Below are 72089 nucleotides of genomic sequence, written 5' to 3' on the forward strand. Positions count from 1 at the left end.
TCATCCATATAATGCTATTTTAAAATTTAGGACTTTGTCTTGTTATGTGTTGTGATATATAATTAATATTTGTCGAAATTGCAGGAAGAAGCTGGCACAGAGACTTTTGTTTGATAAAAGTGCAAATGATGATCATGAAAGAAGCATATTGACAAAGTTGAAGCAACAGTGTGGTGGTTTACTTCTAAAATGGAGGGAATGGTATGCTACATCATACATAAATAAAAAACTCACTCTGATTCTTATCAATGAAGTTAATCTAATTGTAAATTGTGTAAAAATCTTTGTGCTTGTATGTAGGTCACAAATTTAACATTAGCAAAGGAGAACCAAGGGCATTTTGACGATTATCTTAATGAAAATTCTCAAGCACATCCTGGCATAGGCTTGACTATAACAGTTTTGACAACTGGGTTTTGGTCGAGTTACAAATTATTTGATCTTAACCTGCCAACCAAAATGGTATGCCCATTTTGTATACAGTATACCTTTTAAATTTGCCAATTTTTGAAGTAGTTTAACATTTTGAAGCAGTCTATCTTATTTGTCATAAGATAGACTGGCTCTAGGCATCAATTATAACCATTTGATTCCTTGATAGATTTTTATAAAGAAGATATTAACACCAGAAGAAAGAAACTAGTTTCTACCACTATCTAATGCATGGCCAATTACTCCCACAATTGCCATTTTTAAGCCCATAGCCCACAACTTCTTAGTTACCTCTAAACCATTCATAATAGACATCTCTTTATCAATCAAAATCATGTCATATGAACACCCATTATGACACAGATCAACTAGTTTTTTCCCATTCTCCATGTCATCACAAGCAAGATTGAATCTTTCTTCCAGTTTCCTTATTTTCTACAATCAGCTTCTTTGGCTTGTTACCAGTGAATAATCAACATATTTGTTTTGAGATATTGTGTCATCCAATCCTCTTCCATCAATCTCTTTTGTAAAATCATATTATCCCTACCTCTCCATCTTCAGTTACAAATTAACAAAGCTCAAAAGGCATCATCAATGTGAATTTACTCAACTTACCAACCTTGAAGTGAACTGCAACTATGTCTCTAGATAATCCACTAATATTTTTAGAAAAAAAAGGTCCAAGACCTGTTCCATCGACTGAATCTGCTCCTTTAAAATGAGTATAAGGTAAAATAAACTTTTATCTATCTTTGTTGCTAATACCTATGCCAATATCCTCAATAGACAAAGTTGGATTTGCAAAGGTTTTCTATTTACTGATACTCTCTTTATCTTTTCCATAACAAGAGAAAAATGTGCATCTCTGCCCACCCTCTATTTGAAGGGGTTCCATATATACCAGATCTTCATTAAATGTTCCATTGCAAACTATGTGAAGTCTTAACCTTTCCATTGCAAGGAGTAAATTTTGAAGCATTGGAGAGATAATTAACAAGAATTTGGTGTAGAGGATGCTTGTCTCCTACCAGTTAATGATGAGAAACTAGCTTCTTTGTTGCATCAACAATCCATTTGTACAATTTGATTCCTTTTAAATCAAAGATATCTTTGAAAGATCATACCAAAGTGATGTAGAGTGGCATGCAAAAGGTGATGGATTCCCACAAAACTGATTCAAACTCCCAAGGTTCCTATTAGGTTCTAAGACACCTTAAAGGGAAAATACCACAAATATGGAATAGACCTTCAACTATCTCTTTGAACCCCACAAAGTGTTTCAACAGACTCAATATGACATGTATAAATAGGTTTTACAATCCCAAAACCCATGCACAAACCCAAGTTACCCCTCTTGACTAGGCTACTCTCTTCTTTGGATCAGCAGACCCTGTTTTCTTGACTTTTCTCCCAAACTTTACAAAACACCAAGCAAAAAAATATGATTTTTAGATACCCTTTTCGGAGTTTTATAACATATTAAAAAATCAGATATCATTCTTTTGGAAAGATTGTACGGAATAGGGCAGTTTTGTCTCAAAATTAGGCCTTTTAAGCCACTTTTACAAAGCAAGTACCCTTTAAACTTATCTCCCGTCTCTCAAACTTTCTACAATATCGTATTTTGATGCCAAACTAAGGATTCCTCAGTCTTTTTTCCAAGTTGACCTTTCTAAGCATGCTTTCCAACAAACCCTCCCAATAAATGGCATAAACAAGGGTTTTATGGTTCTCACACTTCCAATCACTTCTAGAATCTGTTCAAAGATGGAACACCATATTTGGGACATGCCCTAACTCCTAAAAACATAAAAACATACCCTTATTAAGGAAAATTCTCTACTGCTATACCTATGGTAGCCCTTCAATGCACTTTTCAGCCAACTCCCACAGTGTACACCTGCAATTTCACTTCATTCTTGTCATGAAAAGGTTAGTGGCCTATCATACATGTTAAGAGGCACCCATCCTATGAGAATCAGACTAGAACATTCATAGGATGGACCCAAACATCCTTGAAAAGTCACAAAATAGATAGAAAATGATGTATGCCTGTGACAGCCAATGCAAACCAAAAAGTATTATCCTTTTTAGAACCTCAAAGTGTATTGATCATGCAAAAAAAACTTTCAAAGAAACCTTCAAAACATCTTCTTATCAATCCCTAAATCAGTTCAATGCCAAAGAAACTCAGAAAACAACAAGTTTTGAGAAAAAATGAAAAGATTTTATTGCTTTCCTGTAACAGTCCGTACATCTTCCGGTACAGGCTGTACCAGCACATGTTAATATATTCAAGAGTTAGTTTTCAACCTCCTAAACTGACTTCAATTCATTTTAGTTTTCAACCTCCTAAACTGACTTCAATTTTTTTTACTACCTATCCCTTTATAAAATTCAAATTAGAAGGTTTCCCTCCAAAATACCAAGTTTAAAATTCAAATTGCAAACTATGGTTTCTATGCATTTTCTAACCTTCTAACTTATGCTACTAACTTGGAATCATTCCTATGACCTTATTAAATGCCTTAAATCAAGAAACTATTCCCAACTATCCCTTATGGCTCATTTGGCCATTTTTACATTATGTTGCCCATAGGGCTTTATCAGGACCTTTTACAACATTATAACTTTTTAAGCTTCCATGAGCCATGATTGATGCAAGGATTGCCCAATTGACCCTACAAGATGTTCCAAGACCTCTATATGTCCTTGAATCTCCAATGTGCCCTTGATGAGCATAGAATGCTCCTACATCACAAAGAACTTACGAGCTCTTCAATCTTGAAAGGTTTCTTTTCAAGATGAAATTTTTCATCTTCAATTTTACCCATGTCAAGCACATCATTCAATATCTAAATCATGCAAGATGATGAAGCATCCATCATCTAAAGAATCTCCTTATGTTTGTTAGAAAGGTTACTTGCAAATATATGGCCAATACCCAGCACTCTTATTAAAAGGTACTCTTATTTCATGAAAACTGAAATTTAAAAATTGCTTAATGCGATCTATCTTCTGTGGGTGTTTGGCCTTGTTTAGTTGAAAAGTTTGAATTGCTACACTCTCGTTCAATCTGTATTTTGAAAGAGACTCTTCCTGATGCAGAGATACTTCACACAACCTCCAAAAAACTATTTCCATTACGAGGAGCAACTTATAACTTAAGTGAATCTACAAATTGGAGACTTCCCACATGCTAGCTTCTATGCACAGTTCTGAAAACTCAAGCCTATTAGTGACCAAACACATTCCAAATTTTCCTTGTATTATCATTAGATGGGTTTATCATAACCACAATCCTATCTTTACCCTACTGTCAAATCTGGACAGCGACTCTATGCATAAATCTTTGTTGCAGAACTTTACTTTGCACATTCTGATATATTAAAATTCAATAGCAACTTTATAAACTTACCTTGGAGATTCCTATACTTCTTCAATTTCATTCCCTATTCATTCTTGGAGGACCTTCACAACAACTTCTATATTGAGGAGAAACTCAACACGTAGAAAATTTAAGGCAATTAAAAATAACTCATTCCTCTTGTACTTTGGCAAATAGTTTTTCACCGAGCTCTTGCATCCCATTCAAAGATACATCAATCTGCATCCTCAAAAACAAATCTTTTTCATCAAACCCTCAAACAATGTCTTTCAGTTCCATGTAGAAAAATCTAACCATTATCCATTTGGTCAATCTGCACAAACTCGACACTAATGATATCTAGCCCTGAAACTTGGATTATATTTTCCAATATGGAAATCTAAGGCAATTAGTTATCTCGACCCTTGATTGAACTTTGGAGTAAAATCTCCTTTAACATGCATTTTTGTTTGTAACGACACCATGATTCGACTGCATTTAACTATGTATTTTTTGATCTTGAAATGAGATGAACATGATTGTGTAGATGACTTGATTATTTATAAATTTGGTAGATTTGATACACACTCTTTGTTGGATTGCAGGAGGCAAAATGGTTTCAAGCAATCTGAGATTGTTCCAATGGAAAGTCAATTGAAGGAAGAAAAATAAACTGGAATTCCTTGTTTCGTGGTGGGATCTACAGCTCGGACTCTCAGTTAATCAATTTTTATTGATTTTCTTGTCAAAAAATTCAGATTTCAGGTAGTGTTGTGCCTTATCTTCTTCTCTATCTTTGTCAACAGTTGACTTTGATTGCTATTGATTTATTTTCTTTTAATTTTGTCATGATTTCTCCTCTTGTCTGAACATATCTTGGAATCTATGACCTTTTTCTGTACTTCTTCCTTGTGTAAATATTCAACAGTTAAAGTCAAATGGCTAATTGTTCAAATACACAGATCTAATGAATAAAAGGGGATCGAGGTCTAATCTCATATCCTCTCCAAAATGAGATTGAGAAGCTTCATATCTAGTCAATATGGAATGATGATTCATATTCCGCATTGATAAGTAGGAGATATTTTCCACAGCAAGTCAAATTGTGATATTGCTATCATGATTTAACTCATGAAGCACAGGTCAATGAGTTTGACTAAAAAAAAATTACACAGTTAAATTCTGATCGTGATATCACAATGTCCCATATTACTAATATCATGGCTACTTAGATTCTTAACAAATATTTCCTAAGGGTAATCATATTAATTCATACTATTTGGTTATTGTATGTATCAATGTCTCGGTGTGCATTTGTAGTGGTAATCTTACTAGTTAGCAATTTGTATGATGCTTGTTGGTGGAATTATCATGTGGTAATGATTATTCAAAGGGATATCTGTTATATTATTAATTATGTGTCTCACTAGGAAATTTATAAGGAGACGTCCAATGTAGATGACTGTTTCAACATTGGTATATTGCATCCAGCTAGAAGCTTTATGAGAAAAGTTTTACTTCCCTCATGTTTATGATCTTAAATTTGAATATTCTCATTCAAATGATGAATTGGCAATACAATCTGGGGTGATACTTCATCATGTATATTCTCATTAATCATGTATCATTATATTCTATCTGTTTATTTTTAGCTTCAATTTAATATCTTTTTTCTCTCTCTAAAGCTCTTTTTTTCTTGCCTGTAAAAAGATGGTCTTGTAATTTTTAAACGTAAAGAATTAGTTTTTGGCTAGATTGTTATTCATGATCTTTGCCTTTCCACTAGTCTATTGGCAGTTGCTTTGCTAACGTGCTGCTTCAGTGCCTGATATACACAAAACCTCTTGCAGCCTATCTACTCCATGGATCGCATTCCCAAAAATGTATGTTATCATTTCTCAGTAGATTTATCCTTAGACACAGGCATTGCAATATTAGTTGTGGCTTGCAAAAACAATAACCTATACTATTTTTTGGGTCTGCTCAGGTCAGAAGAAAGACTGGTGCTTCATGTGTGAGCTTGAGTTTCTTGTCTCGAGGGTGAGAAGAGGAGATGGTGCCTTATCACCAATTAGAATACTTTCTAGAATTAAAAACATTGGCAATCACCTTGGATATGGAAAACAAGAAGATACTCATGAGTTTTTGAGGTAACATGAATTGTAAAGTGCTTAGAGTCTTTCAATTTTTAAATCATACCGACATATATCAAGATAGAAATGCTCATAGAAAGGAGTATTTAAGGATATGCTACAAATTATGTGCACACAAAAATTAATCTCCATTGATGTGCTTAAACATACTTACATGGCACATGCATGCATGCTCGCATGTGCGTGCGCACACACACAGATTGATATCTTATTTTTCTTTTCCCTTTTAGATTTCTAGTTGATACTATGCAGTCGATATGCCTTGGTGAGTTGATTGAAAGAGTCAACTCATTGAGGTGACTGGGTGGGAGTGACTTGGTGAGCTGACTCAGAGAGTTGACCTAGGGGATGGGCTTGGTGAGAAAACTTAAAGAGTCGACTTGGTGAGAGCACTTGAATTGTCAGCTTGGCGAGCAAACTTGGGGACTTGGTGGGACATGTGGGCGAGCTGACTTGGTGGGCTGGCTTGGCGAGCCGACCTTAAAGAGTCAACTTTGTGAGTGTACTCAAACAATCAACTTGGTGAGATGACTTGGTGGGCTTGGCGAGCCGACCTGGCGTGCGTACTTGAACAGTAGACTTGGTGAGCTAACTTAAAGAGTCAACTCGTTGAGGTGACTCGGTGGGGGTGACTTGGTGGGCTGACCTGGAGAGTTGACCTAGGGGGCAGAGTTGGTGAGCGAACTTAAAGAGTTGACTTGGTGAGCGTACTTGAATTGTCAGCTTGGCAAGCTCACTATGGGAGTCGGCCTGGCAAGCTGATATGACGAGTCGACTTAAAGTGGCGACTTGGTGGTGAAGTTGGTGAGTTGACTTATCGAGGCCACTTGGTGAGGCGAATTAGCGAAGCGACTTGGTGAGCCGACCTACTAAGTGTACTTAAAGACTGACCTTGATGAGGCGCTTTGGTTGGGTGACTTGATGAGAAAACTTAAAGTGTCAACTTGGCATGTCGACCAAGTGAGTTTACATGGTGAGCGAGCTTAGAGAAGCAACTCTATGCGGCAAGGTGGTAAAACCACTGGGTGAGTCGACTTCATGAGCTGACTTAATGAGTCACCTCGTTGAGCTAACTGGGTGGGGGTGACTTGGTGAGCTGACCTAGAGAGTTGACCTAGGGGGCAAACTTGGTGAGCAAACTTAGAGAGTCAACTTGGTGAGCATACTTCAATTGTCACCTTGGCGAGCTGACTTGGGATGTCGGCCTGGTGATCTAACATGGTGAGTGGGCTTAAAGTGGCAACTTGGTGGGGCAAGTTGGCGAGCCGACTTAGCGAGGCCACTTAGAGACGTGACATGGTGAGTTGACCCAGTGAGCAAGCTCGATGAGTGGACCTAAAGATTGACCTTGATGAGGCACTTTGGTGGGGTGACTTGATGACCGAACTCAAAGAGTCAACTTGGCGAGCATACTTGCATTAGTGCATTTGGGTTCATTTTTCAACCTTCATTGATCAAATTTTTAACCAAATTTGACCAACCCATTGGTCAAAAAAATTTTGGAACTCACTGGTACATGATTTGTCTCAATCATATAACTAATTATATATTTTTCATATTAGTTACTGTCAGTGTTTTTCAAGCATTCTATAAAACAATTCACATGTCTTGCATATGATATGACATTTTGCATGCATCCTGCACTCTCTCTCATCCGGCTAATGATGGATTACGTAGAGTGATCTGAAACCATGATGCTAAAAAACACACAATCAAATCCAAAATGAACTTGCACTACAAATGGATTGTGGAAATCTGATATTGGTAAAATTGCATGCATGTCTACCAGGACAATCACAACTTAAACATATATTTGTCCTGGTAGACATGCATGCAAAATTAACAATATCAAATTTCCACAATCCATTTGTAATGCAAGTTCATTTTGGATTTGATTGTGTGTGTTTTTTAGCATCATGGTTTCAGATCACTCTCCGTAATCCATCATCAGTCGGATGAGAGAGTGCAGGATGCATGCAAAATGTCATATCATATGCAAGGCATGTGATTGTTTTATAGAATGCCTGAAAAAAATTTACACCTACCTGTTGGTAGAAATTTCTACCTTCATTGGTCGAAATTTCTACCTTCATTGGTCAAAATTTTTGACCTTCATTGGTCAAAATTTCTACCTTCATTGGTTGAAATTTCTACCTTTATTGGTCAAAAGTTTTGACCTTTATTGGTCGAAAGTTTTGACCTTCATTGGTCAAAATTTCTACCTTTATTGGTAAAAAAAAATTTTCATCATTGGTTGAAATTTCTACCTTTATTGGTCAAAATTTTCTACCTTCATTGGTCAAAATTTTGACCAATTCCTGGCAGAACTTGCACCATGGCTATGGAGGTTTTTCGACCAACGTATTGGTCAAAATTTTGACCAAAAAAATTCTGACCAATGGGTTGGTCAAATTTGGTCAAAATTTCGACCAATAATGGTCGAAAAATGGTCTCAAATGTACTAGTGTTTGAATGCAACTTGATTGTTGATTTCAGATCTTTGTTCTGGCTTGTACTTGATCCTTCCTAATCGAATATAGCTTTGCTAAACCACAAGGATATTCTTCTTATCCTTCAAATTTTCTTCTTCTACTTGCCAATAGATATTCAATCACATTACCATAATTCGCATATTCTCTTGCACTTACTTGCACACACTCTACCACACTATGAAATCACAACTTGATCTTATACTTATACCTTTCACTTTGTCAAGTCAGCTCAAATATAACTTACAATAATCAATATTCATCATCTTAGTCAACTGGAATCAATAGATAGATCAATTAAGCTCAATACAACAAAATAATAAAATCCTTTGCTAGGCGACCTTGCTTGGTAGAAACTAATCCTTTGCTAGCCGACCCTGCTTGGTAGAAACTAACTCTGAAATGATTTCCTTCATTAACCAACAGAAGCTCAATTAACACTGCAAATTTACAAAAATCCTTTGGCAACTGAGTGAGCTCAGTTAATACTCTCTTTCTACAACTTTTCCTTCAATGCCCGAGTGAACTCGATAGACACTACCTTCTAAACTAGGCAAACATAGGAATGCTTGGTAAAAAATGAGAATTGTCTTCACTGCCCGAGTGAGCTTGGCATATACTGACTAATAATGATTATGAAATTTGTGTAACATCAAAGACAACATATAATTAATCCATTGTATTCAACAATATCCCTCTTTGGCATTGATGGCAACACAACATGTCATAGCACAATAAAATTTTGGATTAGAGAACTCCCTTTATCAATATGAGCTTTTCCTTTCACTAAATTTTGTTTGTAGCAGTTGTTACCAAGTTCATTCAAAACATTCTCCCTCTTTCAGCATACTTCATCTTTCAGAGAACTTCTCCCTCTTTGACAACACATGCCAAAGACAATAACTCTATAAATTCCAATGTACCTTAAGTATTGATTCATCTACAATATGCCCTTGCCAATTTTGCACCAACTGATTGATCTTCAATAGGTTTTGGTTGATGCATTCACTAAACTTCATTTAGTGAATTTCAGATAGGCACTAGTACATTTCACCCTATTTTTAGACCAAAAATTTTGACCATCTAATAAAATGGGGTCAAATTGGTCAAAATATGCAAGGCAACATTTTTTTTTTTTTAAATACAAGCCCGTGTTGGTCAAAATTTTGACCAACACGGGCTTACACTATGTCAAAATAAATAAAAACTATGTTTACCACCCTAATTTCATTGTGCACTATGTCAAAATAAATTAAAAACTATGTTTTTTGTGCCCTAATTTCATTGTTACACGAATAACCATACAATGCTGGGATAATGCCTTTCTACACTGGGTCATGATATTGCCTCACTACACAACATGAGCCTACAACCTTGCTAGGATAGCGGGGATCACAATGAGACATAGATTATAGAGGAGATCTACAACCTTCATATGTTGCATCCATCATTGTGGGTTCCATAGGTCCTCCTGCCTTACTCACATTTTGTGGCCAGGAGTACATGCCAAAAGGGTTTTATAGCTTCAGTACCAACAAGGTTTGACAACTTAGGTTTTTTGGTGCTTGATTGTAGTAGAGGAGAGCTCATGAATGCTTCAAATTAGTTGACATTGAAAGAGATTTTAGATGCGAAGGCTCTTGTAGCATCAAAGAGTCATAGTGAAGCTAAAAGAAGGCGGCGTGATAGGATTAATTCACACATGGAAACGTTGAAGAGCTAAACCACACTAACAAAAGCTACATCATTTAGGGTAAGCTTGGGTTAGTGTTAAAGTCTATTCTTTAACCACATTCTATCATTTTTATGGTTTAATGGTAATAAAAAAGTCACAAATTCAAAGTCACTAGATTTATCTTCATAAAATCACATCAGTTTATTTTCTAAGCATCATGCTACATGGGAACTAGATAATTGAACCCTGATGAGTAAAATGCCTAACCTATGATCCTTTTTAGTGATGAAACTCAAGAAAAGAAATTTCTTTGCCATTTGGTAAAAAAAAAATATATATATTCATTAAACAATCATCTAATTTTTCTATAAGATCATATTTTTGTTCTAGATTGGGCCCCTGATGCATTCAAGTATGGAGTTTTCATTTTCAATGCCCAACATGTTTTACACAAAAATAATTAAATTAGTAAATAAATTCAAGCCAAGAATTGTTTTAACATTCAAAATTTTGTATTCTATTATATAATGTAATGTGGCACAAACACAAAGCAAATGAGATAATGAATGATGTGCCTACATCAGTAGTCCTTCATGCCTTAGAATTTGAAAACTAGTTAGCAGAAATAACATATACAATTGTCAATATATATCGTGTTTTTTGTCCTTTAGATGCTAGGAGGAACTAAGGAATTTATCAAAGAGATAATCTACAAGTCAAACAAATGCAAATAAAGGACTTATATAATAATCAAGACTCAAGGTAAAGTTGCAAGATAAATTTCCAATTTGTTCAATTTGGTCATACTTAGTTTAAAAACATTGAAAACCTTGAGAGGAATTTGTCCTTTCTCAAGGAAACCTATATATTCAGAAATCATTGCAGTTATTGTTAATGCTTTGTGAGATACAAAAAAATGTTAGTCAAATTAAAGGCAAATCGTAGAATTGGGTCATCAAGCCTTTTCAGGTATTACAAATGACAGTTGAGAGCTTTCAAAGAAAACTGCAAAAATAGAAATGTCCTAAGGTGGTCTTTCAAAATTGCAAATAAGTTAATAACTAATGCTTTTTCAAAATGCAAATAACTTAATAACTATTTCTTTTCTGAGAGTAGTTGGAGTCCATGTAGCTAAATGCTTAAAAGTTTAAGCAAAATAGTAAAAGCCGGAACCTTCTGAGTAATATTATCATTGAAATTGCTTTGACATGATGAGAAGCTGGGGTTGTTGATTGGTAGTAGTATGTAGGGATTTTGAAATTAGAGACAGAAAGTGAAAATTTTGAACAAGATAAGGTTTAACCCTCTTGACAACTTACTTATGTTTCTATCTGAAGGACTAAAGAAAATAATTGTTACAACAAGGCTCTGTTCAAGTTTTGTTTTATACCTTATTTTGAGCTCCTTGCACACCAAAAATCTTATCTCCACTAATGTCCTTGATTTGCCACTCATTGGCTTTATGTTGTTTTGAAGTACTAGCTACTACACAGCTGTAGTTGCTTTTTTCAAAGAATGGTTGTTATACTTTCTCTTGTTTCTACCCATGAGAAACTTTTAACTATTTTTCTGCACAAAGAAAGCCAGAGAGGCTTCTTGTGTAATTGATAACCTTTTAAACCAAGGTGATTGGTCAAATATCCTCTCCAGTAAGCATTTGAGTAGCTTGCATAAGGGGAAAAAATCTGCCTTTAGAGGCAAAATTTCACTAGATGTATATTCTTCTTTAGTGTAAATGATTGGAGTTGAGTAGAAAGCATTCACAGGCCTTCCTTGTTCATGTAATGTTTGAGTTTGTTCATCTGTTTGAACCAAACACCTGCACTTTCATCCCCCATAGTCCATATGATCGATATGATTTGTGTGATACTGTTTGTCCTGGTCTAATTCATGCTTAACAAAATTGTTGACTGTTTGCTCAACATCATAGTCAATATGAAGGGCCAGCCTGAATTACAGCTTTTGTCATTGTAATATCAAGGTCAAAGCCATCAGGAGGATTATTAAGGTTAGGAAGCATTTCGATATATATCTGTAGAGGTGATCTGAGGGTCCTATAACTGCATCAAATCATTCTCATTGTCCAATGATTTCTTTAATTTACAATCTCTTGGTAATCAGCTCTTCCAAGAAAAAACAATGGAGAGAATATAACCTTGGGACCTTGTAAATAGGCTTGACCACAGAGTGACTAAAGAGATTATTAGCCACCTAATGACATGTAGTACTCCAAAAACTTCCAAAAAACATATGTGCAGTAAAGATTTTTGATCTACCATGTCCACATACAAAGCAGTTGCATTGTCAGGAACAGCTTAAACATCACACACTAAGCTTAATTCTTACACCAAAAAGTGTTAAATAGTCAAAGTTGACTTCTTTTTTTCCAAGCTTAAATCTTCCCTTAGTGTGTGATGTTTAAGGGTGGTCGCATTGTCATGCATGTGACAACCCCTATTTATGAATTCAGATTGCCCGATAATGTGGTGAGGTATAAATGAAACAATTGAGAGTTACATCCACATACAAAGCAATTGTATTGTCATGCATGTGACAACCCCTATTTATGAATTCAGATTTTCTGACAACGTGGTGAGGTATAAATGAAAAAATTGAGAAACTCTCACTTCCACACATAAAACTAGATCTTCCTCATATACTACAATGTGGATGAAAACTAGAGCAACCAAGTGTTGTTTTCTCACCACATTGATTATCTTTGAACCTGCAACTTGCCCTGTTCTTATGGAACGTGTTCTATTCATTTAGTTGATATCTACAGTGTGGGTGTGACTAGGGAAATATGACTGTGATATAATCTCTTCTTTATAATTTATGTGTAGTACTACCTTTTTCATTTTTGGGGGGGATATTCTACAGCATAGTGTCTAGTAGTTTGACTATTTGACATAAATTTGGCCTCTAGGGCTTGTAATCAGCCCTCTCTCATCTCTAAGGGTTTTCTCCACTTGATCTTTCAGCGATCTTTTAAGTTAATACAAATATTTTCTATATATTAAAAAAATGTTAACGGAATTTGTCCTCTGGACTCTTTGTAGGAAGTAAATGGAAGAATATGTGAAAACTCTCTAGCATCCAGAAGTCCTAAGATTATTTTGAAAGCATGCAATTGGAATCTCCCTTTCCACTATAAGTTCCCAATATTGACAGTTTAGGTTCAATGTCATGGACTTCTTTTCTAATAGATTAGAATAAACTAAACATTGATTGTATTGTAGAAAGGAACTCAGGGCCCATTGAAGTAGCAGCAATCATTCATAGGGAGTTAATAGGTCACGTAGAAATTGCTTTATTATCATTAATATGTTGACAACCAAATTGTGATGACTCTAAACCATGAAACAACCAAAAAGCAAAAAAATAAAGACTATTTAGATTCAAACAAGATTGAACAAACAAAGTTATTACACAATTAAGGCTTAGAGTCTACAATTTCAAGACTGTTCTATATCTTATAGCTAAGTTCGCTCTTTACAAAATAGCAGTGGTCTATGATTAACGAGATACCTACCTGTTGAAGTTTTATAGAGAAATTATATGCTTGTCAAAAATATTATTTCCTAAGATTTGTTCTCATTTATATCCATCGAGAAATTGCCAAATGATGTAGTTCTTCCACCAAATTTGAACATATCGTACTATCTATTAATATTTGAAAAGAAATATCTATGTGCACGTTCTAACTATGTACATATTATTAGGTCTAGGACTAACCAAACTATATAACCATGGAATGATATCAAGGTGTATAGTTGACACATATGTATAAGTATAATAGATCAGTAAAATGATAGTAACTCTAGAAATTGTTTATCATTATTTGTTCTAGAATGTTTTGATATAGTGTACCACCATTCTTCATTTTAGATTTTAAACAACCGATTCACTAAGGTTTCCTTCACAAAATAATTCCAATTATTGAAGATGCTCCTATCTTATTAGGTCTCTAAAATTGATGAACTGGAAAGGATAAAAGAATTGAATGCTACTTAAGGTGCATTTGATTGTAATCATTTGCCATAAACTGATTATGAGCCTTATGACCAATGACATCATAAACAATGATTGAAATTTTTGATTTTATTTATAATTTTATGGAGATGGTGAAATTTAGGATAAAATATGTGGCAATTTTTTTTTATTAATTTTGAATTATTGAAGAACATTTGAACTGAGCACCATCTAGCTGCCTACAACATGAACTTTTTGTTAAACCAAATGCCCTTAGTGCAATTTAAATTTTGTAATAAGCTATGACTAAGATGTAATGCATTTGATGTGTTATGAATCAGGAACCCCCTCAACATGATGCACCTTTGCAAATAATCAGAAAAGGCACTGATGTGGATAGTAAATCAGCTGAGCTAGAATGGGATTAATAATAGGTTATTATTGCTTTATCCTTTCAAGCGCTTTATTATTTCTTTTTTTTTAAACCATGATTGAGAAAATTCTTTTTGACATTTAATTTAAATATGGAGATACTTTCATTCAAGAGGAATATTTGCAGCATCCACATAGTCCAAGGGATTGCGATGAATTCAAGTGCCTAATTTTAAACCTAAGAAGTTGAAACTAAATATGAACAGTATGATTAATTGAGAATGCATAAAATTATGAAACCTGGAGCTTAGATATCAAATTTTGTGTGGACCTTAATGTTATATTCATAATTCTTGACTCTTTTGATCAGGGGTACTAATGAATCTCACTCGAATTCTTATAAAGGAATGTTAATCTACATGGAATTTCACAGTAGGCTGCCCACAACACAATGTGACCTGATTGCTGATTATCCTCCTCTATGGTGCGTAATAGATGGAAATTAAAGTGGAACAGAGTCTCAATGAGTGATTAAAGGTTTTCAAATTAATATGAAACAAAGAGATAGAATTCCAAGGGCAATTATAGAGAAGTATGCAGAGAACATTTTTCTTTATTATGGAAAGAAATCGATTATACATACATTTTTTTCCTTAGTGTAAATTTGATATGAGTGGAACAATTCTTGTAAATATAAATAATACCTTATGTGAAAATGAAAAGGATAAAATTTCCAAGTAAACAAGAGGTTTTAAAGGATGATTAGGGATTCCTTATATTGGAACTATTTAGTTTCACTCCAATAGCAGAGTCTTGTGGAAATTTGTTGTGTTTTTTATTGATTACTTGATAGAATCTAAGGTAGGCTAGTTGATTTTTCAGATTCTGTTTAAGATTTCTGACTATAGTATTGTTTGCAGGTTTATAATCTTTGTGCAAAAGAAACTTATGGTCTAAGGTACTTTCATGGTCGAGTTGAAGTAATCCCCTTTGATGACAACCATGTTCCACCCCTTTCGCTTATCAAATTATTCTATGAGAGTGTACATGCTTGGCTTTCTTCTGATTCTTGAAATGTTGTTGTGATTCACTGTATGGTGAGTTGAGGTTATTGTGAAATTGGACTATGGTTGATCATTTTACTATAATAGATATTAATTGAAATTAATGGCTAGAGGATCATTATTTATTGATTACATCTTGAGAACATGTTCTTGAATTTTATAAACTAGTTTTGCATGCTTTTGTGGGATTCAATCTTAAAATTTAATAGACTAATAAGCAATTCTTTGATTTTAAATTTTAAATATTATGTTTCATTTTACTTTGTAAATTTTGATCAACCTAGTCAGAATTCTTTGCAAGATCGTATTTAGTGAATACTTCTATGCATGTCAACAAATTGAAATGCATAATGGGATAGATTAGGAAGTAGAACAATGCTATTGATGTTTGAACTTTGAATCTTGGGAGAGACAAGAGGATAATTGTTTCGGTGATAATACAAATAAATTGTTGATTTTCAAAATTCTCATAATTGTATTGTTGTAGGGATTATATCAATCCATGTAGAGGGAAACTAATACCTATGAAGAATCCTCAAGATTTGATGAATTTGTTTTGATTATGGATAAAGTCTCCTTGACATTTTTGGGAGTATGCTTGGTTGTATTTTAAGTTTTGTGAATGCTTTTAGAATTTATTTTTGGCATTTATATACAAGTTGAGATTCAACATAAGGATCCAATGCATTTGGACTGAAATGTTGAGAATTTGATGTATTTTACAATGTTTTCCTTTGAGTTTTGACCTATTTTTTTAATCTAATTCTTCATGGCAAAAAACATCAATCTTTTGATAAAATAATCCATGGTCAAAGAGAATCAAACAATTGAATTTCTAAGAGAATTGAAAAATTTGAACTTTCGAAACTTCAAGCTTTTATTCTTGTGAGCTTTACTGAGGATTTGTATATCATTAACTAGAACATTTGAGTGTTAGTGCCTAGAGTTATCTGTTCTTAAGACTTGAGGTTTGAAGTCACTAACATGAGCTTACCCTTAAAGGCTTGCATGTTTAGTAAAACTCTGATGGGGATTCCTAGCTCAAACCTTGATATACCAAGAACTTTTGCTGCTTAGCTTTAAGAGGGTATGGGAACATGGGTTTTTTGGATAAAATTTTAAAGTTTTCCTTTTTGCCATGTTGAAAGTTGGCTGCTGTAGGGGACTTTAGGACATCTCTGAGATAGCACGGGGATGTGGGGGATGGGCTTGCATCCCCTTGGGATTTCCCAATGAGGAGGATTCCTAGGAGACATCCCCCAGGGGCAAGAAGGAGGATGTCCTGTCCCTATCCCTAGAACATCCCCTTTCACTAGACACAGTATAAAACATTGGATGGATCAACCTTAAGAAAAAATTTAAAACAGTTCATGTTCAAAATTTATGCTCATCTATATTTTAGTCTTGATTGACCCAAAACTAGTGAATCTTGGATAATCATTATTTGATTGTAGGAACATGTATTCATTTTCTTATATGTTTCAGCTTAACTTACTTAATGTTCTTAGGATTATTTTTTGTTAAATCTTATTGATACACAATCATTTGGATTGGAATGCTTAGGACTCTGGCTACAATTCTAAAGAGGAATTATTGGAGCTTTCTTTCCTGCCTTGAAATCATTCCATCTTTAGCTCTCGACATCTTTAAACTACAAGACAACACCACTTGTCAAACATTTGGGTTTTATATTTCATCTAAAATCAAAATGCTAAGAAGAAAAATCCAATGAAGACATCCTACTTAGATGATTTCTATGAGTATAATATCTATTCTTTAAATACAATTTGCATTCTGTCGTTTCTAGACAAAATCAGAATTTCAATTAGAACACTTAATCACAAAATTCATCTATCTATTTTCTCCTTAAAGAAGGTATCTAACAGCTCCTTTCTCATTTATGGATTCCCACCAAATATTTATCAACACTTACCTTGTTGCTTGTAACAAAATGTTGCATTTCTAAACTCGGATCTACAAGCATTTAAACCCTCTAAATATAATATTCCTTTATAAACTCTTTAACACTAAATCCATTTGAGTTTAGATATCTTAATCTCTAATTTCTTTTCCAAAATCATCCTCCAAGGTGAAACTCACCAATCTACTCTTCTTATATGCTTATGGAATTGTTTTGGATGTTCCAAAGAATTTCAACATCCAACCTTTATAGATGTTTGAGTCCTAAATTCACGTCCCTTGATGTTAGGCCCAAATGGTCTAAGGATTAAGTTTTTTTTAATTGTACAACCACCATGAGGCAAAACTTGCATAAGCTAATTGATTTATAATTAAGTGAAATCTGAATTCTTCTTTTGACCCTTAGGCCAACCCACTCAGGCTTATTTTTCAACAAATTTCAATTGCAATTATTTCATTGCTGAAATTGTAATGATCTTAGGCTCACGAGTTTTTGAAATTTACACATCTCTTGAGCTCACATGTTCTTGATTGAAGATTGCATTAATATGTTTCAATCTTTTAGTCATCTTCAATAGTTGATGCATTAATTAGTCATGGCATGCTATCGTTAGCACCTAACTTTCACCTGTGACATCTCTTTGAGGCATTTTGCAAATAACTAAGATACATTGTCTATAAATCCATAATTTTACAAATATCTAGGCCTTCTAGAAATTATAGGATCATTTTAGTTGCATTTGAAAACATTAATCAACAATTTCCATATGTGCAGATATAAACATTAACTACAACATGTCCAATTTATTTGTAGGTATATTTTCCTCTGAAGAAAGACCACGCCTAACAATATGAACTCAAAACAAAATAATGAGACAATGGCTTCATTGTGGGCTCAGTTTTGAAGAAAACCTGATAAATGTTATTGTCCTTGCAAAATGTGTAAGGGCTTAAAGAATCGAAGAATTCTAATCACAACAGCCTAGAGTCATTGTAGGCAACATGGTCATGTTGAAGGGGGCCACGATTTTCATCCATTTTTGAATGTGGATTTCCTACTAGAGAAACATGGAGGTGTGAATATCCAAGTTGAGGATAACACTCCCATGGAAGAAGATGATAATGTGCCAGAGGACATGGTTGAAGAAGATGGTATTGAGGCAGGTGATGAAGAGGCTCACAATGATGGTACTAGAGAATCTAATAATGATGATGAAGATGGTCTTAATGTACCTTTACTTGAAAAGGCACACGAGCCCTTATATGAAGGCTCCCAAACAACTCTACTCTTGGCTATAGTGTTGTTGGTGAACTTAAAGGTTATATATGGTATATCCAATGTAGCAATGTCATGTATGCTAAGGTATGTCATTTTTGTCATCTTCAATGTTAGCATACAATTACTATTCATTATATTAACAATGCAAATTTTTTGTTGTAGGTTGATTAGTGAGCTTTTGTTACCACTAGCAAACATTTTGCCTCGTTCATAGCGAGAATTATCTAACATTATGGATCAGGTTGGAATGAAGTATCAGAGAATACATACATGTCCCAATGATCACATTCTATATCATAAACAACATGAATTTGCAATAGAATGCCCTGATTGTCATGTTAGTAGATATCGATTAGATAAAATAACAAAAAAAGTGCCTCACAAGGTTCTTCAGTACATTCCCATTATTCCACGTCTTCAACGGTTATTCAGGTGCCCTAGCTTGGCACAATTTATGGATTACCATACATGCAATAGAAGTCATGATGACATTATGCGAATGCCTACCAATGGTTTTGCATTTAAAGAGATAGAAGAAACATGGTCACACTTTAAAGAAGAACCTCATAATCTGAAGCTTTCATTGGCGGCAGACGGTGTTAATCCATATGGAGATATGAGATATGTTTACTCAGTGTGGCTTATTTTTGTTATTAACAATAACATTCCTCCTTGGATGTCCATAAAGAGGGAGCACATAATGTTGTCAATGATTGTGCCAGGTATTTTTTTCGTTTTATAGTTATCTAAATTAATTTATAAATAGTGCATGAAAATAGTCATAATAATTACGTAATGTTTATGTTCATTCAATTGCTAGGTAAATACCAAGTTAAAGATATGAACGTATATATTGAGCCCCTAATTGACAAGTTGTTGAAGTTATGGAATGGCATCACTATGTATGACATCTCTAGACCAATAGGATATCGACAATTTCAATTCCATGCAATGCTTGTATGGACAATATATGATGCCCCTAAGCTAACTCATTTTTGCGGTATGTTATATTGTTAAGATCACATATTTTTGGTTTGTTATAGTGCTTACACATTACTATCGAATCCTTAAGTTGTGCATGATAATTGTACTTGATCCAATTATACATGATCTTTTGGATCTTCAAACAAAGGGAAAATTTGCATGTCTAGTTTGTGGTCCGAAGATGAAATCTCGTCATTCGAGAAGTTTAGGAAAGCAGGTGTTTGATGAGTTTAGACACTTTCTCCACAATAAATAGGTATCGAATTGTCGAAAAACATCTTTTCAATGGGAAAGAAGAGATATCATAGGCCACGAAGAATGACACCTCATTTATGGAAGTTAGAATGCAATTGACTAAATCATCGAGGTAATGTTCAATTTGTTGTCCAAAGTTTAAAATTTGTATTTTGATATTGTCTTATATTTACTAATGTTGTAATTGATGCTCGTGAAGGTTGTCAAGGCATCAATGACCAACTTCCTAGAGGAATGAAAAGTTATCCTACTCCATTTAGTAGGTTATCGTACTACAAGGATCTCCCAATCGTACATTTGTTTGATGCTATGCATATTGGAAAGAATGTAACAGAGACACTATGGAAAATGTTGGATGGAAGGCGTGATAAAGAACAAATCGCCAAAATTTGTACTGACTTTCATGAATCCAATCATGCACTAAAAGCTTTCATTGAATCAAATAGCAATGGAGACCGCATAAATACAAGTGCCCTTCCTTGGTTATTAATGGAGCAACAAAGTGATGCATTAAAAGAAGTCATAAAAAAAGAAAAATTTCCAACAGGATTTGTTGCAAATATAAGCACTCTTCTATCAAAGAAAGGTGATTTTGGGTCAAGGTTGAAAATGCATGATTGGCATACCTTCGTCAGGGTAAGTCATGTTCTCTATTTGCAGTATATTTGTAATATTGAATGTAATACCAATTGCATTATTTAATAATATATTGAAATGATCATTTTTTAATGATTGCAGTTCATCCTACCTCTATCCTTTCCACAAAAATATTAAACAAGTTATATATGATCTTGAAAAATACATGAGGTTAGAACTGTTTTTTCTTAGATTTGTAGCTTTTTATCTGAAATCTATTCTATAAATTTATTTGAAATCTATTGTATAATTTTATGAAATCTCATTTATGTGTTTTTGTGTGTTGAATCTCTTTTAGGTGGTTATCATCTAAAGAAATTGATAAAAAAAGATATAAAATGTTGGAAGAAAAAAATTTCACAACTTATGTGTGAAATGCAAAAGTGTTTACCTCCAATGTTTTGCAATGCTCAAGAACACTACCTCATACATCAAGTTGAGGAGATTGAGTTGTGTGGACCTGTACAAGCTAGATCAATGTGGATGGTTGAGAGGCACTTGAAATTTATGAAGGGCTTGGTTTGACAAAGAGCACGTCCTGAGGGTTCTATGATAGAGGGATATATGATATACTAGACCATGGTGTACATTAGTAAATATATTCCAAAGTTTACAACAAATATCCATATAGATCGCATTTGGGATCTCAACTGTAATGACAAATTCAAAGGGGAGTACCTGACAAGAAAAGGTAGATTGAGGGTGAGAGGTAATTTAAGTTTTTTTTGTAATTTAATCACTAGTACAAAAATAGCAATATGCGACTAAAAAACCACTAAAATTTGTATATATGTGACTAAAATCAATCATGTGACTAATAGTAGTTAATATCCAGTCATTTATAATGCTACTAAATATACTACTAAACAATTTTAATCACTTATTTGATCCCTAATTTTGATCATCAATTTAGTCACATATTTATTGGTATATTTAGTAGCATATTTAATCACATATTTAGTATATTTACTCACATATTTGGTAGTGTATTTAGTAGTATTTTAATAGTATATTTGATCACATATTTAGTAGCATTTTCAATAGCATATTTAGTCATATTTTTGGTAGTGTATTCAACAACATATTTAATAGTATATGTCATCACATATTTAGTAGCATATTCAATAGCATATTTAGTCACATATTTGGTAATGTAATTGGTCATAATAGAGCACGATGGAATCGAACCACCATCCTCCTACTTGTAAAGTAGGTGCTCTTCCATTGAGCTAGCACCCTTTAAAGAATACATATAAATTATTATTTGTTTCATTTAATTCTCAATATAGCACCCAAAAAGGTTATGGACCTATATTTCTTAAAATGGGGGCAACAAGGCAACATCCAATCAAGTTGATAGTTTAAAGGCTAATAGATCTTAATCCAACTGACCTCAAAGGTGATGGCCCTGATTTGAACATGATTAGAGAAATAACATTGGAAGACAATCACATGATTTCCCAAGAGTTGCAATCCTCTTTTTGGAGGGGAAACATATCTCTTTCTTGAGGAATTAGGTATCTCTTCTTGCGATCCTATAAAGTCTCATATTGCTTTATGGAATTGCAGAAAGCCATTTACTTAATCCCATGATATCTTTTGTCCCAAAAACGATGAAACATAGGTTTCTCTGATACTCTTATTACCACCAACATTCAGCTCTAAAAGGAAGTTATTTGGTGTTTCCTTAATCATTGTTACCTCTTTGAGCTTGTCAAGACTAAATTGAATTTAAGTAGGGTTTCCCTCTCCCACCAAGACCCTTTGGTATCTATATTGATGATTATGAGAATTTTCTTAGACAAGGTACTCCTACAGATGATGGTTGGCTTCTTTATCATTTTGTGATTGTTACTTACTCTTTGTGGATAATCCATTCCTCCTATCTAATTTTTTTATAGTTTGCAAAGACAATTTGATGCATTTTTTGAGTTTCATAATCTTCACCAACCTATAACCAACCTAGATAAAACTAAAGTCATGATCATCAACACCACTAAGGATGCTCTTTCTAGGTTTGATTTATTATACTTAAGTAGGAGTTCAATTTATGGGTCTCTCTCCTACCGGCTTGCATGTCTTGCCTTTACAAGGGAGACACCAATGGTATAAGGTGGTCCTATCTCAACACGTTGGAAAAGATATGGATGGTTATAACATTTTCTTAGTTACATAGCTATATTTAGTAGGCACTTATGCTCTCCTCCAACATTAACAATCTCCAAGTCCTTTTGAAGAAGGGCTTGATAAATCTGTCTTTGTAATTTTGACATTCCTACTTCTAATATTGTTTCCTTTTTAGGGGGTAAACCCTTCTCAACATCATATTTAAACCTGATAGAAATGGTTGAAGAACCTTCAAGTAAAAAAAATTTTAGCCAAGGAGACCCATCTTTAATGCATACAAATTGCCAAAAAGGAGTAGATAACAAAAGAACTTTGACTAATGTACCTTGTGAAGCTATTGGGCAACTTCTTGTTGATCATTATCACCAGATATTTGGAACCATTCATCAAAAGTCTCAGTAGAGCTAAAAATGTTTGGGAGTAAGAAATTCAGTAATGACCAAAATTAATGGATAATGTTCTACAAGCACAAGCAAATAGACCATTCAAATAATAGTTAACACATAAAAAGGTTGCTTGTACTAGCTATAAGACTCATTCTTATTGGACCAACGTCCACAATCAATTTATATATCAACATAAAATGCCATAGGAACATAATATAAGCCTTGGAAAGATTAGAGATGCATTATACTTGAAGAGGTGTCCCAGTTATAAGAAGTCTGTAATTGGTGTTGTAGATTCTCATGGTTTTTGTAAGAAGTAAATTTTCATTCTTAATTCGATGTGCCTCATCAATAATATTGTATCGCCAACTGAATCATTGTAGTGTTGTTGTTTATTTAATTGTCATCTCAAAACTAGTGACATAAATCAAATTTCCCTAGTATCAACATATTTTCACAGATGTTTGCTTGCATAATTTAAGAAGGCCAAAAATCATCAGCAACTGATTAACAATCCTTTAAAAAGGAAATAGGTTAAAATTGGGCATTAACTTTAATAATTAGCAAGGCTATACCTTGATTCATAAAAACAAAATGAACTAGCATGTAATCACTGCCATTGACCCAAAAGCCTAAATGATATATTACCTTTCTGCTCTACCAAACATCCTTGTTGTATGACCAAAGCATCTAGTGCAAGTTTCTTATAAGCTCTCTCTATCACCTTCTCCTCTATAGTATACTGCAATTAAAAACAAGAGTAAATCTTTAAAAATGACAACAAAACTTTGAAATATTTTGTTCATCTCAAATAAAAAGGCAAACCTCTATACAAAATTGGAAGACTTGAACTTCTTTCTTTTGGCCAATCCTATGTGCACAATCTTGCGCTTGTAAATATAATTGAAGATTCATGTAACCCTAAAAAATTTAGATTCCAAATACTCTAGTAGCAATGTTCACACCTAATATAATATTCCTCATATAACAGGTGCATACCAATCACTGTCATACAAAATGACAACATCTGCAATGGCAAGGTTAATGCCCAAACCTCCTACTCTGGTAGAAAGCAAGAAAATAAATTTTTCACTACTCTCTTGGTTGAAAGAATCTATTGAAGCATCACGCTCCTTACCATTTGTATTTCCATAAATTCAGTAATATTGATATCCTCGGTACATACAATAATCCTCCAAAATTTCCAATAGCCTGGTCATCTATAGAAGACAAAAAATATTCAAGCAGGCTATTGCATAGTTAAGAATACTACTCTCAAAAAAATTCATTAAACTACAACTTACCTGAGAAAAAATGAGAACTCGAGAATCACAATCCTTTAGCTTTGGATGAAGCTTGTCTAAAAGAACCATTTTTCCTAGTAAATGGCAAAATCCAAGATGATATAATTAGCAAAAGTAACATATTAAGTGATATAAGTGTGGCAAAACGCAAGATAGTATCAAATAGAACCCACAATGATATAAGTGTGGCAAAATGCAAGATAGTATCAAATAGAACCCACAATGATATGCCAAACGTAAGATGATATAAGTGTGGCAAAACGCAAGATAGTATCAAATAGAACCCACAATGATATGCCAAACCAAAACTTACCTACATTTGTGACTAAATGGTCTCTAGTGGTATATGGTGGTCCTAACTCAGCACCTTGGAAAAGATATCGATGGTTACAACATTTTCTCAGTTGCATAGTTATATTCAGTAGGCACTTACACTCTCTTCCGGCATTAACAATCTCCAAGTCCTTTTGAAGAAGGGCTTGGCAAAACTGTTTTTGCAATTTTGAGATCCCTACTTTTAATAATGTTTCCTTTTTAGAGGGTGACCCCTTCTCAACATCAGATTTAAGCCTCTGTAATAGAAACAGTGAAAGAACCTTCAAGTGAAACAAATTTTAGCTAAGGAGACCCATGTTTAATGCATTCAAATTCTTAGCTGTGTTTTCTGGGTAGATTGTGTTACAATTTTTGCATCACAATTGTAACACAATCTACCCAGAAAACATAGCTAAGAATTCTAATGGATTGTGGAAAACTACTATCTGCATTCAAATTACCAAAAAAGAGTAGATAACAAAAGAAATTTGACTAAAGTACCTTGTGAAGTTGTTGGACAAGTTCTTGCTGATCAGTTTCACTAGATATTTGGAACCATTCATCAAAAGTCTCAGTAGAGCTAAAAAAATTTGGGAGTAAGAAATTCAGTAATGACCAAAGTTTATGGAGATTTTTTAGCAAACACAAGCTAATAGACCATTTAAATAATAGTTAACACATAACAAGGCATCTCATACTAGCTATAAGACTCATTTGTATTGGACCAACGTCCATAGAGTCAAGTTACTTGCTAGCATAAAAATGTCATAGGAACATAATATAAGTCTTTGAAACACTAGAGATGCATCATACTTTAAGAGGTGTCCCACTTATAAGAAGCCTATAGTTGGTGCTATAGATTCTCATTGTTTTTTGCAAGAAGCAAATTTTCACTCTTAATTCAATGTGCCTCATCAATAATAATATATCGCCAACTGAATCATTTAAGGGATTTTTTTCCTTTAATTGCCATCTCAAAACTAGTGAGACACACATCAAATTTCCTTGGTACCAACATATTTTCATGGATGTTTGCCTGCATAATTTAAGAAGGCTGAAAATCATCAACAACTGATTAACAATCCTTTAAAAAGGAAATAGATTGAAATTGGGCAATTATAGTCATCAGTAAATACAAACCCCTTCTTCTTGGCTTCTAAGAAGCTTCATTGCTCGCAAAATTGGATAGAATCATTGAATCTCATTCATCCAATTACCAAGGGTTGATTTGGGTGCCAAAACTGTGTATGGGCCTGATATTCCTCAAAATTCATGTGAATATCCAAGTAAAAAGATTGTTTGCAAGGTTTTTCTGAGCCCCTATAAAATAAAGAAGAAAATCAAATCTTTAATGTGTTTACATAAAGTCCTTTGTAGAAACAAACTACATTCAAATAATATAACAAGTTTAGAGAATGTCCACTACCATTTCATCTGCAAGTATTCCATTTATACCATTTTAATACAATTAGATGAGCCAATTCAATAGTCATCATTCATTTTAGATACAGAAATTAAATTTGTAGCTAAACTAGGGATGTGCAATACATCTTTAAGGGTTTTATCCCTTACATCATTGAAACCAATTTTACCTATCCTTGGCCTAAAAATTTTGTGTGCTATTATATCCAAGGAAAACTTCCCCACCATCATAGGTTAAATATGGTGAAAACCATCATAAGCTGGATGCACCTGAATCCATTAACCAAGAGTCATCATGAGTCATATTAGTAGAAATAATAAAAGCATCAATAGCTTCATCATCAGAGGATTTATCTGTAGAGGAATCATCATAATTTTTGTTTATCTATTTATTCGTTTTTGAGATACCCTCGCTTATCACAGTTCCAACACCTCAATCTACTTTACTTGGTGTTCTAAAATTTAGACCTTCACTTTGAATTGGAATGATCCTTAGAATTTTCCTTTTCACCCTTCTTTTTGTCCTTACTTTTCTCCTTACATCTACCTTGTACATATAGTACACCTTTAGACCCCTCTGAAGTTCTTCTCGTCATTTACTATGAATGTAGAGTGGTAACAAGGGCATCCAACTACAAATTATCTAAGAAAGAACCATTGATTGCAAGGAGAAGGTTGTCCCAAGATTTATGCAATGGACATAATAAGAGAATATACTTGTCCCCAATTATTACATTAATTGACTGCAACTGACTCAAAATTAGATTAAATAAATTCAAGTGTTCTGCAGTTGAGTCTCCATCATTTATTTTAAGAGAATTTAATGTTCTTTATAGAAATAACTTGTTACTGAGACTTTGAGTTTGGTAAAAAATTCCTATTCTATTGCATAATTAATATGTAGTAGGTTCATTTGAAACTTTGAATAGAGAAAAATCATATAAATAGAAATTGATAGTGTCGTGAGCCTTTTTATCTATTTTTTTCAATCATCTATCACAGTATTTGGTTTCTTTTTTCTTCTTTTTATTAACAACGGTCCATTGATCTCTTTCTTCCCAGAGATCCTCTAGCTTTTAACTTCAAAAGCTCATATCCAACAATGTTGAACTTTTCCAAGCCCAACCTAGATGAGCTAGCCATGATTGCAAATCTAAAACTAAATCTATTGCCAAGTTAGCATCCATGGAATACAGAATGAAGTTTATACCCACACCACACAAGAAGGATCTCAAAGATACTATTTCAAGATCTCTAGGATATGCTACAAAGGAAGAGACTGTTGGGCATGTTGTGCTTAAAGATAATTTGATGTAATCTAGGTGCTTAGCTAATTTTAAGATTAAAGTTGCTTTTCTTTTTGTTTTTCCTTAGCAAGATCTGCACCACTTTTGTCTTTTTCTGGCTATTGCAATAAACTATATTTTAGTGTCTTGCATCACATTTCGGTCATTGGTAGAGATAATTCTTGGCCATGTAATAGAATTAGATCTAGGCCCTCCATTTAAAAAGAGAAATATATAAAAGACCTTGGTCTCTCTTGTAGTAAACAGGAATTGGAAATTGTTGAAAAGGACTAAGATAATTAATACAGAGACACATTGTTGTTGGTGAAATTTATGTTATGTTTGAATATTAGCATGGCTTCTTGTTGCTCAAATTTATTTGAAATTTTTAAGTTCAATAGCATGAAGATTTGTTGAGATTGATGATTGATGAGTTCCAACTTCTTACTATTTGGTGCTTATTGATTGTATGTTTCATTGTATAGTTAGTTTAAATCCTTATTTATGGACTAAATTTCAATATTTAATTGTTTGTTAATTTGCATTATTAGATAGTTTTAATGAATGACTGGTGATTTAAAAATCTAAAGTAGTCCTCTGAACATTGCATCTATTTTGTCATATCTACAAGTTAATGATGTAGTGAAACAAAATCTGATTAACATTATCACCGCCATCATAGAGGCCAAGATCTTGCATGTGGGGATCCCACGGCTGCGAATTCCAATAAAATAGAGCTTTGTTAGACAACGCCAAAACATATAAGAGGCTAATCCAAGATAGAATATATGTTATATAGCCTTTTTCAAGTGCATATTTAGAAGCATATTATATGGAGAATTGAATACAAGGAAAAGTGAAAAGAGATAGAAATAAATAAAACTCCTATCTTATCACAATTTTAACTTGTACTACTACTTTATCAAAAGCATTAAGCTTTGTAACTCCAATGGATATTGAAATAATTTCTACTTTATCAAAAAACATTCAATTTATTTTATTTCTTCGAAGAGAACAAGCTAGAATAATATATATACTACCACTTTAGGAATCGTATTTCTTATTAGTTTCAATCTTTTTTCCAGGACTGTCATTAAGTTATCTACAGGGTAATGGTTCTGAAAGTGATTTACATCATTCTAAAGTATTTGAAGAATGCATAACTGAATCAATAAGATAAATCATCAAGAATATCAAATATCCACTATACTTGTAACATACCTGGTTAGTATCATTTGCAGGATTGCATCACCAATATGTGTCACCTTTCATGATATGTTCAATATTAGCATCAGGCTACAACTATTGCATTCCTAGCAAAAACAATGAAACTGATGGACTCTCCTTCCACACTCTTGATAAGATCAATGTCTGCATATTCTTCATCTCCTCGAAGAGTAACAACCAAGCAGGTACCTGCATCAATGTGGAAATGACTCTCAAAGCATTATTGACTATTTGAAACTATGTGACAAAGAAGAATCATTAGCCCTAACATATGCCTTTACAATGATACTTAGTTTTGTTTTGTAGATGATAATCAGATAAGTGTGGGTTCAAATTGCAATTATATTAGCTTTTTACATTAAAAATTTGTATTCTACATATTGAATTGTTTCTACCCAATTATACAAATTGTGAATAAATAGTGTGAGAATAGTGATTGTGCAAAAGATTTCTAGGGTGGGCCCTATAGCACCTCTATACTTTAAAATAACAAACTTAACATAATAAAATATCACAACATCCTAAATGATATAATTTACAATCATTAATAGAACTTAATATTACAATTGCCTATGGCATGATCGAATGTATTTGCACTAGCATTAGAATGGTGTTAATTTATATCGTGGTGATTTTCAATGGCATGCAAACTTATGAGGAGTTATAAATGAGTGAACCAAACATATTGTGAAGATAAAATGAATCGAAGAAGCACAACCAGATACAAAAGCTTATTAAATCACAAACTATTTGTTAACATAAGAAGGTTGACCAAAACTTATCCAAATCCAAAGACAATGGTATAAAGCAATATTCAATTCCAAGAAGGCTAATTTGAAATTTCTTTTGGGTTCAGCTATGATCGGTCCTCAAGAAAATTAACGAACCATTATAATGACCTAACATCAGCAGTCAACTTTTCTAAATTTAATGTTGATATAGATCATTTGAATGGCTGAGTAATTTAGTTTTGCCATGGAAAAATTGGAATCAGCCATGAGAGTGAATGGTCCCCATCTCCTTGGCACTAAGTGTATCAAGTGACAGTGATAAGGATGTTAAGATGCAAGAAACTAGCCAAAAGACATTAAATAGCATCAATCATCATGACAAGGACTTCCAAAGTCTAATCTGAACATTTGGGATGAATAATGATTTCGGAAGTACTCCAGATCTGCCATATTTAAAACAAATTTAATATTAAGATCAAAGGGTATTGGAGAACTGAAAAACCTTTAAAATTTTGGAAAAGAGAAAATGAAACTAGTGACTACAAATTGATAATTTTAAATAGCAGCCATAAGCCAAATCAAATTTATCCCTGGTTCAAGATATGAATTCATAATTTGTCATAGAGCTTGAGAACAGATATGAGCGAATGCACTAAAAACTTTAATTCAGATCATAAACATTAATTGTAGTAAATCTCATGTCAACACTCATGAATTATTTTGTAAATGCATGAAAAAACATTTTTTTCGTTTTCCTTTTCTTAATTAAAATTAAAAGGAAATCTACTTGAAAAAGTTGATTAATACCTTCCCTTCTATTTACAATAAGGATTTCCATTGTCCAGCTTCTTGTGCAGTTCTGGCTTTAGTTGTGCAAGTACAATTTCCTCAATACACCAAAGTAGAATCCCTAGTGAGCTAATATGTAAGATCATAATTTGATATATTAAGAAACAGAAGCCTTATTAAGAAAACAAATAATTTTCCCACCATTTAGAAATAGTGCTTAAGCAAAAGACTAGTGAGAACACACCTTTTCTAAAATGCTCATGCAACTATCATAAGGTTTAACAAGAACAAGTTGTGATATATTGACATATTTCTCCTTCAATTCGATTGGGGTACCAAACCTGGTACTAACCCCCATATATTTATCTTTGTTTACATCATTTACTTAGTTCTAAACTTTAATAAGAAATATAGTGAATGGTAATGCTGATATTAGAAATAGAAGAAAAGCAAGGGTTGTTCAGAGAGATGGAAATAATACTGCAATACCAATCAAAGCATCAAAATCCTTTCCTAATGTATGAGGGAAAATGAGAGCAACTGACAGTGGAGAGGTTTTGATGCACCTAACTCCAGCACAGTCTCCAACAACTTCACAATAATTAGTAGTTCAACAAAGAGTGTTGACTGCAACTAGGCCACCCAAAATTGCTCGTTTGGCACCTAAAGAGAGCGAAGTGTATTAGGTAAAATTGGGGATTGGGAAAGAAATTTATCAGAGAGAATTTAGGAGTAGAATTTGGAGTAGGAAAAACACCCAATCCATCATAAATTAGGCCCAACTATGCTCAGAGAGAATTTGGAGTAAGCAAAACACCCAGTCCATTATTCACTAAGCCTGGAACTGGAAAACCATCATCAAACAAGGTTTGTTTGTCACATAGTTTACACTTATGAAATTTTGATTTTATTAGAAGAATTGATGATAATTTAGGATTAGAATCATTTTAACTGGAAATTTGGCAAAACCATAGAAAGAAAGCATTGTCCGAATTTGGTGATTGGGATTCAAATGACCCTGCAGCTGGGATTGCATTCACATCAATCTTTAATGAAGCACGAAATGAAAAGAAAGAATCAACATCTGCCAATAAGACTTCCTCGCAAATGGATGCTAGTACTCCCAAAGATGAAGATTTAGACAAGCAACCAAGCAATTCACACAATAAACATGCAGTATGTTTTACTTTTGTCCTCAAATTATGTATTTTATTTCATTACTAAGCTTTTCCCTGTATCATAACATGTTGTTGCACTACTGCTTGCTCACTTCAGGCATTTAACCTTTGAGACTATATAAATTTTTGTTCTGATTGAGTTTTTAATAGTTATGATTTAACATGTGTATTCTAGGTGAAATTCGTTTCAATTATTTCAAAAAAAAATCAGCTGTAAAACTATTCATCATTGAACTAATGGCTATTCATGTTCAATTTTTACATTAAATTCATTATGTTTTGCAGATATAGACCTTTGAGGTTGAACTAATGATACAGACTCTCTTGTAAATAGCTCTATAATCTATACAATATATGCATACGAGCTTGCTTTATTTTTTTTTATCAAAACTTTGCTATTATCAAAACTTACTTCTTCTACTTGTATTCTATCTGAGAAGCTCATAACTTCACTGGTTCAATGACATGGCTATATGAAACCCATGTCAATATATGTCTTATCTTGAAATAAAATTTGATTGACATTAATTGATGGCATATGCAACAACCATTGATTATATTTAGTTAGTAGTTTAGGCAAATGTTCTGTATGCATCCTTTTTGCTACATCCTATTAATCTATGATCAGATGACTGAATAAAAAAATCATTTCATTACCCACTTATAGTCATATTGAATTGTTGCTTCTCTCCATGTCATCAGTTTTGGCCTTCCGTATGATTTATGTTATTTTTTGTCAAGTTGGGTACTTAACCTACATAAGCACGTACACTGATTATTTTCTGATTTTCAATTTAACTACTAAATGCCAAAAAATACAATCAGTGCATTTTTATCTCTAGAGGATAGACAAAATGTTAGGTGTTGGCCTCTAGTTTTTCTGTACCATTGGTTGTTATAAGCATGGATTTTTATTACTTTCTAATTTTGTTCCTTTCTTATAGTTGACATGTTACTAAAATCTGCCTGCATTGGTCTTCTTCAAATATGAACAAGTAATTTGATGCTTATAACCAAATTTACACACAAGATTTTTTCTTTAATCGCTTATTGTTAAAATCTGTAAGAAGATGATGCATCTTGCTAAAACTTTCTAACTTTGCCTGGCTGTATATCATCAGAGTTTTTTCTTCTAATAAGGAAAAAATCTAGTTAGTGTTGGTGTAAATTTTCAGCAGAAATTTGGATTAAAACACAGTTTAATTTTTTGGACCAAAAAGTCCAATGATATTTTTTTCAAAATTTTACCCAAAAAGGTAAAATATTGAGAAATTGAACTGAGATTTTCTATATGAAAACATTGTGCCCAGGCCTAGGAACAACAAATTGTAATCCTTCACAGATTTCAGCAACTATAGGCCACACTAATTTAAGTAGTGGAGAACTAGACAAATCTTTATTAAACTTTTTTTGGAGGTCATTCTTACCGTTTGGTTTTCCAAGTTATTCCTGTTTTAAATCATGTGACTTAACATTCATAGAAAACTTTACTTGGTCTTAAGTTAGATAAATCATATGATATTGCTATCAGATCTAACTATGTAGTTTTTGAGTCTAACTCATTGATCCATGTATCATGAGTAGTGATGCACACACAAATCCATCTCTCATGAGAATAAATGAAACACTTAGCACTAATTGGATCTAGGTGGTGCTTACAGAGGTGAAGCACCGGGACTTCCTCGGAGGTCACTCATCCCAATAGTACTCCAACTTGAGTGTGCTTAAATACGGAGTTTCCTCCATGGTTAAACTCACTCGGCTTGCAACCCAATTTGCAAAACCTTCACCGAGTATTGTTCCTCATGAACCATTCATTAGAAAGCCCCTTAAGCTTATCAACTGATAAGTAGGAGGTATTTTCCACAGCAAGTCAAATTGTGATAATGTTATTAGGATTTAATTGTGTAGCTTTTGAGTTAAACCCATCGACCCATGTATAATGAGTAGTGATTCGCACACAAATCCATCTCACATGGGAATAAATGGATCACTTAGTACTCATTGGATCTAGGTGATGCTCAAAGAGGTGAAGCACCAAGACTTCCCAGGAGGTCACCAATCTGAGTAGTACTCCAGCTTGAGTGCGCTTAACTATGGAGTGTCCTACATGGTTAAACCTCCTATGCTTGCAACCCCCATTTGTAAAACCTTCACCAAGTGTTGTACATCATGCACCATTCATTAGAAAGCCCCTTAAGCTCATCAATTGATAAGTAGAACATATTTTCCACACCAAGTCAAATTGTGCTAATGGGACATTTCCATAAATGAAAAAAATAAGCATGCAAGAGATCAAATAAAGTTATCTTGTGATCGTTATAAATTTCAATAATGTGAAAATCAGAAACAATAGAAAACAATCATTCTAATTAGTAAGAATGTTTGATAAAATATTCACTTTGGTAACCATTGAGAAAACTACAACATTAAAAAATATGTGGAAAATGTATATCTCACCTTGTACTATACCACAAATAGTCAGTATTATATTTTGTAGTGTTTATCTACTCCAACAAACCTACTATGGTGAGAGAGCTATTGCATTAGTGGCAACATATTCCTGGAATGATTCCCAAGCAAATCCCTTAATGGGTGTCATTTTCATTTGAGTTGTTTTGACAGCGACCTGTCATAGAGCATATGAATTTATTAGTGCCATAAATTCTGCAACTAGTATACAACCGAAGATATTAAAATACATTCTATCCATGTATAGAAGAAATATAATGCACTCTGGAAGAGAGCTTATTTTAATAAATCTATGTCACAGAGAATTAAATCTAATTCCTCATTGAAGTGCTCATGCACTTCAGATGATCTTCATTAATTTCAATTGAAGGGTGCTCAAATCTTTTATTGAGAAAAATGCTTCTTAAATTTCAAAGATTCAGCATGAATATGAACCATATATGTCATTCCGATGAGTTGTTAACAACATGTTGAACAGGTTAAATTATTTCTGTACTATTTGCTATAATATCTTTATTAAATTGCTTTTAATATAAAACAACAAATATATTTTCTTATATTGACAAGAGACATCATGACGTACCTCTCTATCTTTCATACATTTCGATAAAGTCTCAGGGTTTGTGAATGTATTTTGCTCTGACATCTTTTTCCCTCTTGCTTGAATAATATCATGAACAATCACCCGACCGTCTTCGGATGTCTTGACAAATTTTGCATCTTCGAGAGCTCTGAACTCTTCCTCTCCAACTATGTAGGCCACTTCTTCACTTGGCCAATAACAAAATAGGGACGTGATATCCAGAAATGCCTCTTTGACAGGGGTTAACAATCTGTGGTATACAAAATCAACAATTTGGTCACTAAATATCTTTCTCTTCCATGATCTCCCCTTCTCTAATATTATATCAGTATTCATATTTCTTCTATTGATGGTCAGTTGTGAACCAATAAGCAGAAGTGGAATGCCACCACAAAGCTTGAGCAGGGCATCTATGTTCCTTTCATGATTGTACTCTGAAACATTCTTCAACAAAATCTTTCTTGCCGCTTGTGATGGAAGAGGGCTAACAGGGTATTGTGGGCATCAGATATTTCATGAAACAAATATGTCTGTCTCCTAGAGATTTCTGGTAGTGAGAAGTATTCTGCTCTTGGATGAAAGGCAACTGCCTAAATCTATAGGTAGAAGTTGTTTCAGATTCACTCTGTTCAGAGCATTGTCAATGCATAGAAATATAGGCTGATTAGGATTCTTTTTGAAGAAAGACCAAATCATTCCCTGACCTTGGTGACAGTCTGTCAATTTCACATTCTTGTGGAACAATCCATTCCAGACCTCTTTTTGGAGGACTTTAAGATCATTTTCATACAATTTTGTTCCATGTGAATTATATAATGCTTGTAGTTTTGGAGGTCAATATGGGCATAAACTTTACAGCAAGTGTTGTTTTACCCATTCCTCCAAATCCATAGACAACCACTATCTGTATTGATGCATGTGCATTCAAATCTAATAGGCGGATTACTGCTTCTAGATCTCTCTCGATTCCAACTGTATCGAAGTTGTGAAAAAAAAAATATCAAAAATTATGGGGAAACTCTAAAGATATACGGAAAGTATTATTTAAATCCAAAAACATCCTACCTGCTGATTGGTATGCATAGAGTTCCTGTGACTGTGAAGTGATCTTTGTAAGTCTTTTCTCAATGTCAGTTATACCCCACTATATAAGGCCATCATACAAGCAGTCAATTTTGACTTGGTAATAATGTATTCTCTCAGCATTGACTAAAGCAGCGAGAAACCTTCACACAATTCAGATTTATTCAAAAAATAAATAAATTGATTCCAGATCAAAACATAGTTTGGTCTTGCTATCATTTATCTAATAACTCTAACTGTTTCAGCCTGTTTTTCTGTCACATAAGTCATGTTTTAACTGTAAGTCATATTGTTTTAATTTTTTTAAATGCCTTCACAACAATCTGAAATTCTTTTTACTGTAAAACTTCTTGACTACTATAATTTCTTATAGACATATGATTCTTGCAGTTCATAATGTCATTATGCATAATACATTCTTGACTAATTCCTATTGCATTAAATCTACATCTAGGGGCATCTCCAAACACTATCGTAGACTGTTATAATTCGCAATGTATTTCAAACTGGATATGATTAAAAAGTTTATGAATTTCAATTTGAATGGTAGTTAGAATTTTATTAGCTGATGTAACATTACACTATCTTTGAAGCTAAAATGTTGAACATAAATATTCTTTTTGTCTTAAGCTCTTAAACAAATATTTGCTAAAACCATTTTTGGCCCCGATTTAGACCAAGGCTTGTACCCTAAACTATATATCAGAGCAGGATGCCTTGCCTCCCAGGTATTGATAGTAGTTACTAGTGTTGGGCCAAGAAATGTCTTGTGTCTTTGTCTTGGTGTTGTTAAATAATGGCTTATAAGTCCTATCAGCTTAATTGTAGAATGTTACGAGCATCATCTGCCCGGGTAAGATTTCTAAGCTCATAATATTTCTCATGTAGCAATATTTTCTTGAACCTCATATATCAAATGCATTTAAACACAATGAAATCAAATTAGTTCAGGCTCTCTCACAACACTTGTCTTATACCCAAACAAGGTCAAGGCTGATTTCTCCCATTGTGAGTTACATTCTTCTCCGCATTGGAGGACATAATGGAAGGGCAGCCTGGAGATTCTTCAATTGAGCTAAATAACTGCCACTTTATTGACATACGTTGCATACAAAGTGGATCATGATCCATATTCTAATAAAAAAATTATCACTTTAAAAATGCTCAATCATTAGTACAATCCATTACCTACAAGGATTTTCTTTGCTCTCCCACGATACTAACTACTTTACTAAATGCTCATAGAAATTTGGGGATCAATTCTTTTGTGTCATTCAACACTTTGGAGGTTTCATTCAGCTCCATAGAAGCTGCTAGGAGTATCATACAGAATAAAGCCATAGCTAGAGGGTTTATACAAGCTATAGAGCTCTCAGAATAATTTGAAGTGAGATATTGTTGGAATAAATATTATGGTTAAAAAGAGATCCTTCAGATGTCTGGCTGTAAGCTTAAAGTTATTCAGTCATTTCTTGAGACCATTACTGAGGCAAACTTGAAGGGAGATTACATGTTCACGTCTAAGGATTAAAGAGGTTATATGTCATAGGTATATTAATTCTAAAGCCAGTTTTGCTATGAAAACACATTCTTATTTGTAATTGAAATATCTTCTGAAATAAATCTATGTATTCTTAAAGTCTGAAATAAGTGTAGCTATGTTTACATTGTTATCATCATTAAATGCAAGTACTTGTCATTTATTGGCTGCAAAATCAAATGGAAATATGAATTTATTAACCAATATCTATAATCAAACTTTTACATCTACACTTGTGAACCGGGTTTTATAAAAGTTGTAAAACTCTCAGTATAATTGGAAGTGAGATATCGTGGAAGAAATATCATGGTCAACAATAGATCCTTTAGACATCTGGATGCAACCTGAAAGTTATTCAGTCATTTATAGAAATCATTACAATGAGGAAAAATTGAAGGGAGATAACATGCTCACATGTAGGGATTAAGGAGGCTATATCTCATAGGTATATGAATGTTGAAGCCAGACCTGACATGACATTCGATTCTTATCTGTAATTGAAATAGTTTCTAAAATAAATCTATGTATTCTTTAAGTTAGAGAGAACTCAAGCTCGTGTGAGTTAGTTTTCCATATGCTTCAGAATGTTTAAATGGGTTACAGTCATTCTCATGTAGGAACAATCTATCAAATAACAGGATTCACAATAATGTAAAACTAGCACTATTATGCAATAATTTTAGCATTTAGAGGCATTAAATTGTTTTTAAATAGAAAAAATGAATGAACTTTTATTTTTTTGGGAGTTATTTCTTGTTTTCATGGTTTCCTGCACTAGATTAATTAGAAGAATCCACCCATTTAAACATTAGTCCCCACCATAAGAGGGCGGGGACTAACAAAGATACAAAAGCATTAAGGAAGATACCATAGAAATCATCGAAGAATCATAGAATAAAACATTCTCTCCTCTAAATGCATTTTGAGTATCAAAAATACTTAAGGAGCACACATTACATTGAGATTCATAGAATTGAAGAATATACAAGGAATGAATATTTCTTAAGCAGAACGGTATTGAACAATGACTCACAATTTGAGTGTAAGAATATGCATGTTTAAATAAAACTAAATAGTAGTAAACTAAAAGATAACACATCAAGCATTACAAAAATAAAGACAAAGAAAGGTATTCAAAAATGAAGACTCTTGATAAGATAAGAGTGATACAATAGTAAGTATTCGGAGATATGGCAATAAAAAGTAGAAAACAAAAAGAAATTTTAAAAAAATTGTAGAAAAAGATTAATAAAGTAAGAGACCACTGACAAAAATCCACAACAAACAAGCAGAAGGAATTCTAGTAAGAATTGAAACAAGCGAAAAATAAATAAGGCAAAAAAAAAGAAATGTTAAACAACAAACAAGAGACGAAGCATTATAAGTAACAGTGACTATGAATCTCAAAAACAGACGCAGTGAACAAAGGAGCAATGAAGATGAGAAAAAAATAGATGTACTCACAATATTAGCAAGTAGGCGGCAGTGGCTAAGAATTTAGGTGGACAACATATACAATCATTACAAGGAAAAAAAAATTAAAGATAAGAAGAAATTCGAGTCTATAATCACCTAAAAATGGTCATCTAGACTATTAGCCCCCTTCTCAGCATTTTGGCTAAATTAATTTAATCATTTACCTAGACCAAATTGCTAATAATCAATTTATTTGATTATAACCTATAGTTTGACTATGCTATCCTAAGTTCATTATTTGATTAAAAGAACATGTCCCCTTTTAATTAAATAAAAGACCCCATTCTTCTACCCCACTTAAAGTGCACACATAAAGTCCTTTTTCTATTTTACAATTAAAAGAAAAGGCTTGTGAGACTTTTATCTTATGTGACAAGTCAACTTATATTCTATTGGTTGACTTGTGTGTGCACATGGATCACTCCTCTTTTCGAATTTCGCCGTTGATCATCCACCATCTTCATCTTGATCTCTACCGTCCGTACGACTTTAAAAGGGAGAGAGCTTTCCCCCTCAAAGGATCCATCCTCATTTTGAATATTGTTATGCTGCAGGTTTTCTAACAGGTTTCTTTGGAGCTTTGTGGAGAACTTCTATTTCTTGTCTACATTCTCTCATCCATGGCATCATGGCATTCTAGCTTAGCTTAGCTTTCATTTTTACATGTAGCTTAATTTCACATAGCTTAATAATGGTATTGTAACACTCTCATCCATGCTTAGAATAGCTGCACTTTTCGTATTCATTCTAATTTAATCTTTAGTTGCATTGCATTCTTAAGGAACTCCTTGAGACATTTGCATTCTTGCATCTTGTCTTTGGAACCTCCCATTGCATGGTTTACTAGCAAGAAGAGTATCTCTAAGGCTCATCTGAGAGCCTTCTTATTTTTGAAATATACTCTCTTGCACTCCGTGGATAGGAAGCTCTAAGCCGGCATCCAAGCATTCCGAACTCATGGAATCATTTGGATAGAAGGGTTTAGAGTGGGACACAATTCGAGTGTACATTTTTGGTGCCCACCGTGGGGCATGAATCAAGTTTCTAGCTCCATTTGCTTTCATTTCTTATCTTTGATTTTTTTTATAGCAGCATATTGGATCTAATCAAGTGCTTTTGTAGAATTATCACTTTGGTTTTAAGGCCAACTCATAAGTAGATTGGTTTGAAGGCCAAAAATCTAGTTGGTTTAAAGATTTGATCATATCTTTTAAACTGCTTGGAGTTTGGTTCTAAAAAAAAATTTGCAAGTTGGGTATGTGTTCAAAATGTCTCAGTCCAATTTTCAAAGCATTTTGATGTGATTTGAGAGAGTTATGATTTTTTCTTTATTTTTCATAAAAAGTCATTTCTGATTGTAAAACAGCGCATTTTTTGGAAAAACTTACATTTTCAAAAAAAAAAAGAATTCTAAGAGGGGTATTATCTTTGTGTTTTGACTTTTGAGGTCATATTAGGGATCAAAAACTCGATTTGATAAATCTAGCCTATTTTGACAAAATCAGTTTCTAGGGCGCAAATGAAGATATTTTTTTGAATTTCTTGCATTTTTGGAAAGCTCTCTAATTTTTAACAATGGTCTTTTCTTTTCATTTTTGTTTTTGGATCCAAAATAATAGCAAAAAAGTCTAATCTTATTGACTAGGTCAAAAGCAAAGAGTAAAAATGAGAGCATTTGTGATTAGTTTGCACTTTCTTTGCATACACTTGATTGGAAGATAACTTGGATATTTGAGGCAACTAACCACTTTTTATTGCAGTATTTTATGTTATTTCACACTAACTTGTGGTGCTAACAAGTTGTGATTGCAGGTTGCCATCCTTGTGAAAAAAAATTGAAACATTGCATAAAAAGAATGCATGTCAAAGCTTCAAATGCACAAGGGCTACTAATGATTGTTTGCAGGGTTGCCCAACGCATAAAAACCCAATTTTTCTTGTTCTTTACTTTTACATGTGTGGCATATACTAGTTATTTATTTTTAGGCACATTAAAACTTACAATTGAAATCTTTTGGTGATAGGAGAGTATGCTCTTCACCGTTGTGGTGAATCAAAAATCTTGACTTACCATTTGGTTTCAAGAGTAAGAGGCAACTGAATCTTCCTAGTGTGTTTGGGAAAAAAGGATTGGAATAGGAGAGTATGCTTTTCACCCTTGTGGTGAATTAGAAATTTTGACTTCTGAAAGTTGATCCACTCTTTCTGTAGTTAGAATCCTTTAGAGGGCCTGCTCTCGGACAACCTGAGAGGAACGACCCAAGTGGGGACAAGTAGATTACCCGACTATTCCAACCCACTATAAACTCAAGGCTATCAAGGACACAAAACCTTGGTAGACATAGTGTTTGTCTTTGCCTAGTGTGATCACATATGGGATTTTGACCATAGGGAGATCACTAGGCAAGAATGCTTAAGGTACTCTTATGGTCGCGAGATCGGTTACTCATCGCAAGGTAAGGTGTCCCGTAATTGGGAGCAAGAGGAACACTATGAACGGAAGCCCTATCTAAACATCCTAAGTTAGTAACTACCCTTTTTAGCAGCTCAACTTCTTGGTGCAAGGATTGATCCTGGTGAACTACCCAGATCACCCCAAGATTTACACTCACCATATGTGTTCCCTTGGTGATGCTTATGGAATTTCCATGACAAAGCCAATATCTCTTGTGGGCAACCACTTGGTGTGAGGCGAAGGAGCATCAAGCATGGGCCAAGTTGTTGAGTAATGAACCATGTCCTTTAGGTAGATATTGCTTGATGTGTTCTCGAATGTGCTAGACCTGTGGAAATCTTTGGAACATACACATGATGATAGTTATAAGGCTTTCTTTTAAGACCTCTCATATGCTTGTATCATGCAAAGTTGTTTTGTCCCTTGCTTGATTGTTTGAAGACTACTCCATGTGGCACTATCTTGCTTGGAAAGAAATTTCTTTTGAACATCAAACTTGCTATGCTATCAACTATTGTCAAACTTTGTCAACCAAGTCAAAACATCAAATGCAAACATTTTCTTGTGTTGCTTGCTAAGGGGAGTCTCATCATTTGATTTTTATTTTTTATGTATCTAGTTCTTGAACATGCTTAAAGTGACTATTTGGTCTTGGTGCTCTTGGTCTTTCTATCTTTATGGTCTATGTCCACTTGCTAGTTATATTTTTGCTGCAATGGTTGCCTTGATTTCTTGAATACACTCTTGGGTTGGAGAGTTGTTCACTTGTCACCCTGCTTGCTCTATCTATTTGGCTATTTGGGCATCTTGCCTAGCTATTGACTTGAGTCATTCATGTTGTAAGTTTCTTGGACATATTGTTTGACAAGTCACTTTAATATCTCTCTACTATCTTGGCAAGTAAACACTCTACCTCCTATAGTTTCAACATCAAGTTATCTTCTAGGCTCTTTTATGCTTGGCTTTGCATCTAAAACTATGGGATCTAAACCTTGTGCTACCAAACTTCAACCGAATCTAGATGATCATGATATCCTCCATGTCACTAAAGAGTTTCAAGATCTATATGCACAATACAAAGAACTAGAAGAGACAAATGATCTTTCTTACCTTCATCTCTCTAAGCGCATGACAGAAATGAAGTCTAAACTTGAGAAAAGGTTAGAGGAGAAGATTGCATCATTACATGAATCTTCCTTAAGGTCTTTACATGCATGTGAGTCACCTTCTTTGAGGTCATCCTCTTCTTCTAGGTCTACATGCTCTACTTCAAGACATCAAATGTCTTCATCTTCTAGATCTAAAGATCTCTTTAGAGAACAAGCAAGTGATACCTCCTTTGAGCCTATGCTAAAATTTCATGATGGACCTATCTTTGACCAAGATAATGATGAATACATGGATACATAACATTCACTTGAGAAACAAAAAAAGGACTCTAGATATACTTCTAATAGAACTTTTTCTCCCTTGGAAGATTCTTATGATGACACTTTGCAAAAACTTCTTGGCAATAAGATCATCATGTTACCTAAGTCTAGCTCATATGGAAACCCATTCTTGGATATCTATTGTGCTTATCATCAACATAATGAGCATAGTACTTCAGATTGCATTGAGCTAAAACATAAAATCCAAGATCTTATTGATAATGGAATTATTGATACCTCTAATGATTCATGTGATGAGGATACTTTTCTTGAGAAAGATCATATTAATGAACCTATGTCTAGTGATGGTTTCCTTGATACCTCCACTTCTTCCAACACTCGTGCATCTCCCAACATTTCAAAGCTTTCCAACATGCCTCCATCAAATAAAGAACCTAATACTTTCCACATTGACTACGTGTATCCTCAAGGGCTACCTCTAAAAGAAACTCAAGCTAACCTTCACTTGGCTGCAAACCTTTTCCATGCTACTAACCCTAAACATCCTCAACCTTCATGCACTACTATGCCTAATCCAAGCACTACTCCATTCACTCTTCATTTTCCCTTGTCCTTAGAAGTGGCTCCATGTCAAGAGGACTCTCAAAAAGAAAAAGCTATAAATGTCAAGAAAGATCAAGATCAAGCACCCTTTCATCTCTTTCAAGATTTTTCCCCTCCATATCCTATAACTTGTCCACCTCCTAAGTATGATGAAGATACCACTTCCATTATCTCCCTTGAGCTTACTGAAAATTATGAAAAAATTTCTCTTCATATGTTATCCAAAGCTACTTGTCAAGATCAAAGCATCCCCTCATGTTCTACTTCTCCATATCCACTTCAAAATTTTTCTCAAGCTTCAAGTGCTCCTATTAAAAATATTTTTCCTATCAAAGCTACTCATGAGTCTATTGATGGCTTTGACCATGGTGCTCACTCTAAAGATGTTGATATCCCTTTTCACTATCCATTTGCATCTCCTAAGTCTATCCTTGGTCCTTATCCATCAAAGCTAAAGCCTTCAAACCTTCAATCTATATTGGGACCTTATGTTCCTTCATCTCCTACATTTTCCACTCCTAGCTCTCCCATCATACCTCAAGATCAACAAAGACACTCATCCTTGATAACTTTTCACCTATCTATCCATCTAAACCAGTCATATCATCCTTATTCATCCACAAATCCCAAGTCCTTTGGAAGTGAGAATAAACATAAGAATCCACTGAAAAATGAAGATCACTATGTCCCATCTAATCGACATGTGAATGCTAAGAAGGAAAATGCACAAAAGAGACCGCAAAGGTCCACTATTAAGAGAGCTAAATCAAAGAAAATATGGGTTCCTAAACCCATTATTGTAGAAATGTGTTTTGAAGTATCCAAAGGAAAATCTAAAGCTATATGGATTCCCAAGTCTCTTTTAAAAGACTTGAATATTGAAAATACTTCAAAGTTGACATTCAAGCTTCCAAAGGCTTCCATTCCATCTTCTTTCAAAAATCTTCCTAAAAATATTCCAAAGCCTTCCACTCGACTTTTTTCCAAATCTCTTCTACCAGCTCATACATCTAAATCTCAAGCTATTTCATCCATGATTCCTCCATCATTCCAATACCCTTCAAGGTGTGTGTCAATGTTGATCTTGTCCAATATTTCAGCTACCCTCATGAAATCCTCCAAAGCTTGCACTTACTTTCTATACATGAACTATTATCCTCAATATATTCTTCCTACTACCATTTCTCTTTCATCACCCTATCAACATCTTTGAGCATACCTTTCTATGGTCTTGTCTTATCATGACTTATCTTTCCTATAGGAGAACTATCTACATTCAAAAAGCTTGAGCTCTTTCTAAAAATTCAAAAAAAAAAAGAAAATAAAAATAAAATAAAAATAAAAATGAAAATGTGCCTTGGTGAAAACTACTTCTTGTGGCACCTTGGTAGCAAAAGTAAAGAGAAATAAATGCATCCTATGGTGAAAACTACATCTTGTGGTACCTTGGATAAGTATCATGATGAAAACCTGGCAAATAGGCGTCATGTGTAATTCTTCCACCATCCATCTATCCCCTCTTCTCTCTTTGATCTTGACAATGTTGAGCTATATTTGCATATTGGCTATCTTATCCATGAGAGTTTCTATTGTGCTCTCCCATTCACTCATAGCCTCTATCTTGAGCTTTATTCTTATTGCTCTATCCCATTGCTATACTATCTAGTTGACCCCTTGGTCTTGATCACGATAAATAAAAATGGTTCTTAGGTCTCTTGACATGTCTACTCTTTTGGACTACATGCTTCATGCTATCTCACTTTTTGGCTTCACTGCTTATTCTACATGCTATCTTTCTCATTACTTTCATTGCTTATTCAAAACATGCTTCATATGACTATTTCATCTCTTTCCCTAGCTTGGGTACTCTTGAGGAGTCAGTCCTTGAGGATCACTTTCACTTGCTTCACATTCCTTTCTTATGCATCTTTGCTTATCTATCGGCTTGTTTCTCCATCGTGTCCTATACCTTGCTAGACATTGGGAGAAAATGATGTGATCTTGCTTGAGAACTAGTGATCTCTAAATTATTCTAAAAAATCCAAAAAATCATATATGATGCTGAAAAAATCCTTAAAATGAGAAAATGTCCTGAAAAAATGATCATCTTAGTGAAAACCTAGCAATAGGTGCTTTGATGTATCACCAAAAAACTTTAAAAATACAAAAAAATTGAAAAAAAGTCCTGAAAAAAATTTGTCAAGTGGTGAAAACTTGGAAATAGGCACTACTTCAAACCCTCGCACCTATGTCCATCAATCTCAATCATCCACTTCGCTACACATTTCCTGGCTTGGAATTGTTTCTTGTCTTTTTCTCGGGGGCATAGTTACTTAGCCTATTGAGGTATTCTTGTGCATTAGGGTTTCTTTGACAACTCACAAAATAGTGTTTCTCAACACTTCCCCCACCTTGACATCAAGTGTTTTTCAACACTTTTCAAATAGTTTACCTACAATCTCCGATGTCGCAATATTTCTCACTATCAGAATCAAGTCTTGAAGAAATGGCCAAGTGATTTACACACACACACTTTAACACTTAAACAACTAAGCTATGCTGATCTTTATCTACTTTGTGTGTTGTCTATGATGATTTATTTACTATATGTTCCATCCCTAATAGTCTTTCAAGGATGTCATTGACTAGAAGACTGGGGGCATGAGGCATGTTTTCTTGATTTCTACCTGTGGGTATACTTTGTTTGTCTATAGTGTTGTAATCATTTGTGCTTGTCCTATTCAACACTTTGACTTATAAATGTATCATCCTTGACTATTTCACAAGACCGCACTTGGGGTTTATCCTGGCACTTATGCCTTGATATAGGTGTAATCTTGCTAAATTAAACTTAGGGAATCTAATCGCGTAGTTATCTTGACTTACATGTCTCTGATGCTTAGATTGGATTTCCACATACCTATATTATATCGATCATATTCATATCCTCATAGTTATATTAGTGATGGTTGTATGATCTCATGATGTCCCTAATAAATGCTTAATGATGAAATTAAGAGTCTAAATGTTATGCACTTCTTGCTGGTAAAACACTTTTCGTATTAGCTTGCATTTTAGGTTCATTTTCTAGCTTAGTCTTGCATTCTTGCATATGGGGAGAGCTCTCTCTTCATCTTTTCATAGACATATTGGCTAACTCCTTTCATATATTTCTTTACTTTCTTCTTGTTCATGTCCTTTACCTTCTTAATCTTTCACTTCATCTCTTTTCTATCTTATCATTACATTATATAAATTTTTGACCTCTTAAATAATTTCAACGTCCTAGATTCATTTTCGAGATCGAAATCCAAATTCGATTTCATCTTGATGGTCAAAATTGTCTTTTAAAATTCTACTTTCTTCTGAGCAGTTAGCTAACCTTTTGAGGTCTAATCTCTGAATCATCACTAGAGCATCTTCATTTCTTCATGTCTTCATCATTTCCATACTTCATATCTACTTCAATTCACTGTTTCATGTCTAAAATCACCTTTCTACTCATTTCGACCTAATTTTTATGCTATATCCTTCAAGGTCAACTCTAGTCAAACTGGGGCATTTTATCAAATTTTTTATAGTCATTATTGGGTTCTAATAATCTATCTATCATCTTGGACATTGCTATATTCTAATTTTCTCATGTCCAACCAGTTTTTGCATCCCCTTACCTCATTTCAATTTCGATCCCGAGGGGGCAGAAATACTCTATCACTGATTGCTACAACTATCTATTTCTTAGGAACATTTGTTTGATCTTCTCACTTGCTCTTGATCTATTCGCTTTACTAGATGTTAGAATTCTTTTCGGATCCTAACATCATCTTCCTAATGTTCAGTACTACCGTTATCAGGCTATGCATTCAGGACTTGCTATCTATTTCTGCATTTCATTCTTTGGAATTAGATATCTATATCTATCATTGCCTACTTGGCTTCGATTTTCTTTGACATAATGTGTTCCCAGATCGATCATGCATTAGTCAAAGAGGGGCAAATTTAATCACCTAAAAATGGTCATCTAGACTATTAGCTCCCTTCTCAGCATTTTGGCTAAATTAATTTAATCATTTACCTAGACCAAATTGCTAATAATCAATTTATTTGATTATAACCTATAGTTTGACTATGCTATCCTAAGTTCATTATTTGATTAAAAGAACATGTCCCCTTTAATTAAATAAAAGACCCCATTCTTCTAACCCACTTAAAGTGCACACATAAAGTCCTTTTTCTATTTTACAATTAAAAGAAAAGGCTTGTGAGACTTTTTTCTTATGTGACAAGTCAACTTATATTCTATTGGTTGACTTGTGTGTGCACATGGATCACTCCTCTTTTCGAATTCCACCGTTGATCATCCACCATATTCATCTTGATCTCTACCGTCCGTATGACTTTAAAAGGGAGAGAGCTTTCCCCCTCAAAGGATCCATCCTCATTTTGAATATTGTTATACTGCAGGTTTTCTAACAGGCTTCTTTGGAGCTTTGTGGAGAGCTTCTATTTCTTGTCTACATTCTCTCATCCATGGCATCATGGCATTCTAGCTTAGCTTAGCTTTCATTTTTACATGAAGCTTAATCTCACATAGCTTAATAATGGTATTGTAACACTCTCATCCATGCTTAGAATAGCTGCACTTTTCGTATTCATTCTAATTTAATCTTTAGTTGCATTGCATTCTTGAGGAACTCCTTGAGATATTTGCATTCTTGCATCTTGTCTTTGGAACCTCCCATTGCATGGTTTACTAGCAAGAAGAGTATCTCTAAGGCTCATCTGAGAGCCTTCTTATTCTTGAAATATACTCTCTTGCACTCTGTGGATAGGGAGCTCTAAGCCGACATCCAAGCATTCCGAACTCATGGAATCATTTGGATAGAAGGGTTTAGAGTGGGACACAATTCGAGTGTACAAAGTCAATCATTCTACAAAGCCACATCAACCATAACAAGGAACAATTGCAATATTAGAACACATCAACATTGTATACTCCCAGAATAACAAGACCTATAGAGGTGGGTCTCCACATTGATTGCACTCCAGTGACAACAAACTATACAAAAATGACATATTCAGTAATACCATCTAGAACCCAAGATCCTTTCAACAACCCCTTACATAGGCCTTTTCCCTGGATCTATCTTAACACCATGGAACACAATCATACGCCCACATGTAAGATACTCTTATCACTCATGATCTAACCTTGATCTTGGCCCAATAAACCCAACATCAATCCTATAATGCATAATAAAAATTTGTTGTCAGATTGTGATAGTCAAATGCTATATGTAGAGATAGTCACAAACTAAACACATAAAAGTACCTATTGCCTTAAACCATTTAATCCCTCGAGGTCCTATCCCTTACCCATATTGGACCTTTCCCATGCAATCCTTGAACACACTTGATCTTGAAAGCTTAACATTTGTTTACATCTATTACTTTCATTTCATGGCAATCCCTCTTTCACTAAATTGCCACTAAGTTATACCTACATTGTACTCACAACTACCCTTAACCACTTGGTTGTCCCTTAGTCTCCTCCTATCACTTTCATGCCATCCAAAAAAACCTAAACCATCTCATATGGGAGAAGTCCTCATTATCTATCCTTGTCCTTGTCTATCAACTCTAAGATAGTTCTACAAGTAGTTTCCACTGCTCCAGTAACATGTAAACTATTTCCTGATCTTCTACAAACATGAACAAATATAATACAATATGTATCACATTATCTTCACAAAATACATTGAAGATTTAAATAATAAAGATAATGAATCTAAAAATAACTACGATACTTATATCAATTTTCTCTTTCTTACCAAGATTCTAGTTTTAGCTTTTCTCAAGATACACATTATTTGATTCAATAGAGATTCCTTGATGCTCCTAATTTCTAAAATTTGTATTTGAAGTTATTATCTAGACCTACTTTTAAATGCAAAATTTGGAAACATTAATTTATAGAGGATATATCCTACACCCAAATGTCATTGGTGATGTATGAAGATTGAGAAAATGGGGTAATGACTTGTAACCTACAATGGACATCAAAAATGGAAGATGTTGTCAGAGTATGATTATCATGCTTCAAGCCTTCTCAAACCCATTTTTGTCAACACTATAGAGATACAGAAAATCCATAGAGTTATATGCAGTTACCTTTTAGTTACCTTCTCCTTTGGCCCCTTGTTTGTGCTTTCCTTATCTCTGCAACCCTAAGAATAGCAAGAGATTAGCCGAAACTTGTCTTCAATAAAAACCTAACAAACAAACAATAAATTGCATACACCAAAAAAATACAGACATGTTGAAGCTTCCTAACCATACCCATATGCCTATTGACCAAAGATGATCAGTCAGGAAGTGAGATGCTAGTTGTTATGGCATTACGATATTATCTGGAGGGTTCCCCTTATAAACTCTATTTCCCTCTAACACAAATTATCGGGTTGGAAAAATAACTGTTTATCAGGATCATGAGTCTTAAATCTTTTCTTCACCTGTGAATTTGTAATTTGTAATCTCCTTCACTTCACTCCTCTGTTCTTCCATGATTGAGTAACAATCCCTCCTGGTCAATGAGATTAATAGCTACATAATTCATCTATTGCTTACCCTGCACCAAGGTATTCTTCAAATTGAGGATAAATTTTGGGGAGGCAATTTGAGAGAGGGAATTTCTGGCGGGTGAGATTTTGCAAATAGTATGGAAGTGGAAGTCTAAGTAAAAATTGGCGCAGCTTAAATTTTAGTTTAAGAAGGTAAATAATAGTTTAAATGTTTAAGATGAATATTATTAATATATGTTTGTTTGTATTTTTTTAATGATATAAATGTAATTGATGGGAAGATATAAAATTTTAAAAGATCATTGTTTGTTTTAAAATAAGAAGATAAATAATAGTTTAAATATTTGTTTAAGATGAATATGAATATTATTAATGCATTGTTTGTTTAGTTGAATGATATAAATGTAATAGATAGGAAGATATAAAATTTTAAAAGATTATTGTTATTGAGAAATGGTTTGAACATGAATGTTGGAGGCTCTATAATAGTCAAAAGTCTCTAAAAATGTGTAACAATAATAGATGTTTTTGCACATTACTTTACAAATCCTCCTCCAAACTATATATTCTATTATTGTGACCATAAATTGGTTTATTAGCTTTTAATAACCTTCTAAATGTTGTAACCAGCTCATCGGATCAAACTATTCCTTTTTACATCATTTTTTTGTAAATTTGCAATGTTACAATTTTGTGACTTTTATGCATTTTAGATATTTTTCCACAAATTGTTGCTAAATCTTGACAAATTGCTCTCAAAAATTCTAAACATACCAAAATAGCTTAAATAATTTCAATCAAAACAATTTCAACCCCTTTGGATACTTTAGCATTCTATCAATTTTTAAACTATTAAACACTAAATATACAAATTTTGAGATGGGACATTACACTTAACCCTATTTGTCATCAATCTTAAGGGTTTTAATAAGATATTCTTGGATTTTCTATTTATGATCTTATAATAACATAAGGGTTTTAGTAAGACATTCCTAGATTTTCTATTTATGATATTATAATAACATAGTAAAGATGAGAATTTATGTCTACATGATTCAAAAAATAGGGATGATGCTCAATTTGTAGAATGGCTTAAATTAAAACAATACCTTTGAAATGCATTTTTTGACTAGTTCAAGTATTTGTCATGACATCTAGTATCATATGTGATTCGATTTTGTTTTGGATGTGAGGTGAGAAATTAATTCAAAATAGTAAGCTATGACTAAAAATGTGTTTGATGAAAACTATTTCTTGTGATTTTGTCTCTATGTTGTTGATCCATTAATTTTAATTTACTTAAACGTCAATTTTTTGTATGGGTCTAGTATAAACATGTTATCAACAACTTTGACCATGATAAGAAAAGGGGTATGGGGTACTATACAATAAAATATGTATATTATAGATTTAAAAAATGAAGAACTAGTTTCCCGTCTTGTTTATTTTTATTTTCTAATTGTTTTTATTCTTATACAATATATCTAAATGGTGTACCTGAAACCCAAATTTCTTGCGTGAGTTGGATGTAGATGAATTTCTCACATAATAATCCTATTAGCCAACAAGTATTTGTAGTGAAATAGAACATCTAATTTATATATTAGTCTATGATTTTATCAAATATTATTATAAAGCGAAAAATAATATTTTATTCATTCATTTATACTTGGGTGACTGGTTACTAGTGACTAACTATTTTGTCAATTATTTGGTAGTTGGTTTAGTCACTTTTGTTCAAGTGACTAATTATTAGTGACTAATTTTTCAGTCACTTATTTAATCATTTATTTGGTAGCCTATTTTATCACTTTTAATTGGTTGATCTTGTGATTTTATCTATGACCATATTAATCACATATTTAGTGACCTATAGCTACAAATTACAAAGAAATAGTAGAATGTGATTAGTTTTAGTCACATGACTAAAGATTTTAGTGGTGTGACTAATTATTTTAGTCACATAGTCACATATTTACCAAAACGTACTAGTGAATAATTCTTATCCATCATCAATATATATATAAGTTGTTTCTAACTGGTGTAATTGTCTTCTTTATAGTTGGTTATGAGTGGGATGCACTACACTTGTATATTGCAAACAATCTTGATTAGATGATAGTATGGATTGAATAGTCTCAAGAAAATAGTTTCTCATTAACATGGGATGGTGTTGCATCATTGGTTAAATAAGCTCATCATAATGGAGATCCCAATGTTACGCCAATGGTACTTGATCTAATATATGGCTTAAGAGATACAAAGGTATGCATAAGATTACTAATCATGAGACATAAGTTTAATATCAACTCACAGATCAAAGAGAAGATTCTTAACATGTTTGAATAATTGTAGATCAAACACCACAAAGCTATGTACTACCATGGCTATAAATTCTGCACAAAAAAGTTAGATGAAACAAAGAAAACATGTGATTTCAAGATAAGTGTTGTCTTCACGGTCACCAATATTTCATCTAGAACTGACATACATCCTCAATAATCTAAAAATTGATACTATGGAATTTTGGATGATATACTTGAGTGTGACTTTAGTTCATTCAAAATAGTTCTATTTATCGTCAAATGGTTCAGGTTACGACTGAATTGAAACGATCTCGATAGGACTGTTATTGAACACGATAGTGGATTTACTATGATTAAGACAAGGTCATTTGAGCCATTTGGAAATGAGCCCTATGTTCTTCCAAGACAATGCGAGCAAGTGTTTTACTTTGGTGTTCCACACAAACCAGGTTGGTCATTTGTTGTTAGACATGACCCAAGAGGAAGGTCGGTAAAGTATAATGTGATTGAAGAAGAAGATATTGAAGAAGCACAAGAGGAAGTAAATGATTATTAGGAATGACAGTTACCCAGTGATCAAAAAGAAGAAGATGGTGATGATGTTGGTCATGCTAACGATAATGGTGATAATGATGATGATAATGTTGATGACAATCATGATCATGGTGATGAAGATGGTGATGATCATGGTGATGATGGTCATGATGATGATAGTGATGAAGATGATAATGATGGTGATTAAGATGGTGGTGGTGACGACGATGATCAAAGTGACAAGTACGATGATGGTGATGATGATGATGATGATGACATGGATGAAGATCATGATGATCAATGAAATGTCCAAGTAGGATCAATGTCAACTATGATGGGGTCTTGTATGACCAATTTTTTCTTTCCAAACCATATGTGCACATATACATGTCAAATATTTTTTTAGATATAAATATTAGTTACACTAAATTTTTAACTTAAGACAAATGATTTACATATACAATCTACTTTATTATTAATAATTTTTTTGGTAAGTCTATTACTTTAATTTCACTGCTAATTTCTAAGACTTACTAATTTTTTTCACAGGGTGATATGGATGCACCATCTCAGACACCTTCAATAGAGGTAAACATTAATTATTCTAAATTTTAATGTTAATATAGAAACAAATTTCTTATTATTATGTTCTTTTCTTTATGGCTTTGGAGTTATTTTGATGAAATTATACTAATATTTGATGTCACAAATGATAGGAAAAAGCTAGAATGATCGCTGATCAAATGTGATCTAAAATATGGGCATCATATCTACATGACATCACCCTTAGTATTGACCCTATGTTCATCGCCCAACAAATTAATCAAAGATACACTAATGAACTTGTTAACATTATCATCAAGGGTGACAGAAGTGAGGAGAAAGAGGCACTAAGGACAAAATTGGACCATAGAATCCAATCTTTGAAGGTAAGCAGTAATTCAACTAAAGCAGTAATAGAAGTTCAATAGATATTAATATTTTATAGTATCTTATGGATTATGATCTCTAATTTTATGTGTTCTTGTATAGACATATGTGCCAGTTGCGACATCACATGGTGAACATGGTGAGGGTTGTTGTGCACAACCTTTGTGTAAGTAACACTTTCTTTGTTTTGATCAACATTATAACGCTTACCTTTTTTTTTGTGGATGTTTCTCACTAGTATCCCATTTGATATTTATCCATTGCAAATGTCTTTGCTAACAATATTCTATTCTTCAGCTCATGATGAAGTGCAGACTCCTCCTTTAGTTGGCGGTCCAGTATTGCCTGGTGCATTGTCGGCAACAAGGACCATGCAAACATCCTCGTCTAGGCCCACTAGAACTGGTAAAACTTTTTTTTGCTATATTTTGTAATGTATTTCTACAAGTTGATGAACAACAAAGTAGCATATCAATGCTTAAATGATGTCTAGAGAAGCCTACATATAGACAAACACATGCATACACACACTACGCATACATACATTCATACATATATATATACCCACACATAAAGAGACATGGAGATAGGCAAGGAGGTAGACTTTCAGTTTTTTCTTGTATACCTTTTCCTCATGACTTCTCATCTGCACTTTCAACATTTTTGGGCTCATGACCCTTGACTATTTCTCCCTATAATATGTTGGTATAAGAGCACACTTATATTTACTCATCCCAAATAGACGGGCTAGAATGCATATTATTATTCAAGTTATGTAACAGAATGCACAACAAATTTGATGCCAAACTAGCTAGGAGTCAAACTGAGGACCACCAGTTTGATGTCAAGATGATCTCCCACTGAGCTACAAGCCCTTTTGGTGACCAATCCATCTATGGTCACTAGAGGCTAAAGCTTCTAAATCTTCCACATTTTATTTAGATTTCATTTTTAGGACGTATGTGTGAATGTAATGATCTCATCTGCCATAGATCTGGAATTTAGTATTTAAAGAAGAGAATCCCTTAGGAATAAAAAATTACCAGAATTTTGATCACTTCATTGCACTTCCATCCCAAGGGATTATACAAAATAATTGCTTGAATATATAACAATGAAGAAACATACAATTCAGTCAAGCAATGTAATATGATTAGAATGAAAAGCCACTGCAAATGAATTAAAACTATGTTAAATCAAAATATAAATGAAAACTACACCAGACTCCTCCCAGCATCCAATTTGGCTTTAGATTTGGGGTAGTAGCTAATATTCATAAGAGGGTACTGTAAAAGCAAGACATAAAAGTTATAGATTCCTAGTTTTAGAAGCATCATGTTACTATCAGAGAAGCAGAAAAACTATTCAAATAAGAATGTTATTTGTGTATGCTTATGAGAATTCAAACTGAAAATGTGAACTTCTATGTTCACTTCTTACTTTGAAATAGCAACCACTTCATGGAAATCGATCCTACACTATCTAGTCCAATATCAGACATCATGTTTTGGACAATGTAGCGAGAAGATTACATAAGTAGAGATAAGGAGTTTAGATATTGTCCAACTTAAACCTCTAGAGAACCATGTGAAAGACGTGTAGCATAATCATTGGACACATGTTGTTTTGAAGTACCAGCTACTGCATCATGGTGTTGTACAATTGCCATTACTTCTTCCAAAGAATAGGTGTTAGGTTGTCTCTTATTATTGACTGCACCTTTCATAGTCTCCAGTATTGTCTTCTTCTCTAGTAATATAATTTACATTGGTTTCTAGGTAGCAAATTAATTGGTCATATTAACAAAGTGTGACTGGTGGCGTCTCTATGTCATTCAATTCATTTGGTTTCTGCTTTAATTGTCATGATGTTTCAGTTGATAGACCAACAGAGAGTAGTAGTACTGAAGCTAATCCATTTTTTGGAGCAGTTCATGTGATTAGTACCGGTTCATATGAAGGGACATTGTTGCTGAATAAGAAAACTATATTTTTGTTAAAAGAATGAAAGCTTCCAGGTGTTAAAAAAAAATTATTATTTAAAGTGTAAATTTAATTTACTTTTACATTACTCATTTTGGACTAATAAATCCTTTATGTTTTTATAGGTAATAATGCTTTCTTTGAACGTCTTTTTCATATGACATTGAGAATATTTGGACCCACCATACAAAAAACGTACGTAGTTTCATATCATTGCTACATAATTTTTCTTTTCTTTCATTTATTGTAATATATTAAAGTTATTGATCTAACAATATATTTGTTTTTAAAAAGGTGGAATTTACAAGCTGTGGAATTAAAAAATTAGTTGATTGCATCTTTTGAAAAGAAATTTGGAAAAAACATTTTTGACACTGGCCTGCTTCTGAAAAGAGCAGCAAAGCATATAAAGACTCTGAGGGATCAATATAGAAGGGCTCTTAAGGATAACCCAAAGTATGACCATCCTCCTATGATTCCACCAATGGAGTGGAAGGAAATAATAGAAGATGCAAAGGAGAAAAGGCTATGTGAAGATAGAGATAATGAAGCAACACAAGGCAAAAAGAGGTATGTTGTGATAGTATTAAGTACATTGTAATCATGCACTAATTATTGATATTTGTAAATATATAATCTAAGATGTTTGAAATTGTTCATAGATTGTAGGACACATCTCTGGCTACAAAAGTGAGAGTAGAAAAGTTTGGCCAACGCAAACTTGGCTCTGGTGGCTATATGAATCTCCAATCTCGACTTGTAAGTAGAGCAATGAAATTTTTTAAATTTTTTTAATATAATGTTGCAAATAGTTTTGTTTAATGAAACCATACATGGAAAACTGAAGATATTAAGCAAAAAATACAGCCACAGAATTCAATGTGGAGGTCATAGATGAAGATAGAAAAATTACCTTGAAGGAAGGCTATAAAGTTGTGTCTGCACTCCTACACGAAGAATCTGTAAGCCTCACCCAAGAATTCAGTGCACCAAATGATATCTCACAAGTAAATTGGTCAAATGAAAAGTAAATGAAATTGAATAGTTGAGAAGATTATTTTTTGGTATCAGTTTTAAACATAAATTGACTACATAACAATGTGCATAACATTTTAGTGCAGCCTTCATATCCTACCACAGAACCTACTCATGATGAAGGCCATGATGTGCATTATATTGGTGGAGGTATTAATTTGCTATTGGAAATTAATTATGCAATTATGAATACAATTTAACGTCTTCAATTTCAATTTGACATGTATCCTTTTTTTGAATATTTCAAAGCATGTTGAACATCATGCTAGAGGAGTGGACCATGTTCCAAGTGTTCAACATGTTGACATGGTCGTGGATCAAAATGTTAATGTACATGATGTGGCATTGTCAGGTAAGAAAAATGCATGTTATCTTGTACTCGTACTTAATTATAGACTTGTAACAGTTAGAAAAAGAAAAAGAGTATGCCAATTTATCCCATTCACTTGTTCTTGCAACAGAGCCCCCTTTAGTGCAACAGGCTCCTGCTCCTCCAAATAGAAGGAGTCATCATAATTTGACATTACACGTGCCAAAAGAGGAGGAGAATGATGCAGATATGGATGCTCCTATGAGCACTTTTCTTAAGAGAGCTCAGAAAAATAAAAAAAAATAAATGGTGTTTTAAAAATCTTCTTTAATAAACCTTGTTGGATAATGAAAGAACTTTTTTAAAAGTAATTATGTATGAATGATGCATATTAATACAGATTTTTATATTATGTTAATGAATATTGTTATGTGTTAATGAATTCTTGATTAGTATTGTGTATTAATGAATTTTACATGTCATATTAATGAATGTTATGTGCTTGTATTGATTGAATGTTATATTTCATAAATGGATGAATAAACGAATGAAGTATGTAATTAGATGATAATGGGTACTTTAGATTGATGTTAGGGGGAGGGGGTGAGGCCAGATGAGCTTCCACCTTCATGTGGTTGGCCTTGTTAAGTAGAGAATATTATAGTATTCTTGAAACCAAGTGAAGCTCAAACTAACATAAAATGGGCACTTTGCATGTGATAGGACTAAAATGATCCACAACTACTGTTGCCCATAACATAGAATGCAAATGTGATATGGGATTTATGTGTGGCTACCTAAAATATTTGATATTTGATCATTTTTTTCCCTTTATATGTTTACATTCTCAAGGTAGATTTGGCAAAGTCATTGTGGTCTAGCAATTTTAACTTTTGAGTCCTACTAAACTTGTTATTGTTGAATATGACTAATAGGTGATAGTTGCCCTAAAAAACTAGAAGTCTCTAACTTTAGGAAACCAACAAAACACTCTTCTTGAACAGGTTCACTCCCTTGATTCATTTCAAACAACTTATCAATTCACCTTGCCTTTGTTTCAACTTCCCTCTCCTTGGGAACACTCCTAATTCACCCCTCCTGTAACCAACACCCCTCTTGTAACCAACTCTTGATCTTTGTACTCAAAGACTCCCTTGATCCTTACAATGCTTCAATACCATTTAAATAACATAACTAAGGAGTTCCAACTCCTACCAAACATTAGTTTTTTCTCAAACTTAAAACTGCCTTCAATAGGCATGTCCTATTAGCCCTGTCCTGCAAGTAATCTGCACTTTACTTCCAAACTTCTCAAACGACCTAGTAACCTCTTCACCTTTTCAAATACCCTTTATTGAGTTCTTCAAACCCTATGAATCTCAGTCCTTTCATCATGTGACTGATGAACCTTTCTATGACTGCTCCTACATGAAACTAGGCTTAATTAGCCCTCCATTTACAAAGCAACTCCTTTTTGCTCTTACTTCCAACATTCCAAACCTTGACATAGTCTTAAGGAATCTATTAAATAGAAGGATTCCTAAAAAAATTTGAACTTCCACTCACATCTAAGCATTCTTTCATCAAACCCTCATTTTAAGGGTTTCTAGGCTAGGGCTCTCTAGAAAAGACCCTTAATAGTTTCACAAAACTTTTCTAATGGTTTAGACACCTTACAATACACTCCCTCAATTTTTTCCAACACTTATTTACCCACTCCAACCCTCAAATCACTATATTCACCATGTGGTGCTTTATAAGTGCACCCTCACTATTTGTTCATCAGTCACCCACTAGTCCTTTCTTTGTTCACTATCACCTGCATCTAAATCATAGTAAAAACATCATATTTATAGGCTTAAGTATCTCTCCCAAAAGTTACATTTTAATCACAGAAAGTGGGAGAGGCATATTTCCTTAAATTTCTTCAAAACAGTGACAGGCTGTCATGTTTCCTGCAACAGCAAAGAATTTCAAATAGACCTGTTAGAAGAAACTTGCAAAGATCTTTGAACAGAGTTGTGAAAGACTTAACAAATCATGACCACCATTCCAAGTAAACAAAGCAATAATTTTTAAATGGAAAGAACCTTATTCGATTGTCAAGCTGAATCTTGAAAAACAGAAAAACTGTCACTATGATAGTGAATTACAGAATTCTTTTATTTGTTTCTTTTCTTGATACATTCACCTCTCATCAACTAGAACACTGTTGTGTATTATAAATACATTACTTTAGACTCTTTTACCCCTAATCTAACTTACAAAACTATCCTCCAAGACCCCTTGGGTCGGCCAATTGCCCCTTAACTGTCAGGTGATAGTAAACAAGTCGTTTTTATAACATTTTAATAACAAATGTTACTTGTTTGTTTAGCCTTCATGACAAGGACTTATGAAAATTAGTATGGTATTCCTAAATACTTCTAAAATGTTTTAAAACAACCTTCACACACCTATAACCTCAATTAACCCCATTAAGCCTTATTTGACTTATGTTGCCAATATTGGCAATTTTACACAACATTGCACTTTTAGTGCCTTTTACATCCTCTAGAGGCTTTGATAACCTTATTACATATGTAAACCACTATCATTCATTTCCTATAACTCTAGGACTTCAAATGACCCTTCATATCCCTTACAACACATTGATTGACTCTTGACTCCTCGCTTATGCCAATTTTCCCATTCTTGGCAATGTATTACAATTTGACAACTTTATGAAATTCCTTACATTTTGATGGCTTCAATAGCCATAATTCATCATCAAATGACTCGAAATATCTTTATTAGGCATTTATTTCCCTTGGTACCTTCATTGTCTCCTTCATAGCTCCTGGTGCACCTTGTAGCTTCATGTGTCCATTGGGTGCCCCTGCACCAAACTCCCTGACTTTTTATCAAGGACCCTTCATCTATCATATTTGCCAGCTTTTTTTACTGTCCACCAAATGATAAGAAAAGATAATTCTAATATAGATACTCTTCAGGGTGCACAGTAGCATGGCTTTCTATTCTTCACTCTGACCTCTGGTAGGTCATGCCTCATCTTCAAGGCATCTTCTGTTGATAGATTACCAGGGGCTGGAAGCATAGGAGTATGTTGTGAAATTTCGTACTCTATTGGAAGATGGTTAAATGAGCATGTTAAACCACTAAAAATAGAAAGAACATAATGCATGCAAAGCTTTCTAACCTTCTTAATCGTGGCAGCCATTCAGCCAAGGGCTATGGCTTTCATATATTCTATTTCTGTTTTTTCACATTTGTCAATTACCATTTGCACATTGTTGTGTTAACAATTTATATTTAAGTGATATTTTACAATTTCAAATATTTTCATAACACTAAAGTTGAGATGGAATAGATGGTTTGGTACCATATCCATGAATTTAGATATGGGGAAAATATGGGCTCGTATGTGGATTTGTTTGGCTAAGATTTCCATGCTATGTTCAAGAGCTCTGTAATTATACTTGGTGTCTCATACAAGGGTACATGTATCTAGGAAAGGAAGGAGAAATTTATGTGAACTTTGCAGTTCAACCTTATATTATTTCTTAGCTCATCAACTTCTCAAGGTTTGTGTGTTGGATAGTAATGTTGAATTATCAATTTATCTTGAATATACTTGTTTATTTGTAATTTGCGACTGGAGAAAGCTTGTGTAGTTATTGTTTCTCAGATACTTATTTTTGTTGTCAAATGATTTAGAATAAATGTCACCGAGTGATTTTAAATACTCTATTGCTTTAAGAATATTAATCTTTTCTTTCATTGTAGTTAGTTAATATGTAAAGACTCATAAAATTTTAAATATTACAATATCTTCTCACATGCTACTCAGAATCACACCACATTGTAATTTTTCTAGAAACTATAAACTTTGATGGTGAACTCAACACAATGTTTAAAGAAATGGTCTTTGCAACAGATATTAGATCAACTACAAATTAATGAAGAAAAGGGTGAGGCAATATGCACAATGAATTCGAGCAGGAGTAGAGGATTGCTGTAGTATTCTCAAAGAATTTTCAAGGATGCTTGATTATCAGGTTAGTTAATGTATGTTTCATGCTAGTCAATTTTAACAATGTTATTGTTCAAGAGGATTATTTATTGAAACTTTACTTACATTATCCTCTATATATAATTCACAATTTCATGTACAATCTGAAGGCTTTGACAAGAGTGTTGTATGCCCTCTATCTAAATAAAAAAATAAAATCACAATGATGTAAGAAAGAGAAGAAAAATGCATTGCATCAAAAAATATCATGACACTAGTCCTGTATTATATTTATAAAATCTAGTGGAATACATAAATAGTAGAATAATAATATGTGCTTGAATACATCAACAAAATAGTAATAGTAGTGTGGAAATGATAAGAAATCAAGCACCTCATTGAGCATCTTTCATCATATCAGAATTGATGCTTCTGTAAAATATCGCTCTACCCCACAAATCAGTTTGACAATAGGACAGGAAATGTTCTTTGTTCAATGCAATCCTCAGATGACATTACCCACAAGAAACTAGAAGGATTCAACCTTTGATTTTGGATTGAAGGATCATATTCCCGAATTGATAGATAAGCTTTGCATGTTGTAGCCACTCATTCTACATGGAAAATATGTGAAATGAATTATAGAATTATTCCTTGATGTCAGCAAGCCTCTGTCTATTTATTGAAATGCTAGAAAATTGAGTGTCAAATCCTATGTGCCTGTACTAGTTTCATTTATTAATGAAGTTTAACAGTACATGGCCCTAGTGTAATAACATCAAATTTCTCAAGTTGCTAATAAAGTCTAACCACTTGTCAGTAAATCAAATATAGCCTGAAAACCACCAACTAGAAAGACGTAATATAAAGCATTATGTGCAAATGATTCACAGCCAAATCCAATGACAGTTACTATTATTATTTGTAGTAGAATAATAATGGTTGCTTCAGGCCCCTAGGAAGTAGGAAGACATTTTCCCCTGGCCATTTATAGTGGACATGTACACTTAGAAAATGCTAATCCCATAAGGAGACTAGCGGTGAGGGTCCTACATCCAACCAACCTCTTAAATTTTAGGGAACAAACCTAAAATATAGGAAATGGTCCAAATATTGTAAAATACCAAGGAGAAATGAATGAAACCAATCCTCATAGTATATACCTTTTAGGTAAACATTGTTCGACCATTCTTAATGAAAAGGGGACATTAAAAGTCCACCATAGCTAGAATTCCTTGCCCATGAACAATGTGACATTGGATGTTCAGGTATACTCGGTCATTCCCAAGGAGCAGTCTTTGGGGTTAGGCTTTTTGAATGGACTAAGTATTATGTGATGATCTTGTTCCCAATCTCTTCTCTTGGTTGTACAATACAAAGCAACATTTTCCTCTATTATGAAGAGCCCAACCCTTGTACACAGACACCTTCAAATTTTCCATGGTCCACAATAGGATTTGTGTTTCTTCCCTAGTCATGAATGATATTTGAACTTGAAGTATTGTAGTTGCTACTTAAAGGAAGTAAATCCTAACTGCACTTACTGTTGCACCATAATTGAGATATTGAAGCATTTGAATCAGGAACCCTGTATATTTGTGCACAAAAATCCACCAATTGGACTTGAGCCACAAGGATTGTTTGCATCTGAGCTTAAGATTTTTCTAAGGCGATCATGACCTTTCATGATGAAAATTAAAATGTGATTGCTTAATTATTTCATGTGATCCAAAGTTATTGATTCCATTTTGTCAAAAAAAGTGTATGCTAATGCACATTGCTAGATTTATTGAACATGTCTATTCCTATTTTTTGAGCATGTATCTGTTTGACCATTGACTTGTTCCTCATCTACAATAGTAACACCATGTTTGTTACTAATAACGTGTCATAATTTTTATCCAATTATCTCCTAATTCTTTGGGTAGCTCTTCTAACTAATATATTTTCCATTCTTTTTGAAATCTTCATATCATCTTCTTGTATCCCACTTTTTTTTTTTTGTCGAGGATGACAAGTTTCTAATAGCTGAGGTAGTTGATCGACCACATAACCTCTTGACAAAAGTTGTGCTAGAAGATCCAATCTATACACCTAACTTATCCTTCTGAAGCAAATAATCTAGAATATTATGAGGTGACTGAATAAATTGTCATCTCCCTTGAAGTCAAAAATCTAAAGTTCACTGTGAGTATCTTTAACCTGAAATATATTTTATTTGTACAAGATGAATATTTTTAGTAGTTTAGGAAACCAATGAAATTGCATTTAGAAATGGTTGGGTGAAGGAGAGATTATTTTCTTTAGTCCTAAAATGGGAGGCTCAAAGTAGAAATAACTGTCCTGTTGGAAATGATCCCCACCTTTTTCTTGTATTGATAGAAGCATATTATTCCTTCCAAACCTAGACAGATAGCGTACAAAATTTCAAAATAATAACTTTCTTCCAAAGGGTGGGATGATCTGTTAAATATGGCACCCTTGTATCCTTTTGGAGATTTGTTACTCCTTTCATTGCTAGACACCTCAGCTATGCCTATTTCTATTGTAGCTAAATCTTTAATTGTAGTTGAATCTTTACCATGGCCTGCACAGTATAACTATATTTTCAGAGAATTGGACTACTTTTGGCAATATCCAAAGTTTCACATTTGGACACAAACACATGTTTCCTTATGATTATTGGTACTATTTTAGGAGACATTTTTTATGTACTTGTCTTCTCCCATATCATTTACTCTTATTGACTTAAAGTTGCTTTCACTCACAAGCTTCAACTGGCTTGTAAGAGCCGATTTCTAGGAAACACTTCAAGGGTTATTAACTTATTCCTTACATACTACTTTCTTCATCAGTAGAATAACATTATTTTTACTTTGTTTGCAGCCAATACATCTCCAAGAAACTTTTCAACCTTCGTGTGTGCGGTGATTGCCATACTGCTATCAAGTTTATGTGCAAGATTGTTAAGCGAGAAATTGTATTGAGGGACAGTAACCAGTTTCATCACTTCAAGGATGGGATCTATTCTTGTGGTGATTATTGGTGATGCTAGTGGAGAAGCAACTATAAGCAGGCTCTTCATGTTTTGGTAGGTAGCGAGCTATTTTAGTATGTGTTATGTGATCATACCATGAAGACATTAACTATGAACATACATGCTAGCAGCCAATACTATGAACATTGTTGGAGTTCAAGGGCTAAAATGAAGCTGATAACAAATTTTAATTTGATTGCGAGTCTACTGAAGAGTGTGAATTTTCTAAACTGTGTGAGGCTCGCTGCCAATGACAAATGTATATGAGTTATGGCCATTTGAACTAGTTCACATAGTGGGCATTAATTATGTGCATTGAATGAAACCATTACTAGAGGAAAATATGACAAGGAATTATGGACATAAAATTAAATTATATGAACATTGGTCGGCCTTAGAACCAGGTGTACTTCCATATATAGTGTGTAGGTTTGTTAGTAATACATGGAATCGTTATTTATAATATGGTTCAAGCAAGGAGTCTAAAAAATTCAAATGTGATTTTGTACATAACCCATCTCAAAACCTATAATAAAGTAGGTAACAATATGAATCACTACAACATTTAATAGTTGTAGCAGTCTCAAAACAAGGTAGTATTAGGCCATCATCAACCCAATACTAGTCTAGTTAAAATCCTTGAGATAGAAAACACATATGATAAATGTGGTGCTCAATATTATATAAAATATGGATGAAATGTTGTTGGCTACTTAGTGGAGCTTTTATTTCAAAACTGTAGTAGGAGATTTTCAATATTAGCTATCACAAACTTATTGCAGGTTGAATATGCCTATTGGTAGAGACATAAAACTTTATACAACGATAAGTATGGTGAGATGTGATGCCACAAACATGACACATATGACTACAAATCATCTAGGAATAGTGGATAATACATAATAGGATCCTAATGGATTGTTCAAAATGCTAATCCTGATGGTATCTATAGACCATTCAATTGAACTATGTATTTCTTGTAGCCTTCCTCTAGGAGGAGGATTCAATTGAACTATTCATCTAGGACTCCACATTTTGCATGCATGTCTACCAAGGAAGTTGCAACTTAAAAATATATATTCTTTCAATATATCTATTTTGTGCATATCCAGCAACCATGACTTTTGATGACCACATTACATTCGGGCATCCTATCAAACAGTTCGCATGACTTATCTATGCTTCCATTTTGCAAGCATGTCTCCCGAGGCAAATGCTACTACTTCATCTACACCGTATGAAAAAATCCTTTATGCTTTGATTGATGCCTATAGCTTATCCCAAAGCTCTCATTCGACAGTTATCAGATGATCAATCAAGAGGAAATAGTTGAGAGCTTAGAGTGAGACAATTTTTAGATGATCATATGAAATGAAATGGGCATGTGAGTAGAAAGAAACTAGAAAGACATTGTGTACAGATGAAGGCATCATAGGTTGTTATTTGCAGCATCTGGGCTTGGAACACAAGTTCTAGCCAGATCATTTGGGACGTAGCCCTCAAAACTGTGTTGGTTGCAATTGAGATGTTCAATTCATTAAATGCATTGTCGAAAGATGGAAGCCTTCTTGCCATGCTGATGTACTATATTTTTTTAATAGGTGAGACATGTGATTCTACAATCACATATTCAGCCCAAGCATGTAATGAGGAAGACACACAAGCTCCCACCTAGTTGGAGATAGATCTACAAAACTTTGAGGTAAACTTTCTAATCAGTTTAGATTGGAATAATATAAAATTCTTGACATTTATTTATATGGAACCTGTTGGTAGAACAGAAACTGTTCTCCAGATTACATTTTTTCCACATAGAATAGTTAAAATAAAACTTGATGGTGCAAAGAACAATGGGAAAAATAGTAAAGAGTTTTTCTTGCTAAATAGATTATTTTAGCTGGAAGATGGCCAATTTTAACATTAACATTATGCAATTTTAATGTGATCGGTATCCTTCTATAAGATGATTGTTGTTCTGATCACTAACTTTGAGTGAATGTGTTGCACCATATAACAAACTTTTTCTTGATGTTGCATATAAACTTCACCACTAAGTAAATGTGTTTAGCATTTTTCAAGACCTTGGCATTTGAGCTGCAGTATCCAGTCTAAGTGTTTCAAGTTCTTGTACCATAAATTTTTATCCATCCAATTACATGTCATGTGTTTCTACAGGGATCCAGACTAGTTTAAGCCTTCATCAGGAGAACATGTTCAATTCAAAGGATCAAATGCCTACAATGTTCACATTTCAAGTATCAATTATGATTTCTTTCTACTCTCTTTTACATTGATTAATGATATAAATCATTTTTAGGATTGATATGTTTTACATTTTTGTTTTCTAATTGATATGGTTTACATTTTTGTTTTAGGAAGACTTTTGTATCAACATTTCAGATGATATTTCATAATCTATCTTCTACATTATCTAAGATCACATGTCAATTAAGCCTCTACAATTTATTTTCATCTAGAGACAATTCTAACACTTTTTGAACATTATGTTATGGTAGAAGAAAACAACAAGGACACTCTTGGCATCATCTGCAAGGAGCCATGGGGACAATTCAAAGCAATATGCTTCTCCAAGTAAAAATAAAGAAGCCAGTAAAAGAGATGAAGCTTCCTTCCAAGAGGCCAAAACACCTTCCACTCCACGTGAATCACACAACTTATCAACATCAAGGTCTTCCACATACTAGTCAAATGAAAATGATATCTCTGACCTTGTTGATATGGACTATGGTTAAGTGTATGATATGTAATTGTATGATGGAATAGAGCAAATCTAGAGCACCACTATAACTTATAATATAGAGGGATGGTGATAGTAGTTAGTTGGAGGTCGATTCTGACATTCCATCCATCCCTTTTTGGGTACATGATGATCATTTTGTTTTGTGGTTGTTGTTGAGCAACATAATAGTTCTATTCACATTATATATCAAGTAAATAAATGGCTTGACATTACTTAAACTTTTCATGTTATCCATTTCTTTATATAATCAAAAGGCTTGAAATGTGGCAAAACGTTCACCATTAAATGGGGACAATCCCTGTGGAAATTAACTGAACTTAGTTGAATTGTGCAATAATATGTCATGTTATGTGTACCCCATATGTTCAAAACATGAAAATAAGTATTTTTATCATATGTTTTATCTTTTGGTGGGCCCTGTCAAACATGGACTGCCTTCATACAATGTACATGATTTGTCTCAATCATATAACTAATTATATATTCTTCATATTAGTTACTATCAGTGTTTTTTAGGCATTCTATAAAACAGTTCACATGCCTTGCGTATGATATGAGATTTTGCATGCATCTTGCACTCTCTCATCCAGCTGATGATGGATTACGTAGAGTGATCTGAAACCATGATGCTAAAAAATGCACAATCAAATCCAAAATGAACTTGCACTACAAATGGATTGTGGAAATTTGATATTGGTAATTTTGCATGCATGTCTACCATGACAATCACAACTTAGACATATATTTGTCCTGGTAGACATGCATGCAAAATTACCAATATCAGATTTCCACAATCCATTTGTAGTGCAATTTCATTTTGGATTTGATTCTATGTTTTTTAGCATCATGGTTTCAGATCACTCTACGTAATCCATCATCAACTGGATGAGAGAGTGCAGGATGCATGCAAAATGTCATATCATACGCAAGGCATGTGAACTGTTTTATAGAATGCGTGAAAAAAACAAATTACACCTAGTTGTTGGTCAAAATTTCCACCAACGTCTGGGTTTTTCTACCTTTGTTGGTGGAAATTTCTACCTTCATTGGTCAAAATTTCCACCAATGCCTAGGTTTTTCTACCTTTGTTGGTCAAAATTTCTACCTTCATTGGTCGAAACTTTCTACCTTCATTAGTCGAAACTTCTACCTTCATTAGTCAAAATTTCCACCAATGCCTATTTTTTTTCTACCTTTGTTGGTCAAAATTTCCACCTTCATTGGTTGAAACTTTCTACCTTCATTGGTCGAAATTTCCACCAACTCCTAAAAAAATTTCTACTTTTGTTGGTCGAAATTTCCACCTTCATTGGTCAAAAAATTTTAGCTTCATTGGTCAAAATTTCCACCAACACCTAAATTTTTTTCTACCTTTGTTGGTTAAAATTTCCACCTTCATTGGTCGAAACTTTCTACCTTCATTGGTCAAAATTTCCACCAATGCCTAGATTTTTTCCTACCTTCATTGGTCAAAACTTTCCACCTTTATTGGTCAAAATTTTGACCAATTCCTTATTGAAATTGGACAATGGCTCTGGAAGGTTTTCAACCAATGGATTGGTTAAAATTTTGACCAATGGGTTGGTCAAATTTGGTCAAAATTTTCTTGAAAATTGGGTCAAAAATTTGACCAATAAAGGTTGAAAAATGAACCCAAATGTACTAGTGAGAGGAATGACCCCTAGCTTACCTCTTAGATACAAAAATGTATGCTTAGGTAATGAATTGGTAAATATATCTGCAATTGGTTCCTTTGTATTCACATATTCCAATCTGACTTCTTTATCTTGCACCAATTCTCTTAAACAGTGATATTTTATAGCAATATGCTTTGTTTTGGAATGCATCACTAGATTCTTTAATATGTTTATTGCACTGGTGTTATCACAATATATAACAACTAGATATTTGATTTCGACCTTCATTCCTTGCAAAAAAATTTTGAACCAAACAATGTTAAAGAAATTGATTGTTGCTACTATCATATTCTACCCCTGTTGTGAATTGAGAATTACAATTTTGCTTCTTTCTTGTCCAAGATACTAGTCTTTTACAAAGAAAGAATGCTAACACACTAGTTTTTTTTCTATCATCAAGACTTCCTACCCAATCAGCATTAATAAATACTTTTAAGTCCAAATTTCCTCCAAGTTTGTATCATAAACCATAGCCTTTAGTACCTTTCAGATAAATCATGATTCTCTTGATTGCCATCATGTGATTTTCTTTGGGATTTGCTAAGAATCTTGCCACTATTCCAATTGCTAGAGCAATATCAAGCCTTGTGTGAACTACATTCTGTAATTTTCCAATCATTGTTATCCACTTCTTTGGAATCATCATTTTTGGAAAGCTTATGTCCAATAGATATAGGTGTTCCAACTAGTCTTGCATCTTCCATTCCAAATTGCTTCAGTATCTCCTTGATATACTTAAATTGAGTGATGTAGATATCATTCTTGTTCTATTGTATTTGCAATCTAATAAAGAATTTTATTTCACCAAACATGGACATCTCAAAGTCTTTGCTCATTTCTTCTGAGAATGCTTTTCATAGATCATCATTTCCTATGAATAAAGTATCATCAACAAATATTTATGCTAACACAATCTTCTTATCTAGTCCTTCCTTGATATAAAGATTGTTGTTATCATTAGTCCTTTGAAAACCAATCTTTACCAAGTAATTATGGAGTCTTTCATACCAAGCTTTGGGAGCTTGCTTGAGACCATATAAAGCTTTGTGTAGTTTGTAAACCATGTCTCCTTTTCTAGGATCTACAAAATCTTTAGGTTGCTCAATTTAAACTTCCTCATCAAGAATGCAGATTTAACATCTATTTGATATACTTTAAATCCTCTCTGTGTTGCATATGCTAGTAAAGTTCTAACACCTTCAAGTCTTGCTACAGGAGCAAAAGTTTCACCATAGTCAATACCTTCTTCTTGAGAGTACCCTTCGCATACTAGTCTTGTTTTGTTTCTTGATACTTTTCCATCTTCATTCAACTTATTTCTAAATACCCATTTTGTACCAATTACATTTTTATCCTTGATTCTAGGAACAATTGTCCAAGTTTTGTTCTTCTCTATTTTTTCTGTCTCTTCAGTCATTGCTTCAATCCAACTTTCATTTTCTAGAGCATCTTTAACACTCCTAGGTTCAAATTCAACAAGTAAACATGTACCTTTTAATTTGCTTCTTTTCATTGTTCCATCTTATTTATCTCCAATGATCTAATCAGGTGCATGATGTCTTCTGAATATCTTGCTAACATAGGCTCATTGGTCTTTGAATGAGTTCCATCATCTTCTTTTTGAATTTTAGTTTCAAGCTCAGGTCCTTTTGTCTATGACTAGGGTCCATCAGGCTCAGTTTGAACTAGCTCGGTAGCATCTATTGTGACTTGGGTCCTTACAGCTCAAGTTGCACTATCTGAAACTTGGTAGCTATTGAAGTTTATGGGGACTCGGGAGTTGAAGCATCTTTTCTTTCAGATAGATTAGGAAGGGTATCAGGTTCATAGTAAACAAATCTTATGTAGTCTTCAAGTTCCTTGTTTCTTTCTTCTTCACTCTTTTCTACATATTCATCAATTCTAACATGTGCACTTTCTATGATTTTGTGAGTAGATAAATTCAAACATATGGAAGCTTTTCTTTTGCAAGAGTAGACTAGAAATATGCCTTCATCACCTTTTACATCAAATTTCCTTTGCTAGATTCTTTCAATATGTAACATTTGTTGCCAAATACTTTCAAGTAACTTACATTAGGTTTGTAGCCATACCATAGCTGATAAGGTGTCTTGTTTGAGTCTTACTTCAACTAAAGTATGTTTAAGGTATGAAGTGCAGTGTTGATAGCTTCCTTCTAGTATTTGAGAGCAACATTCTTTTCAATTATTAGGGTTCTTACACAATCCATGATAGATCTATTTCTTCTTTCTACTGTACCATTCTTTTGTGGTGTACTACGAGCAAATACTTGTCTTTTAATTCATCTTTCAATGCAAAAATTGTTGAATTCATGATAAATGAATTCACCACCTCTGCCTAATCTCAGACATTTCAACTTCTTTCCAATTTCTTTTTCTACTCTTTCCAAATACCACTTGAATTTTTGAAAAGCTTCTAATATTTCTTTTAGGTACATTACTATCATCATCCTAGAGTAGTCATCAACAAAGAGAATGAAAAAAATTTATCTACTATAACTCTTTATTCCAATAGTTCCACATAAGTCTGTATGAACAGTTATCAAGACTTCTTCTGACTAATAGTCTTTTCTTTTGAAGCTTGTCTTTTCCATCTTACCAATTTGGCAATTCTTGCATAGACCCATGTCAGGCTTCTTCAAACTAGGAATAACTCTTACTCTTTTATATTTTCTTATCTTGACCAAATTATCAAAGTTCACATGACATAGTGTTTTCTACCATAACCATCTTTCTTCAACTTGAGCAATAAAACATGAACAATCACTAAGATCAAGATCAAATAGATTACCTTTTGTTTTCTTGCAAGAACCAACCAAATTTCCTTTCCCATCTAGCAGTTTGACCTGTCCATTCATGAATTTTACCTTGAATCCAATGTTATTTAGCTATGCCACACTTAGTATATTATGCTTTAGTCCTTCAACCCAATAAGCATTATCACACACAAGTTCTTTAGTTAATAGGATACATCCTTTTCCTTTTATATTACAAGGTTCATTGTTTCCAAATCTTACACTACTTCCATCATAATATTCCATATGCTCAAATTTTGTCTTATCACCAATCATATGATGTGAGAAGCCATTGTCACTAATCTAGATATCATTTTTGCTAACATGAGAGATAAGTGCCATCTTATCTCCTTCATCATCAGATTCATCTTTCATAGCAATATAAACTATTTCATCTTCACTGTTATCAGAATGTCTAGCTATGAAGCAAGTTTTCTTGCCTTTGTCCTTGAAGTTCTTGTAATTCTTGGAGTCCTTTCCTTTAGGCTTGTTTCTTTTCTTTTCATCCTTCATTTCATTGTTTGGACACCTAGTAGCAATGTGACCAATTTCTTCACAAGAAAAGTAGATAAGAGGAATTTTACCTTTTTACTTCCCTCTTCCTTTGGAATACTTTCTTGCAAGCAGGGCTTCAACAACTTCAAGATCACTATCTAAAATTTCTTCTAATGATCCATCTTCTTCACTTCCTGATTGACTAGATTTTGACTTTTTACCCTTTTCTTTGAGTGAGAGTTTAGCTTTAAATGTAGATTCAATATTCTTTGAAGCAGGAACATAGTTATCATAATTATCTAACTCAAAAGCTATTAATAGAGCATCTAACCCTATCTTAATAGTCGGATCACATCTCATTTCTTGAATGATAGATACTCTAATTGCATAAATAGGAAGAAGAGTTCTAAGCACTTTACTTACAATAGTTTCCTCCTTCATGTCTCCTCCAGATGCTTTGATTGCACTTACACTGGCCTTGATTCTTTCCACATATTTTTCAATGTTTTCATCTTCTCTCATTCTCATTTGATCAAATTGTCCTCTAAGACTTTCTGCTTTGGCTCTTCTCACATTGTCATCTCCTCCATAGATATCTTTTAGTTTTTTCCACATTGCAAAAGTC

The 72089-nt window shown here is 33.6% G+C and overlaps 1 pseudogene; it reads right to left on the reverse strand.

The window, feature by feature from the left end:
• Positions 1-23724: 23724 nt before the first annotated feature.
• Positions 23725-35774, reverse strand: LOC149547025 (putative chromatin-remodeling complex ATPase chain; annotated as a pseudogene).
• Positions 35775-72089: the final 36315 nt, after the last annotated feature.

Source organism: Cupressus sempervirens, chromosome 7 (assembly GCF_028749045.1).
Source record: "Cupressus sempervirens isolate cs-2001-9-10 chromosome 7, ASM2874904v1, whole genome shotgun sequence".
Taxonomy (NCBI): Eukaryota; Viridiplantae; Streptophyta; class Pinopsida; order Cupressales; family Cupressaceae; genus Cupressus; species Cupressus sempervirens.